Source organism: Dama dama, chromosome 20 (assembly GCF_033118175.1).
Source record: "Dama dama isolate Ldn47 chromosome 20, ASM3311817v1, whole genome shotgun sequence".
Classification (NCBI taxonomy): Eukaryota; Metazoa; Chordata; class Mammalia; order Artiodactyla; family Cervidae; genus Dama; species Dama dama.
In genome coordinates, this window is record NC_083700.1 from 18,455,098 (window position 1) to 18,524,452 (window position 69,355).

Here is a 69,355-nt window from a genome sequence, read left to right on the forward strand (position 1 = left end):
ACCTCTTAACTTTATTCAATAATAAAGGAAGGATTTCCCTGGTGGCCCAGTGGTTAAGAATTTGCCTTCCAATGCAAGAGACATGGATTTGATCCCTGGTCCAGGAAGATAACACACGATGCAGGGCAACTAAGCCCCTGCACCACAACTACTCAGCCCATGCCCTCTAGAGCCCCCGAGCCACAGCTAGAGAGAAGCCCTGGCACTTCAACTGAGACTCAACACAGTGAAATAAATAAATAGATATTGAAAACTAAATAATTAATAAAACTCAATGTGAAGAATAGGGTAGTCAATTATTTCCCTGTGGGGTGAATGCTTCGATAATCAGTGACTTATCTAAAATAACCTCCCCATCATTACTCCGGGTTTCCAAGGGTTTGGTGAAACAGGAGGGCCAGAAAATGAATGCACATCTCTCACAGAACCCAGCTAGCAAGCTGAGTTTCCATGCTGTGTTTTTGGGACATTTACCATTGTCCTCACTTAGCAGGAGGGGTGGTGATGTTAGGTGAGGTATGCAGAACGGGGTTGGGAGCTGTCACCAGACTCTCTATACCAGGGATTTTGACTTGGCCTATGGTACATCTTGGGGCTTCCTAGGTGGCGCTAGTGGTAAAAAACGTGCCTGCTAATGCAGGAGATGTAAGAGACGCAGTCGGGAAGATCCCCTGGAGGAGAGCATGGCAACCCATTCCAGTATTCTTTCCTGGAGAATCCCCATGGACAGAGGAGCTACAGTCCATAGGGTCACAAAGAATCAGATACAACTGAAATGACTGAGCAAGCACACACGCATGGTACATCTCTGGAACAGAACTGACGTTGAGTACACCATTCTGATTGTATGTGCATATGCTCATTCCTCTGAGTCTTTCATCATTGAAAAAGGATGCAAACACCCCTCAAATGTTAAGAACATTTGTTCTGACTTCTGGATTTTTAGTAATGGAAGGTAGAGTGTGTATTTCCATTATTGTTGTTTTGTTTGTGGCTAGACTCGGTGGGGTCGGTAGGGGGTGGGGAGCTTGTGCTGCTAAGGGCTAAATTAGTTTCTCTGCTGCTGCCCCAGCCCCTTCACAGCTCTTCTGCTCTGTGAAGCTGGGGTGGGGGCACTGTGTCCCCAGAGATGGACGCTGGCTTGGGGCCCCTCCATGCGCATTAGGCACTGAACCACTGCATAAACCGCAGGGAGCCTCCCACCCTCTCTGGGAGGATTGTGTGCCTCTAATTCCAGGAGCCTGGGCTGTAGAGGAACCCAACTCTGTGGGGGTGGAGGTGGGGGAAGGAGGGGACCCTTGGTGAAGGCAGAAGTGTTTCAGCCCCAGGGGCAGAAAAGGAGTTGGCCAATCCCTCCCCCTTGCCTGCCACTCCCCCAGATTTCAGGAGAAGCAAGTTTCTCCCTCACCCAACAAAATGCCACTCAGATGAACTGGGTCCCAGTGCTGAAGATTACTCACCCCAGATCACTGGGCTTTTCCTTTGTGGTAGTTTACTCATGCAGAAATGCAAATGAATAGGGAAAGATTACAGCTTAAAACCCTTATTCACAGAGCAAGGCTTTAATTACCAGCTAGTTTTATTATCAGCTAATGTATTAGTGAAAACGGTTGGCAGTCAGCAGAGAACTGAGACTGGGACATAGAATGGGATGGGGGATCTAGTCATTAAATATGGAGGTGGGCTCCCTCTGGGCAGGCGTGGGAAGGTTAGGGACAAAAGTTCTTCCTTCTCAGTTTTCCTGGAGGATCTCTTTATCTATTCCCCAAAGCCAAGTGCGTGTGTGCTCAGTCGGTCAGTCGTGTCTGACTCTCACCTAACTCAGGAGTGTGAACACACTCTTCTACATCGACGAGGCTCTCATTGCAGTTCTGAGAGGCACCTTTAAACGTGAGCTGCTGGTCCAAATGTGGCCCAGGCCAAAAAAGACGGGAAAGGTTGTCATGGTTCACCAAGAAGCATCCCAGGCCTCTCTCAATATTTAGGGAACATAATGGGTGAATGCACAAAAGGGGAGGGCAGCCCCATTCTGCCTCTCAGTTATACACATTGGTGGTGGTGGTGTGTATGTGTGTGTGTGTGTGTGTATTTGTGTGGATATTTGTATGTGTTTGAGTGGGGGTGAGGGGCAACATATCCCAGTGCCTTTCACTCTCCTTGAAAATGCAGTTAGACTTGTTGTTAATGGATTCTTTTGGGTGGGGTGATGGTGGGGGATTTACTGTTGTTAACTGTGTTCTGCTGGTTGAAAGTCCAATGAGTCCACTTTCTCTGAGTCCTCTCAGAGGACCATGGGGAAGGCAGCCCAGAATGCTCTCTGGAGTTTCACCATAAGTGATGGGCCAGGGATTGTGAAGAACTGCATTGACTCTGAGATGTCAGATGGTTGATACCCAAGCTCATGGTTGAATGTGGGAGGTAGACCAGTTGGCACTGGCTACTTGAAGAATGAGGTGGAGATGAGTGAGGCCATCTTTGGAAGGTCTGTGGAGGAAGCAGGCTTGCAGATTGTAATGTACAAACAAGGCTATGCCCATTACAGGACCTACTGGGCAGAGTCAGACAGGGCTTGTAGCCCAGAGCAAGATGTTTCAGTTTCCTGTTGCCCCAGCAACAAAAGAAGAACAAGGTGGTGGAAAGTTGAGAAATAAGTGACTTAGTAGGAAGCCTCATGTCATTTTGAACCCACAAAGGAGAACTTGGCTCACCAATTGAGGCAGATCCGGCCTTAAAGGATAACCTGTCTGAAATCCCACTTCTCCACCCAGGTTCTCCACCCAAGATCCAAGACTCCTGACTTCAGCCAAGTGCCTTGCAGTTGTGACAGAATTATTAAAGAGCACGGGGAGTATCTGGAATTGGGCAACTGGTGTCTAGGAGCTGAACACACAGCTTATTCCAGTGGAGAAGACTTTCTTATACATCCTTCCACTTGGGAGCCACAGTGATTCTGGTAGGGTCCAGATATCAGCCTAGATTCTGGCCTCCTGACCTATGGAATTCAGCCTAAATTCAGATGGGCTGAGAAGGGAAAAAAGGTGTTATTTGCTCAATTGTGTCGCCTCTCTGTGACCCTATGGACTGTAGCCCACCAGGCTTCTCTGTTCATGGAATTCTCCAGGCAAGAATACTGTAGTGGGTAGCCATTCCCTTCTCTAGGGGATCTTCCCAACCCAGGGATAGAACCCTCGTCTCCTGCATTGGCAGGTGGGCTCTTTACCATTGAGCCACAAGGGAAGTCCAGAAGGGGAGGGAAGGTGACATCCTTCTGGAAGGCACTATCCTTCTGGAAGGCAGTGTGAAAGGAAAAAAAAATAATAATCTCAAACCTGGAGAAAGACAAAATGGTGATTGCTTAAATCTTTGATCTCAGGATAGAGTTTGCCTGAGTAGAAGCAAGTCCTTGCTGCTTGTTAACCTTCCATCATCTGGCACTTTGGGAAGTGTAACATGGTCAGCACAGTATGTTTGGTTAACAGATCACAATGGATAAAGCAGTAGACAGTTTACATCTGCTTGTAATATGACTCTATAGCTTGGCAGAGATGTTAAACCCCTATGTATTTCCACATGAGACATACTCCATAGCCAACTCTGAGGCCATGAAAAGTTGAACTGAAAAAGGCAGCATATGAACTGTGTGTGTGTGTGTGTGTGTGTGTGCGCACACACGTGCGCTTAGTCGCTCAGTCATGTCCGATTCTTTGTGACTCCAAGGATTGTAGCCCACCAGGCTCCTCTGTCCATGGGATTCTCCAGGTAAGAATACTGGAGTGGGTTGCCATGCCCTCCTCCAGGGGATCTTCCTGACCCAGGGATCGAACCTGTGTCTCTTACGTCTCCTTCATTGGCAGGCGGGTTCTTTACCACTAGTGCCACCTGGGAAGCCCCATATAAACTGTCTACATTTGTTGAGATAATATTATGCAAAAGAGAAAAACTCAAATATATACACAACACTGAAACAAGATAGTCATTAGAAGCAATTACTTATCTTAAATTAAGTGACAATTCAGTATTATTCCAGTGTTTAGCTTTGGAAACAGGAACTGTTGTAGATACAGTCATCATAAAAATAAAATCAAGACAATCACATTTGAGGTTGTTGCTTTAATTTTTATCTCCCTATTAAAAGTTGAGTCATATTTAAGAATCTTAGTTAGTCATTCCTTTCTTGAATGTCTTTATATATTCTCAAATATTCTTCAAACCAGCTTTTAAAAATCTTCTTTGCTGATTCTCTCATTAATGAATTAAAACAAGAATTTTGACACAGGCTCACTATATTTGTTGATAATTTTGCTTTTAAGCACTAGACTTTGTGATAGCTTATCTCTTTTATTTCTTATAACAACCCTATAATACTGATAATTGCTATTTCCATTTTGCACATAAGAAGGTTCAGAGAAGTTAAGAAACTCAACAAAATTTATTAATCTGGCAAATGGCAAAGCTAGGATTAGATCTGTGGTTGTCTCCAGGCAGGAAACCCTGGTTCAGACATGAGAGTGATTTTCTTCTAGTTGATTTCCAGCCTGTGTTTGCAGAGGGCCTGCCATTCCTCTTCTGGTCTTTTTGGTCTCTTTGTCCTTGCCCCCTGTAGTTACCAGAACGAACTTTCTCTCTTGGACTTCTTTCTTCTATCTCCAAGTCCTCACCCTCACTTGGGCCTGAGTTACTGTGGTTATTTTTTTTTCCTCGTATGAGCAATCCACCAGACAATGACTGTACAACTGGGGATTAACATTTTGAGTTCCATGAACTCTTAGGGACTGTCCCTCTTTTTGGGTTGGGGAGTCTTCCTTCCAGTTTTAGGAGTGGTGGAAATTTCTATGTGAATAATTCTCTTGTTTGCAAAATCATGGTCTGAACTGGCTGCTTAGGTCAGGGCATAGACCTTTAGCAACTCTTTCAAATGATTTGTACTCATTGCTCTTTCAGTAGGCAGAAATTTCTTCTTCCTCCTGAAGGGACCTCATTAGCAGCAGAAAGCATAGAACTATATCCTGCATCCAGAGTCAGAGATTCTTCATCAGCTTAACCCGGCAAGGGCTCCAATCAGTTCAGCTTGCTCAGCATCTTGTTTTGTTAAGGCACATTTCCATTCTATGCTTTCTAGAGCAAAATATCAAGCACAAATAAAATGCTCTGGATTTTTTTCCTGCTTTGGTCCTAGAACTCTCCACTATAATGTAATTCATTAAGACCCCATCATAAATGTCATACTTAATGGAAAAATATTAGACATTTATTTTTTTTGAAGTATAGTTAGTTTACAATGGTATGTTGGTTTCAGGTATATAGCACAGCGATTCAGTTATACATACATACATATTATTTTTCAGATTCCTTTTCCCCACTGGATATCACAAAATATTGAATATAGTTCCTGTGTGCTATACAGTGAGTCCTCATTGGTCATCTACTCCATATATAGTTGTGTGTATATGTTAACCCCAAACTTCCAATTGATCCTTCCCCTCTACTTCCACTTTGGTAACCATGAGTTTGCTTCCTATGTCTGTGTGTCTATTTCTGTTTCATAAATAAATTTATTAGTATCATTTTTAAAGAGTCCATAGATAAGTAATATCATATGATATTTGTCTTCCTCTGTCTGATATACTTCAGTTAGTATGATAATCTCTAGATCCCTCCATGTTGATGCAAATGGCACCATTCCATTCTTTTTTACAGCCAAGTAATATTCCATCACACACACACATATATATATATATATATATATATATATATATATATATATATATATATATATATATATATATAAAATATGTACCACACCTTCTTTATCCATTCACCTTCTGATGGACATTCAGGTTGTTTCCACAGACATTAATTTTCAATAACAGGAAAAACACAAGGATGCCTCCATTACCACTTCCATCTAATATTAGTATTGCAGGGCCCTAGCCAATGCTATAAGATAAGAAAAACTAAATGAGAAGTAATGGGAGATCTGGAGACATTGAGCTTGTGGATCAAACTAATACCCCACGGGGCACTCTTGTCACTGCATTTCATTACCTCCTCTGTTTCTCCTTCTGAATAACTGCTACTCTTGTATATTTTTTCAGGAATGTGTCCAGCCAAGCTGGACTTAGTTCTTCCCTTGAGGCTATTAATGCCATTACTGGAAAACACACTGATTAGCTGGTGTTTCTTAGTTTTCTCTGTAGGCTGAGTGGCTTTTTCTGCAGCCTGCATCTGGAACACCCAGGCTTGGAGCAGAATAGAGGGTGCTATACTCTGGGACTCCAGAGGTCATCAGGTATTAATACTGAGTCCCCTCCTCTAGGAAAAGGGTCAGAAATTTAGAAATTTGCAGTCTGAGGTAGGGACCTCAGAAATCATTTTTGATGTATTCCCCTCCTCAGTTACCTATTCTGGATCTCACAGAGAATTTCCTTTTCAATATATTTTTAAAAATGCTTTATCTGCCTTCTTTTTACTCCAGAAATATTCTGCCAACTATTCCATGCTATTGAAGGGTTTGGAGGTATCCAGTACAAATCCTTCAAACTCAGCCAATTCCAGCATAGACGGTTGACAGTCAACATTACATCTGCCCCATTAACCAGACTTCTGACACAGTTCCAGCTACTGTTTCAAAAAGCAACTGGCTCCAATTCCAGGAAAATCAATTGATCCACAAGGCAGATGGGAATCTTCCAAGGAACTTCCAAATGCAATAAGTATGATTTGATCATTTACAGCTATGTGTTTTTATTTTCCATGTTAACTGCTCAAGTTTCCACATCTCCTAGTAAGAGGGTGTCTGGTATCTCCTTCTTGAGCCTGGGGCTCACTAAGGCCAGTGGGGAGTCTGAGGATCATTTCTGCTCTCATAAATAACAGTAGTCTCTTTTGTGTTTGCTTCTATTTGTTATAAAAGCTGATGTTGAAGGCCAGTCTGCACAATTCTGTGGATGATGCATTTCTAGCAAGCTGCTGGGAAGCCCTCTATAAAGGCCTCTATAGAGGACACTGTCACCCAAAGCACATGGGAAGGTTGGGTTTGGAGGAGTTTCCACCAATTTCATTGCTCTTGTGTTTGCTTTGTCACTGGCATGATCTCCCCTTTTGCTCACCATACTAATTTGGTTTTAGGAAAGTTGTTCTGCCTGTGGATCTGACTGGGGCCAGATGTCTCTCTTGCCTCATATCTCTGGGATGTTTCTCTTCCCCATTTGGGCCAGCAGCGATGTTGACTAACTGCCTCCTGGGGTGGGGGGCAGGGGGAGGGTCAGAGGGCAGGTTTCTCAGAGCGGTTGCCCCACGGAGCAAAGCAGAACTGCTTCAAGACAGCTCTCTGTTTCCCCTATTCTGAAAACAGGTAAACAGCTCCTGTTTCAGGCTTTAATCCATCTGTATTTGGACACTTGTGGCTGATCCATCACTCATGCAGTTCTCACCTGCAGGGTTGTGGACTTCTCCAGTTCTGGGGCTCTCCAGGCTGGGGAGGGGTGGCCCTTGCTCCCTCTCCCTTCCTCTCTTGTTCTCTGATGGGGGATGCAGCTGGAGGGAGCAGAGACCTCTGCTGAATTTCTTTTGGATGTCTGCCTTTCCCCAGCCTGAGTTTTTATTGTCTTCCTCTAGTGTTTCTGCACTGGGGTAGGAAAAGGCCCTGGTGATAAGTGAGCTGAATCCTGTGGGGCTGAAAGGCCTCATCTCCCATGTACGTCAGCCTCAGCTTCTGAGACATTATAGACAGATTCACCTAATGGGATTAGGTCACCAGAAAACAGTCATCTTGTCCACAGATAGGTGAGAGGATGGCCATTTTCACTTTCTCAAGGTTTTTGGAGGTTCTCTCAGAAAAAGCTCCTTCTCAGACCTGCCTTCAGAGCTTTGGGATTTCCCATCGACCGATGCCCTGAGTGGAATTCAAAGTCCCAGTCAGGTGCCTTGGCCTGTATGGGACCCTTTGCTGCTTTCTCCAATGAGATGTGTCTGTCTCTCTTTTCCCTCCTGCTATGGACCAGAGACTACTGCCAGCTTCCCCCCTCCACCTCTAGAACTAGCCTCAGGGACACCAGTCAATCTGGAGGGCCTCAGCCCAGAACCTTCTGTGACAGGCGTCCCCCTTTCCCCTGACTCGAACAGGTCACCCTTGGGCCCTGATGCCTCCTCCAGCAGTTTCCGGAGTACCGGGTCTAGCAACAACAGTCATCTTCTCAGGTTTATGGGAAATCCCACTGGGGCCATGTAACTCTTCACAGCTCCAAGTACACCTTTTGCGGCCTCTGCTTCTCGACCACAGTTACGGACGCTTTTTCTACATGAAGCCCATATGGTTCTTGCAGAGCCTCTTGACCTCTTTCATCTCTTATTTTTCTCTTACAGTTTCAGCCAGGTTCCCAGTCCTGCCTGGAATGCATGCTCCCCTGAGGCTGTAATGTCAGCTTTCATCAACCACACTCCCTCTTCACAACGGACTGGCTCCACCAACCACTCTAGGTTGGGTCAGAGCCTCACTGTAGCCTCATTCCCAGAACCCACTGATCCAAGCAATGTGGGCCTGCCCGCCTCTAGGAAGAGGCTCAGAGTCTTAAGAAATTCAGTCTGAGGTAGAGAAGCTAATAAATCATTCTCCCCGACCTCCTATACCGCACAAAATGTAGTATTTGCTTTATTTAAAATGACTGATTTTGGATTTCCCTGTCCAGTGGTTAAGAATCTGCCTGCCAATGTGGAGGACATGGGTTTGATTCCTGGTCTTGGAAAATTCCACATACTGCTGGGCAACTAAGCCCATGTGCCACAACTAAAGAGCCCACGCTCTGAGAGCCCACACTCTGCAACAAGAGAAGGCATGCCCACGAGAAGCCGCAGCTGGAGAGTGACCCCTGCTTGCCACAACCTAGAGAAAGCCCTCGTATAGCAACAAAGATCCAGGGGAGCCAAAATAATAAATAAAATTTTTTTTAAATTACTGAGTTTTTTTTTTTTTTTGTAGTAGCAAATCACTTTTTTTTTCATTAAAGGGCATTTTATTTTATTAAATTGAAGTATAGTTGATTCACAATGTTTTATCAGTTTCTATTGTACAGCTATTCTATTGTAAGTGATTCAGCCACACACACACACACACACATATTCTCTTTGCCCCCATTATGGATTTCCTCAGGATACTGAATACAGTTCCCTGTGCTGTATAGTGCGGCCTTGTTGTTTCTGTCTTTAAGTTTGCACCTGCTAATCCCAAAGTCTCGGTCTAACCCTCCCCCCCACCCCGCCTGGCAACCACAAGTCTATTCCCCTGTGAGTCTGTTTCTGTTTCACAGGTAGGTTCATTCCTGTCATCTTTTAAACTTCACATAGAAGTGATACAGTATGGTATTTGTCATTCTTTTTCTGACTTACTTCACTTAATATGAAAATCTCTAGTTCCATCCATGTTGCTGCAAATGACATTATTTCATTCGTTTTTATGGTTGAGACGTATTCCATTGTATGCACATACCACATCTTCTTTATCCACTCTTCTGTCCATGGACATGTCTTGGCTAGTAACAGTCATTCTTAAAGCATACTTGGCTGCTCTACTAGTGTGTCTGGCGACGCTCAGAGAACTACATTTTTCAGCAAACAAAAAGGTTATTTAGTTTCTTCCTTCTCTGCTTTCTGGTGTACTTTACCAATCACTTGGTTTCTGTCTGGGGGTACTAAAGGCTTCCTATAGAGTCACAGCTATTTGCTGCTTTGTTTTGCCTTATAATGAACTTATATGCTATGTATAGTCTTTTGTATGTCTCAAAATGATATGGAATGCAGTAGTAAGCAGGGGAACAAGAACAAAAAAGAAGCACTCTTCTGGAGTTCTTCAAGCAGTCTCACCCGTTTGAGCTGTATCCTCCTAGGCAGCAGTAACTGCTACTGTTCAGTGGTATAAAGTTACAGTCCTGTGAGATGAAAAAGACCTAGAGATCTGCTGTACCACACGGTCAGTTCAGATCAGTCACTCAGTCGTGTCCCACTCTTTGCAACCCCATGGACTGCAGCATGCCAGGTCTCCCTGTCCATTGCCAACTCCTGGGGTTTGCTCAAACTCATGTCCATTGAGTCGGTGACGCCATCCAACCAACTCATTCTCTGTTGTCCCGTTCTCCTCCTGCCTTCAATCTTTCCCAGCATCAGGGTCTTTTCCAATGAGCCAGTTCTTCGCATCAGGTGGCCAAAGTATTGGAGTTTCAGCCTCAGTGACTACATAGTGCCTATGGTTAAAGATACGGCATCATGCACTGAATCACAAGCTGGAATCAAGCAAGATTCCTGGGAGAAATATCAACAACCTCAGATATGCAGATGATACCACTCTAAAGGCAGAAAGTAGAAACTAAAGAGGAACTAAAAAGCCTCTTAATGAGGATGAAAGAGGAGAGTGAAAAACTGGCTTGAAACTCAACATTCAAAAAACTAAGAATATGGCATTTGGTCTCATTAATCCATGGCAAATAGAAAGGGAAAAGTACAATCAGTGGCAGATTTCATTTTCTTGGGCTCCAAAATTACTGTGGACAGTGACTGTAGCCATGAAATTAAAAGATGCTTGCTCCTTAGAAGGAAAGCTATGACAAACCTAGATAGCATATTAAAAAGCAGAGACATCACTTTGGTGATATAGTCAAAGGTCCATGTAGTCAAAGCTATGGTTTTTCCGGTAGTCATGTATGGACGTGAGAGTTGGACCATAAAGAAGGCTAAACACCAGAGAATTTATGCTTTCGGACTGTGGTGATGGAGACGACTCTTGAGAGTCCCTTGGACTCCAAGGAGTTAAAATCAGTTGATTCAAAAGAAATCAACCCTGAATATTCATTGGAAGTACTGGTACTGAAACTCCAATACTTTGGCCACCAGATGCAAAGAGCTGACTCATTGAAAAAGACCCTGATGGTGGGAAGGATAAAAGGAGAAGAGGGCAGCAGAGGATGAGATGCTTAGATAGCATCACCGACCCAATGGACACGAATCTGAGCAAACTCCAGGAGATAATGAAGGACAGCGAAGCCTGGTGTGCAGCAGTCATGGGATCACAAAGAGTTGGACACGACTTAGTGACTGAGCAACAACAACATCATGCACTCAAATGTTTGTTAAGATGGTAATCTCACTGTAAGTGTTCTTAACCACAAAAACCAAAAACAAAGCCAAAACAACTCAAGGAAGTTTTCAGGGGTAATGGATTGTGGTGATGGTATCACCAGTGTTTGAAAATGTCTAAATTCATTAAGTTTTACACATTAAATATGTGCAGTTTTTGTATATCAGTTATGCCTCAATAAAGCTGTTTAAAAAATAAAGTTAATTTCATCTGAAAAATTAAAAAGAAAGGGAGCAGTGTCCTCAGACAGGCTCTGCCACACCCAATTTCCTAACATAATCACAGCCTTGTATCAACATCGGTTGTCTAATTCTGAAGGGGTAAAGTAGCCCATGACACTGAGTAATCTGGATGTGATTTCAAAATAGAATTGTGACATGATTTGTTCAGTTCAGGATGAACACAGCACTACAAGTATCTTATTTTCTTGCCATTTCATGCTTCTACCTGTCTAGTTTCTCCTCCTCCTGCAGCCTCCCCATTCCTGAAATGCCCAAACACCCCGGTGGCTTTCTAACTCCATTGGTAGGATCTGTTCTGCCTCCACAAACCAAGGAGATAGGGGGCTAGGGTCTCACTAGTTGTCACCCCAAAGCAGTTGCTTCTTGCGATTGTAAGCTATGGCCACTTAAACCTGGCCTGTGTAGTCTTAGGGACACATTGCTAGCCCATTACTGCAGAGATGCGCTACAGGTGGGGTCTGGGTCCTCATTTAGGCAGTACCTGTTGCCATGGTAACCATGCTAACACAAAGCATGTAGTGGAGTCTAGAGTACTGAATGGAGATCACTAGGCTAGATTACAAAAGATTTTATTTCAGAGTCCTTGATAACCTCTTCCTACCTTGGGGCTTTGATCCTGGTCATCATAGCCCAACTTGACAGCTTTTCTAACAGTCAAGTTCGGGAATTGTGATGGGAAAGTTGGGGGAAGGCATAGAGGAATTGGTGTCTCAGTTCCTGAAAACCCTGGGATCCTTTTTGAAAAATGCTCCAGCGATTACCTTTGCATTCTAGAAAAAACTGAGGGAGAGGTCTCCCTTCCTCTATAGACAGAAAAGATTTTTGTCCAGTTGCCAAAACTGAAGTTAAGGCTGATAATTTATTTTGTTCAAACAACAAGAAGCAATGCCTCTGCTTCCCTGCCCTTTATAGCTCTGTCACCACCTTATCAGAGAGCCTTTCCCATCTGTGTCCTCCCTAGACTGTTCAGGGAGGGCAGGTTCATGTCTGTTCTGTTCGTGGCTGCTTCCCCCAGTGCCTGGCTAGCAGTGACTAGCAGATATGAAGGGCTAGGAATTGTTTGCCAGGTGAAGGAACCCACGCTGCCCTTCTGCTCACCACTGCTCAGGGGGTTAGAATTGATCTGAGCCTACTTCCACATCTCCGGGAATGGAATCCCTTTAGACCCAGAACTTCCCATCCTTTAGAGCAGGGGTCCTCAACCTTTGGAATCTAATGCCTGATGATCTGAGGTGGAGTTGATGTAATAATAATAGAAATAAAATGCACAATAAATGTAATGAGCTTGAATCATCCTGAAACCATCCTCCTACCCTGGTCCACGGAAAAATTGTCTTCTACAAAACCAACCCTGATGGCCGAAAGGTTGGGGACCACTGCCTTAAAGCAATGTCATCTTCTTTTTCCCCCATCCTTGCTTACCTGGGAGTTTGTTTCCCTCCCAGAGAAGCATCTTTTAGAGAGGGTGCCTCTGTAAGGGCAGGCCCTCATATTTATTGTCTCTACCCAGAGCTGGGCTCTGGGATAACTTGGAGGGTGAGCCCGTCTTGATGGGCTGCAACCTGCCCCTTCTGGTCACCCTGCTTCACCTTCAGCTCTGTGTGCGCCCTTCCCCTTATCTTGAGTGTGACTAACAAAGTCATTTCAGCTGCTATGAGTACTTTGTGGGTAATTTTAAACTTTGATATAATTTCAGTTTGATGTAATTTACTTTGACAATTCCAAACTCACAGAGAAATTACAGGTGAGGTACAAGAAATTCCCATATACGCTTTACTCAGATTTATCAGCTTAATTCACTGTTTCTTTGCATTATGAAAATTTAGAGAATATACATTGTCAAGGTGTTTACATGATCACATTCAGTTTAGTTCTCTTGAAGATCTGTCTTCTACTTTAGAGCATGTATTTGTTTCTCATTGAGGTTAGAAGAGTTAGAATGAATTCATGTTTTTGTTAGTTAACATTTTCCTTAATGTGCTGAGTTCCCCACTGTTGTCGTGGTTTTTGACTAACTTCATAGAGGGAGCTGTGCAGGTGAATCTCTATCAATTGGCTCAAAATTTATTTGAAAAGTTTGTTTCTTGTTGTACTGTATCCTATTACTTTTTGTACAGAGTGACTTTAGAGGCAGTAGTATTTTTTTTTATTAATAAACTTTATTTTTAAAGGGAGGTTTTAGTTTACAGCAAAATTGAGCAGAAAGTCCAGGTAGTTCTCATATACCCCTTAGCCCTCTCTCCCCCAGCTCCACGGTTACTGACCTCTGGTAGAGGAAGAGATGGTTGGATGGCACCACCGACTCAATGGACATGAGTTTGAGCAAACTCTGGGAGATAGTGAAGGACAGGGAAGCTTGGCATGCTGCAGTCCATGGGGTCACAAAGAGTTGGACACGACTGAGCAACTAAACAACACCATTTGCTACAGTTGATGAGCCAACATTAATGCATTGTTGTTAACCAAGGTCCATAATTCACATTACTGTTCAGTTTTCGTGTTGTACATTCTATGGGTTTTGACAAATGTATAATGACATGTATCCACCATTGCGTATCATCTATATCAAATTATCAACAGAAGAGTTGCCCATACTCTTCATCCTCCTTGGCTGCCATGAGCATCAGCCTTCCTACACAGTCCTGACCTTGAGGAGTTCCTGTCGATGGGGAGGCAGGGCCAGCCCAAGGGCCAGCCAGGAGGTCACCAGTCTCTGGAATACCCTTGGGAGCACCAAGGCCAGCAGCTGGAGGGAACATTGCCTGGGCTTCGCCTTGCCCCTTGGGGCCAATCCTACCTTTTCGGTGGGGTCAGGGGGGGAGAAGGGAGGAGGGTAAGGCAAATACCATTATTCCGCATGCCAGGAACTGTGCCATTTGCCTGCTGCATTGACTCCCTTGCCTTCTGAAAGGCTTTGCGGGTCCACAGATGTAGGGGCTGGTGCTCAGAGGGAAAGCTGGGGTGTAGCCTCCCCTACCAGTGAACACTTGTCAGGACACAGAAGAGGAAGGTCTCTTTGTTTTGCTGGACACCCCCCAGTGTCCAGGGGCTGGGCCCTGGAGGGCTGGCTCTGGACTCAGGTTCATGCCTGCTGGGCTAAATGACCCATATCTATGCTGGGTGGGTAAGGGTAAAAGAAAAACCAACTTAAAGGTTGCTCTTTACTGTTTTCAAGCCTTTTCTCACATATTCTATCAGCTAGCCTCATAACTACTCTGGGAACTAAAGGAGGCTGGTGAGTTGACTGTCTCACGCACATGAAGAAGCAGGCTCACAGAGCTCAAGGGCTTGCCCAAGGGCACAGTTGGGTCCCTGGCATTCTTCTCACTGTGGCCTGCCAGGCAGCCCTGGTTCGCCCAAGGCCCCATTCCAGTGTGGAATCCAAGTCTCTAGTCTTGACCTGATCAGTGCTCAGAAATCTCCCACCTTCATGTGTGGTGAACTGTGTGTGTTATGATTCAGGAAGGTGTCTGAACCCATTAGACTCCAAATTCCCGGAGGGCAACCATGGAATTCGTGCTGCTCTGGGCCCAGGTCTGACACAGTGAGCTGGGGGGTGTGGAGGAGTGCAGAAGAAATGATTTTAAAAAGGCTAATCAAGAATTGACTGTGTTTAAAAAAAAAAATGGAAGAAAAAGATCGGTCTGATACAAGATGGCATCATTTACCAAAATCTAGTGTTTTTTTTTTTCTATAAAAAGTGTGAGCATGTATTATTTTTACAAGAAAAAAGCAACCATTCTCATTTTAAGGAACAATTACAAAATGGCAAAGGTTTTGAAAGCAAACAATCTTGAATTTGGCACTTAGAAAAGTTCCTTAACCTCTCCAAACTCCTTTTCTTCATCTTCAAATGAGCAAACCGTTACCACTCACCCCACGGTTGGACTGAAGGCTGTTTGGAGAATTAGGTGAGGGTTCGTGTAAGGCAGTGTCTGGCATGATGTGAGTGGCCAACACAATGCCCACTTTTAAAAGGAGGGGATTTCCCTGGTGGTCCACTGGTTAGGACTTGGTCTGTCACTGCTGTGGCCTGGATTCAATCCCTAGTCAGGGAACTAAGATCCCAGAAGCCGGGCAGCATGGCCAAAAAACAAAAACAAAGATTTTGGGCTTTAAAACAAACAAGCAAACAGCTTTAGTTCTTTGTTAGACTTTAGTTCCGAAGCTTTTTTAGATGTATGGAAAAATTGAGAAAAATTGGGAAAATAATATAGGCAGCTCCCATAGTCCTGCATAGCCTCCCCTATTGTTCACATCTTATATAGCGTGGTACATATGTTACAATTAATCAATCACTCTTGACACTTTATTATCAACTGAGTTCTAAGCTTTATATTCAGATTTCTTTAGGTTTTTTTTTTTTTGGTATGAGAAATGGCATTTTTTAATTCATAAATAAAAATATATAATTACTAGAAATAGTTTATATGGCCAAAAGTGAAGTCGCTCAGTCATGTCCGACTCTCTGCGACCCCATGGACTGTAGCCCACCAGGCTCCTCCATCCATGGAATTTTCTTGGCAAGAGTACTGGAGCGGGTTGCCATTTCCTTCTCCAGGGAATCTTCCTGACCCAGGGATGGAACCCGGGTCTCCTTCATTGTGGGCAGACGCTTTACCGTCTGAGCCGCCAGGGAATCCCACATGGCTAAAAGGGGGCATCAAAAATAAAATAAATCAAAGCTGTCAAAAGCAGAGCAAACCAAACAGGACACAACGAAGAGAAAATAACTCTGTACGTACTCTTCAAAATGCTGGGCCATCCGCAGCCAGCCCGGGCCGGGGTTCCTGCTCTGCCTGCAGAAGCAGCACAAGGGGGCCCACAGACAGGTGAGGAGAGCGGAGCATCCATGCCCATGGTGCCCACAGAGGTGTGCGTCCTCCTGCTCCGGCAGCTGTTGCTCCGACAGCCCAACCTGCCTGACCCTTGGGATAGATTTCTTTAGTTTTAAACCAATGTCTTTTTTCTGTTTCAGGATTACACATCCACTTTGATTGGTTTTTATTACCATTCTTGTTTTTGTTGTACAGATACTTAGCAGACGCCTCTCCCCAGCCCTTCCCTTTCTGGGTAGGAGCCACGCAGGCACTGAAACTTGTTCTCTTAGCCTCTTAACAGGAAGCAGGGAACAGAGCTCAACCTGCAGGCTGGGTCCTGCCCCAGGGCTGAGAAACATGATGGACACATGTGTGTGTGTGTGTGTGTGTGTGTGTGTGTTGGGAGGATGGGGTGGGGGGAGTGTGGGTGTGGCAGGGATGGGCGTTCTGTTTCAGGATGAGAGGGAGTGTGACAGGTGGCATGCACCATGGGTGCAATCTGAGCTGCCTGCATTGCAGTCAAAGCCACAGCTCTGAAGCTTCTCTTGAGCAACAGAGTATCAGCTAGCGCTCACCCCAAGATGAATCAGAGATGTTTCTTCACCAGAGGTCAAAGGTGAAGCCTGATTTATAAAAATCTCCCTAGCCCAGAGCTCCTCATCACTGCTGTGCACACTCTTGGCATTCCAGACTTCTCTGCAGAGGGGTAAGTGCCCTTTCCTTGGCTCAGCCCTTGGGGGCCACTTGGCAGGATGGTGGGAGCCACAACTCCTTGCCATCTGAATCCCCTCTGGCTGACTGCACTTTGGGACCAAGGATGCCAGCTCTTGATCTGATAGGAAGACCCAGCCTCAGGACTTGGGAATGGCCAAGGTGGGTGGGGTGGCCGGCATGTGTAAGGGCCTTAAACTACCATCGCTTGGGGAAAGGAAACAGTCTGGGCAACAGAACCCTTCCCAGGTGAGCCTGAGTGACCAATACTCTTTGAATTATACTCCCCAGGAGATGGGGGCACATGGAACACATGAGAGTTGAGGCTGATTCTTTTATACTTTAGGTGGTATCCTATGTCCTTCTCCCCCTATTCTATCCACAAATAAGAACATTCACCGTGGGTCAAACAGAGCAGCAGACTCGGGATAGTAGCCCTTGTCTAAACCATTAATGAGGAAAGAGGAGACAGTGGAACTGCGGGGTTGGGGAAGCACTGCCCAAGACCTCCCTTGTCTCCTGAAGGTGAACGTAGGTTGGTAAGATGACTAAGCTGGAAGATTACCTGGAGGGAATCATCAACATCTTCCACCAGTACTCCGTTCGGCTGGGGGATTACGATACCCTCATCAAGCGTGAGCTGAAGCAGCTGATCACAAAGGAACTTCCCAACACCCTCAAGGTATAGGAGGCTCCTCTCTTGGCAAAGTTTCCCACCGCCTTGCTCTGAAGGCGGTGGCCTGAAGGATGATGGCGGGGGCAAGGACTGGGGTGGGTTCACCCCAGTTTGTGCTCCCGAGGATGTTCCCCAGCCCCTTCCAGCTGCAGTACAGGGGGCCACCTCTCTCTCTCTCTCTCTCTGAATAGCTCTCTCCATCACCTTAGGCTGCTTCATTCCTTCCTCTCTCTATAAAGTGGAGAGAGGCAGGGCCGGGCGGGGTTGGATTACTGAGTTATACAACATCTTCAGGTTAAGACTTGGTTCTAGGATGGCTCAAGACAGCTGCTTCTCTTCTGCCTTCCATTTTCTCATATTGGATTCTCCCACATAGTTTTGGCTCATGAGTTACTCTTCCCTGGCTGCCCTGAGCTGAGTTCTGAGGGATGTGAGGCCTGAAGAAAGTGGAACTCACTACCCCTGCTTTCTTTTCCCCCAGAACACCAAAGATCAAGCTACCATTGACAAAATATTCCAAGATTTGGATGCCAATAAAGATGGACAGGTCAGCTTTGAGGAATTCATAGTCCTGGTGTCCAGGGTGCTGAAGACGGCCCACGAAGATATCCACAAAGAGTAGGAAGCTCTTTCCAGCAATGTCCCCAAGAAGACATTCCCTTCTCCTCCCTGAGGCTGCCTTACCTGAGGGAAGAGAGAATTAATAAACGTACTTTGGCAAAGTTCTTAGCAGAATCTGTGTCCTGTTTTTTCTTTTGCCAAACTTGATCCTTCCTCACCCCTGCTGTTCTGACAAGCCTGATTTAGACTTCTGAGACCCCCCTCTGTCTGCTCATTTGTTCACCAACAATTTATTAAATCTCTCTAATTTGTTCATTTATTCAACAAATATTTAGTGAGCATCTATAATAGCCAGAGACCAAAGACATGAAGTCCTCATCCTTTTGGGGTTTTCATTCTAATAGGGAGGGAATTGAAAATGAACCAGCTGACAAACGACTAAGTATTAGCATACAAATGCATTCTGTGATACACTGGTAGGTAATGAAAAGAGATATATAGAAACCCAAAGCAAAGCATTATAGGGCAGAGGGAAGGACAGGGTTCCTGGTTTAAATATGCTGACTGAGGGATGCATTTGGGCAGAGATCTGAGAAGGATGGAGAGCAGCTTGCGGATGTCTGGGGGTCAAGAGCTCCTGTAGAGAGAGGTCGAGGCCCTGAGACAGGCTCGAGCCTGACCTGCTCGATGGCCAGTATGGTGGCGGGTGCAGAGCTGAGGCGGGGCTGGTGGGAGATGAGCGCCTGCAGGAAACAGGTGTAGGGAGCAAGGGCTTACAGTCTGTGGGGAGGACCTTAGACTTTGTGCCAAGTGTGCTAAGGAGTCACAGGGGGTTTTGAGCAAAAGAGTGAGATGATTTCACTTATGCTTCCTGTACGGATCATGAAACTTGGGGCAGATTTGAAAAGGTGCAGGAAAAAGGGAGACAGGAGCAGGAGGCAAGCATGGGTACGGGGGAGGGAAGACTTCTCAGGCCAGACTCCCTCCCCGCACTGATCTAGGCCAGGTTCTTCGTGACATGGTTCCCTAGGACTGTGCTGCTCTCCTGCCAGGCTCTTCGCTCCTGCTGAGATTCTGTATCCACTGGGGTGCTTGTTTGTTTAACGTCTGCCTCCTGCATTGACAGGGATGTGTGCAAGTAGGTGCGGTGTCTCTGTCGCCAGCACTGTGCTTGGCATGCAGTAGTTATTTCAGAAATATCTCTTATAGAAGTGAACGTATAGGGGCTTACCTGGTGGTCCAGTGGTTAGGAATCTGCCTTCCATTGCAGGCAGGGGACCCAGGTACCATCCTGGGTCTCACAACAGGGCTCACAAAAAAAAAGCTCTCATCCTGAATCAAATACCCAGTGCAGTTAAAAAAAAAAAAAAAATGAATGAGTGAATGGAAATCGTTTTTGTTCAGTCACTCAGTCATGTCCAACTCTTTCTGACCCCATGGACTGCAGTGCACCAGGCTTCCCTGTCCTTCACTATCTCTTGGAGTTTGCTCAAAACTCATGGAAATTAATAGGCTATTGATTTGATTCCCTATAAAAGGTCCAGGGTGAAACAGGAAGGAGCATGGAATAATCTCCCTAGGGGCCAAGTGTCAGGTTCCCTAGTGAAAAGTGCATTCCATCTGAATGGGAAGAAGTTAGTGGGGGTCTCCCTGTCCACCATCCCCTGTCAAGTACTGAGTCAGGTCTGGAATAGATGGCATGCTCCTTTGGTCCAGATATCAAGAGGTCCATTTTGTCAAGAGGTCAGAATACCCGCATATGATGGGTGTGTGTACCCTCGGAATTTCATTTGTTGAGGCTCTAACCCCTAGTGTGTTGGTATTTGGAGATGGGCCCTTTGGGAGGTAATTAGATTAGTCATGAGGGTGGGACCTTCATGGTGAGATTAGTGCCCTTATAAGAAGAAGAATAAAGATTTCTCTCTATGAGCACACATGGAGAGGAGGTCATCTGAGCACACAGCAAGTCTACAAGCCTAAAAGAGAGCCCTCACCACACCCTCAACTCTACTTGGCAGCTTGATCTCAGGCTTCAAGCCTCTAGAACTGGGAGATTAAAGGTCTGTTGTTTAAGCCATCTGGTTTATGGCAGGGCTCCCCAACCTTCAGGCTGTGAACTGGTACCTCCCGTCAGATCAGTGGCAGAATTAGATTAAAAATAAAGTGCACAAGAAAAGTTATGTACTTGAATCAACCTAAAACCATCTCCACATCATGTCCATGGAAAAATTGTTTTCCATGAAACTGGTCCCTGGTGCTGAAAAGTTTGGGGACCTCTGGTCTAGGGCATTTGTTATAGCAGCCTGAGCAGGATGGGATACCATGAAAGCAGCAGCCAGGGCGTAGCCTTAGGCTCTGACAGGCCCACCTGCCTCCTCTTCAGCAGCAGGAATGGGCCAGGAGGGCAGAGTTTCTGATGCCATTTTAAACGATTAGGTAACTTGCTGGAGCACAGGTATGACAGACATGAGGAAAAGTGAGAAGAGAAACTTCATATTGGGGCAGAGGTGGGTTTGTATTTTGGTGCAAAACCGGGCAGAGATGATGTGAAAAAGCTGGGATTCAGTACTGAGGCCAGGAAGTGATAAGTCCTGGCCCCAGAGGCCCCAGGGTTGGAAGTTTGCTGGACTGTCCAACAGAGGAAACCACTATGTCTGTGATGTGGATCTGAGGCAAAGTTGAGGCTGGAGGAGATTGTGGAAAGTAGGAACCTGTGGAGACCTCTCCTGGGGATGAGGCTGGGGCAGAAGATGAATATGGGGATGGAGTGAGACTGGCAGAAGATGAAGGACTTCAGGACCCAGAGAAGGTGTTCTTGGAATGAAGGCTTCCATCGCTGAAGAATGAGAAAGGAGGACCACTCAGGGAAGGCCCTCATTTCCTGAGTGACCTTGGGAAAATCACTTTGCCTCTCTGGATCTCTGTCTTCTTCATTTTTGAAGAATTCAAAGGAATTTTGGAAATTCATTTGAAGAGTTTAGACTAGGTGAACACTCAGGTATAATTCAATTTTAACATTCTGAGATACTTGGATGGGATGGAGAACTTAAAGTAGGATCTAGAAAGATGGGAATCAGGGTAATCTTGGGCAAAGAAATGGTAGTGGCCTAAGGATGAGGATTAAAGTTACATTTCCAGATTCAGATCCTAGTTTTACCTTTTACTAATTGTGAGACCTTGAACTAGTTACTTAAAATCTCTAAGCCTCAGTTTCCCCATCAATAAAATGGAAATAACAGCAGCATCTTTCCCAGAGTTGAAGTGAGGATTAGATAACCTAGCAAAACATGCAAAGCACTTAGCGCAGCATCTGATGCCGAGTAAGCACTCAGGAGGTGTTAACACTAACAGGAAATGCTAATTTATATGGGAAGGTCACTTGCCAATGCAGGAGACATGTGGGTTCAGTTCCTGGGTTGGGAAGATCCCCTGGAGAAGGAAATGGCAACCCACTCCAGTATTCTCGCCTGGGAAATTCCATGGACAGAGGAGCCTGGTGGGCTACAGTCCAAGGGGTCACAGAGAGTCGGACACGACAGTGACCGAGCCCAGATTATGTGACAAGGGACACAAAGGCACTCTTCCGGGTGCTCCGAATGCACCCCTGTCCTTCAGGAGGAAATCTTGGGCCGGCACACTGCCGCACACCGTGAGCTAAGTTTTTGCACACTGGGACTTTGGAAGTCAGGAGAAGAATCTGGATTCAGGGAGATGGCCACCAAGAGCCCCCGGGGCTAGCCTGGCTAGGACTTGTCATTTAACTTGGCCCATATGTAAAAGTCTTCAGTGTTAAAAGGAAGCAAATCAGATTGTGAAAGTCTGATGGGCAAGACCTGACTTCCTCTGCTTCTCTGATTTCTCTTGTTACTTAACCCGGCCCCAGGTAAGCAGAAGTTCAATTCTTGCCCTTTCAGCATTAATCTGAGGAATCTTTCCTTAATCCTCCCTCCTCCTCACACCTGCTCCACCCAAGAACACTAATGAAAAGCACCTCCTTTGTGCTCCCAGGCATATTATGCTTCTCATCACTTTTGTTTTATGGCCACAACTTAATATGGGAAATAGCTATTTGGGTGTCTGTTGTTCCTGTTAGGTTGAAGGCTCCTTGAAGGCAGGGGGCCTGCAAAGTGTTTGACATAAACATCAGGCTCAGTAAATTCCTATAACAGCCTCCAACCTGATTCCTGTGCTCCCAATCTGGGTCCCCAGTCCCTTGTCCATGCAGTAGCCAGTGTGATGCCCAAACATAAATCACATTGTGTCACTACCTGACGAAGACCCTGCAGACTTTCTTTCTCCAGTGCTTCTTGTCATCCAGGTCTCATTCTCATTGTCACCTCCCTGGGAAGCCCTGTCTGGTCCCCCAGCCCAGTTAGTAGTTGTTCTAGCATGTCTTCCTCTTATTGTGGCACTCATCCGCACCTGCAATGATCTATTCTTTCTTCTTTGGCTTGTTTCTTGCCTGAGTTTCCCTGAACAGAAACCCCAGCCGAGCTGGGACCTGCTGTGTTTTGTCAACTTGTGACAGTGTCCTGCCCCTTCCGTTATTCAGTGATGCATATTGGTTTAGTAGAACCAAGTTACTGTTTGCTAACTGAAGGGAACAACAGCTTTTATAAAACGAAAGTGAGATGCTTGTGGCAGTGGTGGGGAGGGTGCGGAGACCTGGCAGCAAGTATACCCCATCACAGAGGGCTTTAGATTCCTCGTTGTGGAGAGAAACCCTTTCTCCAGACCTCGGCAATATTTGAAGGCAGTTGTCACAATCCCTACAGCTTCTCTTTTCCAGGCTCAATACCCTCAGCCCTATCTATAACTGTTTCCTATTGTAATCTCCTTCCATTGCTAGTGGGCATCTCAGAAGCTGAGCATCTTTTGCTTAGGAGGTGTCATCCCTGGTGAAATATGACCCTGACTATATCTCAAAGGCCTTCCCCTCCCAGACAATACCCTACTTACTTGAGACTGCACCTGAGGCCTGAGATCAAGAGGCGGAAAGCACCAAGTGAAGGAGATTCAGAAAGAGACTCAGAAAGGAAATTGTAGGAAGGAAAGAGAAAGAGAGGAGGCAGGCTAAGAGGAGAAGGAAGAGAGGAGGGGGATGGATGGAAGTGGGCTGCCCTGTGCCCCATGCTGGAATCCTGCTACCCTGGTGCGAACACCCACTAGTCTCTGCTTCACCCCTCGCCTGCCTCAGTCTTGGTGTTAGGGGAAACACATGGGCTGAAACTGCCCACCCTGGCCAGGCACCATGGTAGCCATTCCTGTGAGTTATTTTATGACAGGAGGTCCTGGTAAGGAACATGAAATCAACAAGCCACTTCAAATCAGAAGAATTTAGGAAAGGTCAAAAGGAGACGAGCATCCTACCGACCTCCCAGAATCCTCCTCATTGGAATACATTTTGAGTGAACAATGTGTGCACCACCAGGATGGACCCTGAGTCAGAGAGACTGGCCAGAGACAACCAGGAAACTAACCCCATCACCATAAAACCCGAGACTTTGAGCCATATGGCAGAGTAGTTCTCCTGGGTCCCTTTCTCCACCCAGGTGTCCCTTCCCAGTAAAGTCTCCTGCTTTGTCGGAATGTGTGACTTCTCGGACAGTTCATTTCTGAGTGTTAGACAACAGCTCCCTTTAGGGCCCTGGAAGAGGTCCCCGTTTCCTGCAACACTGGCAATAGTCCCCCTCCTCACTATACAATCTCACCGTACTTGAGACAATTCTGGGTTCATGGGCAAAAGTGTGGGAACTCACAGAGAAAAGGGAAATCCTGGGAATGCGCACTGGAGGCCCGTCTCTCCCCCTACCCCAATGTGTGCAGGCAGGGACCTCTGAGGACAGAGCTAGGGGTCTAGTTCAGCCAGGGGATTGACCAGAGTCTTTCCATAGACGAATTGTTTCAGCCCAAGTCCCAAGCAGAAGTAGGACTTGAGCAACCAATTATTTCAGTTCCTACTGTCACTTTGGTAATTGAAGTGTCAAAATCCATGACACAGGGCTTTCTAAAACACAGGTTTTCAGCAACTGTGGGAGGAGACAGGGCACTGAGGTTGGATTCTGGAGTTTACTTCATGGCAGGGCTTGTGTCAGGCTTGTGTAAGATTGCCTCAGCCCACTGGTGAAAGCTGAGGCCTTTCTTCCCAGCAAGGTCTTGGGAAACATCACGCAATTCTCTTCTTTTTCCTGTAGAGGTGGTGGGACACACCTGCCCTGTTGACATAGGGTCTGGGTAGTTTGAGACCCTGGCTGAAAGCATCATTTCTCTGAGAAGCACCACCTCGGGCTCTCCTAGCCTCACGTGGACCATCGTGCTGCCTCCTAACCTGTCTCACTTCTGCCCCAAGTCATCCCCCACACAGCAGACTTTTCCAAAGTATGAGTATATCATTTCCCTCTCCAAATCTCCACTGCTGCTTCTGTCCTCTGTTTTCTGGAAAGTGTAGCTCCCTGGCCTAGTATCCCCCCCTCTCTCCTCTTTATCTCCCACCTCCTTCTCTTCTACGTCCAGGCCTTTGCACATGGGCTCTTTTTCTGAAGCACTTGCACATTTATCTGAGGATGCCTGCAGCCACCAGCCTTAACTCACCCCTCCAGGAGACCATCAGGCAAATGACAGCCCTCCCATCAAAGCCCCACAGAACCTTACCCCTCTCTGGCCTTTGATTTTCTATATCAGACTCATTTAAGAGGCTGTCTTGTCTGCCCCACAGTCCTGGGAGTTCCTTAAATGACAGAGCGAAGCCTTATTTATTGCGGGGGCCCCTTAGAGCCTTATACAGAGCCTGACATACAATAAGTCTGTTATTATTGTCTCTCGAGTGAATAAGAAGACAAGTGAATGACAAACGAATTAATCTCCATGCCCAGTTCTGGAAGCATTTCGCACCGCCCAGGTCCCAGAGCATATTCTGAGCATCATTAAGCCTCTGGGCACCGCCCAGGTCCCAGAGCATATTCTGAGCATCATTAAGCCTCTGGGCAGTGTCCTGCAGCTGATGGTGCCCCTGTATTTCCTCACCCCTCCCAGAAAGGTATGTAGAAGTTCAGGCTCCACTGCCAAGGAGGGCAACTCCCTCTTACAGGAATCGGGGGACAGGCATCTGACAACAGGCTTTCTGTTCTTCAATCAGCATAATGCTGGGGAAATCCCAAAGCTTTTGTTTCTTGAAAGGACTCATTAATCATAGAGGTAGTCAGCATTTCTCACCTGGAGTGGGAATCTTAACCTTGACCCCGATGCTCTCATTCTTTATCTGAGGGAAGAAGACGACTCCCTTCTACTCCATAGAACCACTTTTTTGGAATAGGAGAAGCTAATCAGTTGGAAGGGCTAAGTCACCCTTCCATCAGGTCAGCTCTTTTAACAAAATCCCTCAGGGCTCTGTGAGAGCGGTTTGCTATAACACCTTCTCCCCTGGGATCTAGAGCAGCCTGCTCCTCTCAGACCGAGCTAACAAAGAGATAAGGCAAAAGTGGAACCCTTGGTATCTAAGAAGCTCTGTCCCCTATTGTTCTGAGCCCAGCTGCTCCACAATCTCCGGCCTTCAGGTTGCCAGACCATCGGCACACCCCTTATGTCCAAAGCGGTCCCTACCTCACCCTCTCCCCAAGACAGCTCCAACTTCACCCTCCAGCCCCCACGGGGCCCTAGGACCATCATATGTTCCCTTGCTCATTCAAAATGCTCCTGAGAGTTTATTCCATGCTGGCACCTGGGGGCAATCAGCCATTGCCCCTGCCTCTAGATAAGGGATTCCAGTTCCCTAGTGCAAGTGCAGAGGTAGACACATCGGAGAGTCCTATGGGCCTGGAGGAACAAGCCCCCATGTGCTTGAGGAAGGTGGGTGGTCAGGAAAGGGGAGGGGGCGGTGACACAGGCTTTAGGCCCTCATGGCCATTAAGGGACTCACTAGAGACCTCAAGGTGAGGAGAGTATTCCTGGTGCAATCGTGCAGAGCCTGGGGAAAGCGGGATGTGATTTAGGGAAATGTTTTGAAGAACTGATTGGGTAGCTGTGTGCATGGAAGGAGTTAGATTTATTCTGTGCCCCCAGTGGTGTGGGAGGAAACCAGGGTTAATGCTCAGCAGGCACGAGGAGACAGATTTTGGCTGATCTAATGGAAGACTTTCTAAGTGTTGGCACCAAAGGAGGACGCTCCCTTTTCTGGAGGAGTCCGGGCAGGGTGGGGCCAACTGCTTGGCAGGGAGAGAATCACTCAAATGTGAGGGTGGGACAGGTTGGGTTAAACCAACAATGTTCAAACTTTTTTCAGGACAAACTCCTTTATTCAGATGGAAGCTTCTAGTGTGCAATAGTTGAAGGCAGAACTGGTAAGACCGAATAAAGCTGGGGAGGGGCTCCAGAATCCCATCCCCTCACTGCCCTTATCTTCCAGTTGGAGATGCCATGATGATATACAGAACCTCTGATATTTTCTCCTGGTGATTGAGGCTTTGGGGACATTTTGCTGGTTTTAATCCTACTCTCTCTCCCTCCTTTCTTCACATTACCCCCCAAGAAGGGATCATGGAGCATGTAGAGTATTTTAGGACATCTGTACAGTCACTATTGGTTGAGAGCCTACTGTGTATCAGTCACTACTCCAGATGCTGGGAATAAACTAGAAAATAAGACAGATGCCATGACTTGCCCTCGTGGAGTTCCCAGTGCAGTGGGGAAGCAAAGTCAAAGACATATTTCTGGCACGTTGCAATAGGTAACGGTGGATGGAGGGGATGGGGGGAGCCTACTCTATCCGAGGCATCTAGTCCGGGCCAGAACCCAGGCTGTGGTTTTTCCAGTAGTCATGTATGGGTGTGAGAGTTGGATCATAAAGAAGACTAAGCACTGAAGAGTTGAGCTTTCGAACTGTGGTGCTGGAGAAGACTCTTTAGAGCCACCTAGATAGCTAGGAGATCAAACCAGTCAATCCTAAAAGAAATCAACCCTGAATATTCATTGGAAGGATTGATGCTGGAGCTCAAGCTCCAATATTTCGGCCACCTGATGTGAAGACCTGACTCATTGGAAAAGACCCTGACACTGGGAAAGATTGAGGGCAGGAGGAAAATGGGGTCACAGAGGATGAGATGGTTGGATGGCATCACTGACTCAATGGGCATAAATTTGAACAAACTCCAGGAGATGGTGAAGAACAGAGAAGCCTGGCATGCTGTAGTCCATGGGATTGCAAAGAGTTGGATATGACTTAAGGACTGAAAAAACCTCCCAATTGCCAGGCCAGCTCTCTTTCTCCTGCACCAAGCAGCATAGCAGGGACTTACGGGTGGCTTAGAACGGTTGTCAGGAGATGTCTCCCCACTTATAGGGTGTCCTGGGCAGGGAAGGGACTGGGACCTTCTGAACTCTGCTCTCCAGGCTCACAGCATGGAGTGCTTCCTGGAAACACCCCCATACTCTCAAGCAGGAACCCTGACATCCCTGTCACCATAGCAAAGGCTCTTAAAATAAGATGTGCAAGGTCCATGGCAGGCAGGCTGCAGGGAGCTGGAATCTAAGCGTGGTTCCTGGCTTCGTGCTCAGCATTGGGGAAGGAGCTGCAAGATCCAGGCTGCAGAGAAGATGGATTCAAGGCTCTCTGCCATCTTCACCAACCACCACTGTCTGACCCTTCTCCATGCTGTGCCTCGCTTTCTTTACTTGTAACCCAGGGGATGGATGCTGTTCATCTTTTCCTGCCCTGTGTCCCATCCTAATCCTGTCAGAGTTCTCTCTCTGCTGAAAGTACAGGGCAGGATGACCCTGATTCAGGCTCTGGTGTTTGGAAGGCTCACCCCAGGCCAGTGATGACCCGGGAGAAGTTGCGCTCAGGGCAAGCAGCAAGGGCAGGGGGGTCACTTGGGTGTCTCTGAGGTGAGCGCCTGGGTCTGGAGGCTGCTGAGGCAGGGAACCTGGGAGCCAGGCCAGGCTGCAGGTTCACAGGGCAGCCAGGGCCTCTGCTGCCCTGAGCTCTTAGCTACCAACAAGGCCCGGAGGAACTCCCGCCCCTTCCAGGAGCTCAGCTTGTTCTGGAGTCTTAGAATCAGAAGCTGCAGGCCCGAGAGGCTCCCCGGACCCAGCGTCCCTCCTCATGGGGCTGGTTGGGCCTCATGGCTGCAGACCCAGGGATGGCTCTGGTTTCTTCTAGCGGACAGGCTGGGCCCTTCTCAAGCTTCCATCCTCCTGGGGCCAGGGCTCTGCTCCCCACCTGTGTGCACACCTTCCCTTGTGTCCATGGGAAGGACTCTGGGTGTGCTAGAGACGCCCAATGCCCCCATGAATTCAGAACACCATCTGTGGGTAACATCCCATCTGTCCTTGACTCCAGCATTCCTCCTCAGACACGCTCTGTCTGCGTGCACATCTGGAGGACTTTCAGAGGCCTAAAGTTCTGGTTCCCAGGTGGCTCAGTGGTAAAGAGCCAATGCAGAAGATGTGGGTTCGACCCCTGGGTCGGGAAGATCCCCTGGAGAAGGAAATGGCAACTGGTTCTAGTATTCTTGCCTGGAAAAATCTCATGGACAGAGGAGCCTGGCAGGCTACAGTCCATGGGGTCACGAACCGTCAGACATGACAGCACACAACACTCACACACTCAAGATTCTAGTAGGAGAGAGAGGGCTGTGTGCACAGCATTGGGTAAAGAGGGGGTAGGGCTGGGTTGGGACGTGGCTGGAAGGTTGAAGGGAAGGTATGACACTTGTTTCCTTCTGTGGTGACAGTGGCCAACTTGACCATCTGGACTGGGAGATCCTGAGCTGGGGTGAGGTGAGGGGCAACTGAGCAGTGGGGTCTGGGGTCATGGGGGAGGAGATGGTCCAGGAGATGAGCCCAGGGGACCCAGAAGAGACTCACAGTTTCTCTGCTTCTCTTTTTTGTTATTACTGAATGAAGAAGTTGAGGCCCAATTAAGGCCCAGGACTGTCTGATGCCCAGACTTCTGGGAAGGTCAGGTTGGGAGGGGGGAGGGGGAAGAAGCACGCAGAGCACTGACTCGGAGGAAGACTTTATTTCACCCCCATCGCCCTGCCCCACAGCGAAGGCAGCCCTGAGGCTCTAGGTGGGCAGTGGCTGGCCTCCTGATTAGTGGCTGTGGCCGTGACCGTGGCCATGGCCGTGGTCGTGGCTGTGGCCGTGACCTCCGTGGCTGTGATCGGAGCCACCCTGGCTGGGGCATGGGCCCGAGTCACCCTGCCCGAAGCCTGGCCCGTGCCTGTGGCCGTCTCCTGGGGGTGCGGTCTTGTGCATCTCCTCATGGGAGGCTACCGTCAGCTTGGCCACCAGCATAATGAACTCCTCGAAGCTCAGCTGCTTGTCCTGGTTTGTGTCCAGGTCCTCCATGATCTCGTTGATGGCTTTGTCATTCTTCTTCTGCTTCTGCAGGTGGGAGACATGGGGCGTCAGGGCTGGGTGTGGCCAGGGTTGGGGACGGGGAGGAGCACTGCAAGTGACCCAATGGCAGAGGCACAGGGACACTGGGCTTCTGGGCCTCAGTTGCAGCATCTATTAGCCATGGTCTAATTCCTTCTGCACACAACCCGGGCACCACGATTCACTCCCTTATACAGGAGAGGATCCGAGGTCAAGTGACTCGCCCAAGGTCACGCAGTAAGTACAGCGATGTCTCCTCACTGGGTTCTTACAGCAATTATAGAGAGACTTGGAATCTTCCCTGAGGAACACCTGAGAAAATGGTTTTGCAGAGGGTAACTAGCTCGTGCAGATTGCCAAGGCTTGGGAGTGGAAGGGAGGACACCCACGTTACGATCTGACGCAGAGCCTGGACTTGTCCCTTTCTCACCGCTTCGGTCAGCATCAAGCCCTTCTCTCCCCTCCCTCTCCAGGCTAGTGACCCTCATTTCAGCCTGTAGGGTGGGGAAGCATCTAAGGGAAATGAGATGGTGTGATAAGTGTGCAAGGAAGGGCATGAGGGGAGGATCCAGGCCCCCCTGGGTTCCAGCTCTACTCCCCACTGGCTGGGCAGTTTTGCTGTCTCCTCTTGCAATGCTTCACCAGGATCTCCTCTTCTGTATGTCTGCCATTGTCCTGGCAGAGCTCTCACTCCTGAGCAGACCCCGGGCAGGAGCCTGGCTTTCCCTCCTGGCCTATCTGCTCTGCATGTCGGGGGTGGTGGATGGGGTGGAGTAGGAGTCACACAGACGACAACCTTGCCCACACAACCTCTTGGCTATATCGCCTCTTGTCCCCCCTGACCCAGAGTCTGGCTTGCTGAATTCTGCCCCTGCGGGGAGCTATCAGTGTCCCCCGACTCTGTCCACTGTAATTCTCCACCTTACCAAGGTGGGGAGGGGCCCCAGGCAGGGCTGGCCACCTATTCTGGGCTATCCTGCTCCAGGAATGGAACTGAGACTGGGACTTACACGTCCCGCCCTTCTGAGCACAGCACCTGTGTCCCCCAAGTCACCAAATTTGTAAAGAAAACAAAAAGATCCAGTGGAATGAATCTTCCTTTTCTTAGAGCTGCCAGATCATTTTCAGATCAGGGAAATAAATTAACATGTTATGGAGTGCTTTGTCCACTCATGCTGGGCTGGGTCCCTTCCCAAATGCTGTTTATTTGTTTCCTCCCAGAGAGCCTATGGATTAGAAAAGTCCTCTTGGGTCTTCTAAGTTCATCTGATGCTTGCAGTCTCATTAGCTTCCTTCCAAGGGTCGTTGTCACTTGGTTCCCATAGCCCCTTCCCAACACTCAGGTTTCAGCTCAAAGGTCCCTTTGGAGGGACCCTTCACGTACTTAACTAGTTACCTCTCTCCTGCCCAGTCCACATTGCCCACAGCACTCTATTGGCAGTGGATCTATCTGTGTTCCTGATTGGTCAACATGTTTGCCACGTGCCTCTCCCCTCGAGACAGTGGGTCCCTGTTGGCCACTATGTGCCCTGCCTGGGACAGAACCTAGCACGCTGCACAAGCTGTCTGTTGGTGCCACCTACTGTGGACCACCTCTAGTGACAGGGTCCAAATCCTGCTCCAAACACGGAGCCCACTGCCTTTGGAGGCTGGGTTGAGGGTCAGGAACATTTTCCTTGATGGTTGCAGATTGTATCCCCATTCTCCATCCTTAGCCCAGACTGACTCAGGTCTGCCAGGAATCCAGCCTTACCTTGAGAAAGTTTGGCAGCTCTTTTTTCACCAGCTGTTTGAATTCTTTCTGCATCAGGGTGTCCGGGTGCCCTAGTCGTACGGAGTAATGGTGAAAGATGTTGATGATGGTTTCTATGCTGCATTCCATTTGTGACATTTGGTCCGTCATCTTCCTGCCTTCTGTTTGAGCAATGGAGCAGGGTGCTTAGAAGACTGTCAAGCTTTCTTGACCCTCCTACTGTCTGCACACAGGAATGAAGAGAAAAATACAGAATGAAAAGAAATTGGGGACTGCAGCTGAACTGGGAGATGACCCAGTTCCAGACATGAGAGGAATGGCTTATAGAATGTCTAGGGAATGCCCCAAAAGAGAGCCTTTGAGGATAGCAGAGCATGACCTAAGAAAAAGGGAAGGAAGATTTAAAATGAGCAGTCAATCAAGGAGGGCTTCCAGGTTTGAAAGGAAGATGGGTAAGGGGGGTGAAGAGTCAGTGAGCAGGCTCCGGCCCCGGCAGAGCTGGTAGCTCACTTACCCAAGCCAAGGAGCCAAGCAGAAGGGTTTGAAAGCAAGATGCGGGCCCAGTTTTTATACACCACTGATCCAGACAGCCCTCTAGCGTGAAGATTGCTTCATGGGTGAGCCTATGTGGTAACCCCAGGCTGGGATGTTTCACTGCCAGGAAGGGGGCTGGGCCAGGACAGGAAGTGTTCACAGAGCTCTTTTTGACTTTTTGTGAAATTCCCAGCCCTGGCCTGGAGCTGGTTTGGGAGGAAGCTGGTTGCTTAGTCCACTTCCTCCACCCCACACCCCTGTCCCCGCTGAGTGAGGTGGGAAGCACTCTGCCTCTCTTCTGGGACCCCTCTCTCAACAACCACCGAGGCTGTGCTTCCCATCTGTGATAGCCAGGGGCTGCTGGCGGGCCGAGGACCCCTGAGGTGGCCAACCCACTCCGGCTCCCCATGCGGCTGAGCCTTCCTGCGCCTGTCTGACTCTGGCTCTTAAGAGGGCGAGGGGTCTGCCTCCATTGTTCAAGCTGATGGAGGAAGTGCAGACAACAGCCTGAAGCCATCCTGTGCGGTTCCCTCCTCAGTTAGGAAATCTCTGTTTCAGGCTATCGGGGCAAGTTCGCCAGGGTGCCTCTTGTGTGTGCGTCCACAGCGCCCTCTGCTGCCTCTATCAGGGCACGTTTCGCTCTGGACCAAGGATCCGAGACCCAAGCTTACAGGAACCAGAGACCCGGAGCCAAGGGGTGAAGCCGTGTGGGCTGAAGAACCCAGAGCACTGTCAGAAGTGTGACTTGTGGCAGCAGACATGGGGCCTCAGGGTTGCAGGGACCAGAGCGTGGTGGGGACTGTGGCAAACCAGAGCATTCTTCACTTGAAGGGGCCGCTGTTACTCATCCTCAGGGGAAGGCAGCCACGTGAGAGAGTGGATCTTTTGTTAATGGACCTCCCAAAGGTTCAGGAAATCTGATTTTTTCTGTGAAAACTCTTGCTTATAAGATTCGTCAACTACTTTTAAAGGAAAATAAAAACGTTAACTAGGAAACACGGTATGTGCTGAACAAAGCATGGTTGCAGGCCAATGCCTGAAGTTCCTGTCTTTCAGGTCTCTCTCCTCCATTCTGCTGAGGTTCCCCAAAGCAGGGATGTGGCCTGAATCACCTCTGCGGTTCCAGGATGGAGCAAGAGCCTGCTCGGTAGGTGTAGAATGAACAGTTGTTGAATTAATAATTGCAGGAATGCACAAATAAATGGGGAAATGAATGAGTGTGAAATGCACACAGGTCTGTTGCCCTGTGACTTTCTGCAGAGATGTTGGCTGGGATCGTGCAGTGTGGGTTAGGACGGAAGTGACTGGGTGGGAGTAGGGGAGTAGGGTCAGTGGTTGGTGGAGTGAGCAGCTGGACAGGGCTTCGAAACAGGAGGGAGTCCACACGTGGGGGTCCTGCTTTGGCAGTGAGTTCCCTCATGACAGAAGGCGGTGGCAGGGGACTTCCCTGGTGGTCCAGTGGCTAAGACTCCATGCTCCCAAGGCAGGGGGCCTGGGTTTGATCCCTAGTCAGGGAACTAGATCCCACATGCCACAGCTAAGAGTTCGCATGCCACAGCTAAAAGACACTACATGCTCCAGTGAAGATCAAAGATCTCATAACTAACAGCCTGTACAGCCAAAAAAAAAAAAAAAAAAAAAAAGGCCTTGGTTGACAGACCTCATGGTTCCAGGCTAACCCAGGCCTGGGTGAGGCCGAGGCTGAGTTGCAGAGGCCGTGACCTGGGCAGGCTATTTTTGGCCTGGTCAATAAGTGCCCAGATCCCACCCAGCCTCCTCACTGCCAACTAAGGCCAGAGGTTGGAAGGAAAGGGTGGTGGGAAGTGGGGTCTTCTCCTAGAGGAACATTCAGAGCCTCCTGAGTGGGCATGAAGAGGGACAGTTTTCCTGGTTTTGGACGGTGGGTATGGCTTCCTCAGCTGTGTTAAAAGCACACACGCCAACAAGGGAGCAGGCAGACGCTCGGCAGCTCTAGACCTATCAGTGAGCTTGGTCCCCTGAGGCCACGACCAAGAGGGGTCGGTATCCTTACCCCTTCTTCAGGGTTCCCAAGTCTTAATCCTTTCCCCTGACTCCCTCTTGCTGTCCTCACTCATAATCTCTGTGATTTCTGGGAAATTTTCTTTCCCCATTTTCTGTTCCCTGGCTCCCGTTTTTCCGGTCCTTCTCCTCTCCTATGTCTTGGGGAACCTGGTTTTTGTTCTCAGCGTGTCCCTGAAGTTCCAGATCCTTCCAGAAATTCCTGATGAATATCTCCATGTGTCCCTGTTGACCTCCTCTGCCTGGCGGGAACCCCTCTGACACAGGAAATAAAGGGCTGTCACATTATCACCACGTTGGCATTCTAATGGCTGGCCTTGGGGCCCCTCTCCCTCACTAGCTTATTAACTCCTTTTACTCATCCCTGGGTGATTAACTGTCATCTGAGAGGCATCTGATAAACGTTTGCAGAGTATTACGTGACTGACATGGCTTTGATAGAAACTACGCTGAGAAGATGATCATTTCCTGTAATTAAGAAATTGTGCAGCTCGGGAAAATGCAGAGAAGGAAAATAAGGAAGTGGGGAGGGGTGAAGGAGATGTGGAGATAAGGGAGAGTCCGCGGGTGAAAAGGTAGCCTGGGATGATCAGAGTTCGTGCTGCCCCCTTGTGGCCCACCTGTGTCAGGACAGCCTGCTGCGTTCCTTGGGCCCTGATTCTTAACCTTTCGGTTTTCAAGGCCCTTTCACACTTCACAGATTATTGAGTGTCTAAAAGAGTTTTTGTTTATATGGGTTGCATCTACTATTATATACAATATTATACAATTTAAAATACTTATTAATTCACTTAAAATAGTATCAGTAATCCCCTTATCTATTAACATATTTTTAAAGTAAGAAATAATTATATTTTCAAAAAAAGCCTAGTGAGAACAATGATATCATTTGTTACATTTTTGCACACCTCTTTAATGTGTGGCTTATATGAAGACAAATGGACTTTCCTACGTCTGTAATCAGTTTGTTGTATGTGTTGTTTTCTTTTTCTTTTCTTATTTAAAATTTATTTTTAATTGAAGGATAGTTGCTTTACAATATTGTATTGGTTTCTGCCATATATCAACATGAATTAGCCATAGGTATACATATGTCACCTCTGTCTAGAAGCTCGCTCCCACCTCCCTCCCCATCCCAGGCCTCTAGGTTTTTACAGAGCCCTGGTTTGAGTTCTCTGAGTCACACGGCAAATTCCCATTGGCTCTCTATTTCACATACCGTAGTGGATATGCTTCTATGTTACTCTCTCCATTTGTACCACCCTCTCCTTCCTCCCCACCCCACCCCACCCCATGTCCATTGTTCTCTACCTGTGCATCTCCATTGCTGCCTGCGGTTAGGTTCATCAGCACCGTCTTTCTAGATTCCATATGTGTGTGTTAATATATGGTATTTGTTTTTTGTTTGAAGATATGAAGACAATCAAACCTCACACAGATAAGTAGTTGGAAAGAGGAGAATATATTAAGAGCCTTTAAAAGTTGTTGTTGAAATGGCAAACCACTCCAGTATTCTTGCCTGGAAAATCCCATGGACAGAGGAGCCTGGCAGGCTATAGTTCATAGGGTCTCAAAGAGTCAGATATGACGGAGCCTGCTGCTACGTCACGTCAGTCGTGTCTGACTCTGTACGACCCCATAGGTGGCAGCCCACCAGGCTCCCATCCCTGGGATTCTCCAGGCAAGAATACTGGAGTGGGTTGCCATTTCCTTCTCCAGACTGAGCCTACACTCATATAAATACAATAAAATTTGTTGTGAATGTCCTTCTTTGATAATTCACCAAAACTCAACAAGCAGACGTTTTGAAAGGGTTATCCTAGAATCTCAGACCATATTAATGAATTCTTTGTTACATTAGAATTCATTGTTCTATCACAAAATATAAATCGGTCTCCTATGATTCTGTAACAATATACTGGTCATTGGAAAAGATTGATTCACTGGGTTATCCACATCTTCCAAATGCTGACACATTTCATTACCTAATATATATACATATGTAAAAATCACACTTATTGATATCACAACTGATCTCATCAAGAAAATCTTTACGTTTTGAGAGACTGTCAAACTCATGGTGGCAGAGCCAAATTTTTCAAAGTTTAATTTTTGCTTGAAAGTTCCAGTTTTATTACACTAACACAGCCTGTTGGTTTTCCTTGAAGTAAAAGTTTAACTCTGTTCATTTTCAAGATAAATGTCTGCCTTGTATACTGTAGCATGAGTATCCATAATTGAGCTGCTATTTGTTCTTTCAAGTAAAAATGGTGTTTCTATGAAAAAAGTGGCTAGCTCACCTTACCTTTCAATCATGCAAGTGCTTTTCCTTGAGACAATCATGGTTGAGATCTAATAAAATGAATAGCTTTCATTGCTTTATCAAGAACATTTCTCAAGTGAAAAACATTTTTGTTTTGAAAGAATACAGCATGAGGAATACAGTGACTGCTAGTGCAGTTTGCTGCCACCTCCCCAGTTGCCGCTAAGACACTAATAGTCTGACCTGCTGTGGTTCTAAGGTCACTGGTGTAAATATCAGCAGAGTGAGGAAGGGGAGGATCTGGGGATACTTGGTTGGTGGGAGGCTTCTTGTGGTGGGTGGTTCAGGGTATATTATTATGGACTGCAATGTTAAATCATGACTGGAAATAGTCATGACCTCATGGAGCCCCTGCAGGGTCTTAGGAACCCCCAGGCTCCTTGGAACATTCTTCGAGAACCACTGTCTCAGGCAATATGTTACTTGAAGCAGCTCGTGTGTCTGTCTGCTTTTCTTTTTCCTTCCTTCTTTTCCACAGAAGGTCTCTTGGAAGAAGCCAGGCTGGATGTGGGGCCTCCTGGCCCAGGTGAAGAGTGAGACAGGGACCCTCAGCAAGGTAGCTGCTCTGGCCAAGGGGGGTGAGAGATGGGGAGGTGACCAGGGTGGGGCTAATACTGGCTATTAGCAGGCCAGTTAGGATTTTGGTCCTAAGCGCACAGAACTAGAGAGAACTGCCTGCTCTGCTGTTTTCCCCCTCCTAACACCCTCTGTCCAGAACAAGTTTTTTCCCTCAGGGAGCCCCTCAGCCTGTTAGTCTCCAAGAATTTGCTAGTCTCAGGATGGACCTGGGCTCACCTGCTTCCCCTCCTCTCTCAGGCAGCCACCACCCACCCAGTCTCTGCTCAGGGTTCCCACCTCCCAAAGCCGTCTGCAGAATGGAACATTCTCCTCTCCCTAACTTGTTGCTCTGGGGGCCACAAGCCTCCTCTCTGAAAGCTTCACTGTTGGTCAGGCCTGGGAGGTGGAGGCCTGGGAGACAGCCTACAGGTTCAGGAAACCTCCAGGCCCTGCAGTATCAGTCCCCAGGCTACAGGTCTCCCTCCCCCTCATATATCTCTGAGGCTGCTACCACTTGTACCAGTGGCCCAAGATGAGATCAGGAAGGCCCCCACTCTGCTTCCCACCATCCCAGGGCCCTTCTTCCCAGCCCTGGGCCTTTGTGGGTCAACAGGGAGAACAGTAGATGGAATTAGGTATTCAAGGGGTCCCTTCGAGGGAGGTTTTCTGGGGACCCCGGGCCTCAGGGTGACTCCATAGCTTCACCAAGGACAACCTGTCCAGATTTGCGGTGTTCCCTGAAAAGGGTCCATTCAGTCGTCTCAGGAGGCTGCTCCACCCATGGAGAGATGGGAGCCCCTGCAGGTCCCCATGGAGACACATGTCCCATTGCATGCACACAAGGTGTCATGTGACGCTTCCTCCACAAAGACTCAAGGGCTCCCGAGACCAGAGCCTCGGACTGTGGAGGAGACGTGGAACATGTGAGGTGATAACTGTGGCTTTGAGCTGAGAGTGGCTGAGGGGCTGGAGTATCCTGGCTTGTGGGAGGCTTCTTGGGTGGGTGACAGTCTGATGCAGAGGCGGGGGTGGTGGGTGAACGGTCCCCTTGGCCACAGAGTGGGAATCAGCTCTAGTGATAAGGACATGTGTGCATCACCTCCTGGGATGTACTTTTCTACTTTATCTGCCTGCTGCTGGTGGGGCTGATGGAAAGGGGTGGGAGGTGGGGGTTGGGGAGCAACCTCCATCCAGAACCTTCAGACTCCTGGAGCAGATCGGTCCCCACAGGCAGAAAGTTCCCAGAGGTCAGGACGTGACCCCCAGGTCCCACAGGCACCCCTGGGTTCGCCAGGCTTCCTGGGAGCCTTGGGCAGCCGCACCCTTTCCCAGGGAGGAGGTATCTGGGATTATTCACAGGGCGGGTCCCTGCTGTCAACACCTGTCTGGTCTTGATTCTTCTCGGTGCTGTGGACTATAGAGGGAGCCGCTCAGAGCCTGGCCCTCCTCCTCGCCCTCTTTTGTTAGGGCTCCTGGCCTTTCTCTCCTCTCTGAAAAGCCAGGGCCCAGTCTCCGTTCCCGGGGAGAGAGTGCCCTCTAGTGCCTGGGAGGGTGAAGGCTGAGGCGGAGGGCAGGGCCAGAGGCCAGCCTGAAAGGAGGCCCTGCCAGCCAATGAGGGGTGAGCCGGCTGCAGCCTGACCTGTGGAGCTGGGAGAGCAAGGGACCCACAGGTATTTCTGAGTGTGTGTGTGTGTGTGAGTGTGTGTGTGTGTGTGTGTGTGTGTGTGTGAGTGTGTGTGTGTGTGTGTGTGTGTGAGTGTGTGTGTGTGTGTGAGTGTGTGTGTGTGTGTGTGTGTGTGAGTGTGTGTGTGTGAGTGTGTGTGTGTGTGTGTGTGAGTGTGTGTGTGTGAGTGTGTGTGTGTGTGTGTGTGTGTGAGTGTGTGTGTGTGTGTGAGAGTGTGTGTGTGTGTGTGTGTGTGTGTGTGTGTAGCTGTGTTTCTTCTTCTTTTTTTTTTTTTTGAATCTGTGTATTGATATCTTTTATCTGTGTTGGGTCGTTCTTTTTTTTTTTTTTTTTTTATTATTTTTTTTTTTTCCAGTGGGTTTTGTCATACATTGATATGAATCAGCCATGGATTTGTGTTTCTTCTTGAGAAGCCCTCTCTTATCAGAAGGACTGGACTCCACCAGATGGAGTGTAAAGATCAGGATTTTTGCTCTGCTCTGTTAATAGGCCCCTCCCCCTCCTCAACTCTTACATCCCCTCCTCTTCCCAACCGCAGTCTATTCCCAGCTGGGAAGAAATTCTCTGCATTAGACCCATCGAAGTGAGTTTGTATTTTTCCATTCTGCTACCCCTAGTCCCTGGTAGCTCAACTGGCAAAGAATCCGCTTGCAGTGCAGGAGACCCTGGTTAGATTCCTGAGTTGGGAAGATCCCCTGGAGAAGGGAACGGCTACTCACTCCAGAATTCTGGCCTGGAGAATCCCGTGGGCAGAGGAGCCTGGCTGGCTACAGTCCATGGGGTCGCAAAGAGGAGGACACGACTAAGCAACCTTCACGTTCACTTTCACCCCTGGACCTTACAGCCCTCTTCTATGAGTGGGGGTTAGCAAGCCTAGATTGCAGGCTTGGTGCGAGGATTAAATAAAGCACGTGTGAGTGTCTCCTCAGGCCTCACACACGGTGGGCACTCAATGAGATCTGGTTGCCCAGGGAAACAGGATGGGGGTGTTTCCTCATTCAATGAGCACCTGACCTGTGCTGGGGACCCAGAGAAGCCTATCCAGGTGCTAGCCTTCAGGAGGGCAGATGGGGCCATGCAGTAGGGTGGGTGCCCCGTTTGAGGGGTGAGCACAGTTGGGGTAACCATCATTGTCTTTCGTAGAGCCGAGATCTCTCCTGTGTCCTGGAATCACGTGAAGATGCTGTGGTGGCTTCTTATCTTCTCCACTCTGGGTCTCGGGGCCTGGGGTGAGTTTTCTTCATTGGCTTAGACAGTAACTAAGAAAGATCATCCTACAGTCTCATAATAGGAAATCTTTAAATGCCTGCTCTTTGTTAGGAGGATGGTAGGAAGCCAGAGTGGGAGGACAGCTTTGCATTTAGAGCACAGAACTTGGAGTCCATAGACCTGGATGCAAATCCTTGCCCTGCCTCCAGCAATGATTTTAAATAAGTTAGTCACCTCTTGAAACCTGAATTTTCCCACCTGAAGACTGACACAAGGTTATGATCTATATTTATTGTGAGAATAGAATGGGAAAATGCACTGCTGGAAGGACTTAGCACTTGAGCAATGGGGCAATGATTCTATTTGCAATATTATGTCAGCCTATGACTGGGGTTTATGGTTGTCAGTGAGAGAAAGTTCCTTCAGGGTGGGAATCTGTTGAAATCCCCAGAGTCCCTCCCACAGGAGCATGGACATAGCAAATGCCCCCAGAATTAATCCCAGAGGAACTGACTTGATTTGTGCAGAGAATTCCAGTCCCTTCTGGGCACAATCTGTCCCATTGCTTCCATTAGGCAAAATGCATACAAGGAAAGACTTTGTGGTTTTGAAGTGCCTGGATGCATTTCCAGGTGGTTTTTGTTGATTTTGCCAATTGTGTGTGGAGATGTGGCTCATGAGAAAAGGACAATATTTCCGACCCCCTGCCCTTGTCTGTTTAAAACTTCCTGGGAGGTTACCTGGAGCTGGTGTTGGAGAAAACCACGCCTCATGGTACTGCTGGAGGTGGTCCTCTGGCCCCATAGGGCTTCCTGAAAGGACTCAGAGATCTGGGGAGGCAGAGGGTTGTGGAGAGGAGCCTGAGCCGCTGCCACGGAGAGGACTGGTACTGGGGCTCTCTGAGGGCTGATGCGAAATGGAATGTTCCTTTACAGGTGATTCCTCCTGGGATAAAACACAAGATAAACACCTATTCGAGGGGCTTCAGGACTTGCTTGGCAACATCTCCCAGCTCACTGAAAAAGACAAACGGGGTCTCAGTGGTGAGGAGGTTTGAGGACCAGCTGGGTTTCTCTTGGGACCAGGCGCTTAATGGTGGGATGGGGTGGTTGGGGCTAAGACACAGGAATACCTCCCTGGGTTGTCTTAGGCCTTGGCAGGGAGGGAAGGGGGGAAGGGGAAGTGGGAGTGCTGCTGGGAGGGGCCAGAAACCCAGGAAAGGGAGGTGCAGTCTGTGCGTGAAGGACCCCCTAGCCTGAGGTTGGAGACTCACACTTTGCCCTCAGGAGTCCCCGGACTGAAGGGGAGTCACGGGCCCTGCCTGGAGGGCCCCCCAGGTTGAGGAGGAGATGCCCCGCTCCAGGAGCGCTGGGAGCAGGGCGAAGGAAGCAGAGTCCCGGAGGAAACTGTCAGTGGGCTTGGAGCACTTGGAGGGCAGTAGCGCTGGGGAAAAACTGAGAGGGGCCCCTGAGGGCTTTTCCTGGGTCAAATGGTGACACGAAAGGATTCCTGGAGCAGAGCGGGGAGGGACCCTCAATCAGAGAAGGTCATCCAGGTGTGGGGGCCAAGCACCTAGGCTGCTCTGGGCGGGTGCAGTCCCTGCATTGGAGTGAGTAGTGAAATGGAAACATGGAGGCAAGAAGAGGAGGCTGTGCCCGCCTGCCCACAGAAGGCCTCCTCCTGCAGCCCTTCTGCAGCCACCACGGGGCAGAACTGGCCTCGGCTGGCACGTGTGGCCCAGGGGCCCGAGGTGGCAATAGTGGAGCAGGGTGTGCCTAGGGACACCTGCATGTCCCCTGCAGGTGTGTCCACCATGGTCTCTCGCAAGCAGTGGGGGGCAGACGCCGTCGGCTGCAGTGCCCAGCTGGCCCTGCCGGTGGGCTTCCTCATCACGCACCACGTCCCTGGGCTGGAATGTCACAACCAGACCTCGTGCAGTCAGAGGCTGCGGGAGCTGCAGGGCCATCACGTGCGCAACGGCTGGTGTGACATAGCCTACAAGTAAGAGGCTGGGCTGGGGGCATTGACCCAGTGCTGCTAAGGGTGCCTCCCTCGCCCCTTCTCTTCTCTAACTCTTTCCCTCATTTTCTGGGTTGTGGTTGTACCTGGTTAATAATGAATGCAATGAAAAAATATCCTATAAAATTCCAAAGCCTTTGAAATTTTCTGTGAGGTTCTTGACTTTGAGCTCTCTTGAAAGGAAGCAAGGAAGTTTAAGTGATGACTCTACTTTCCGTTCGCCTCCTAATGGTTCACGCAGCACATCCCAGGTTAGGAATGGCTTCCCCATCTGTGGGTGCATGGGTGCGTTTGCCCCATGACAAAGTGTGAGGTTGGCTGGGCGGGTGTCACCACCTCCATGTTACAGACGGGGGCACCGAGGAAGGGATCGAGGTCACATTGCTGCAAAGTTGTGGCCCAAGCCCCTTTGCCCTCTGATCCTTCCACTACAGTGTGCGTCGGGGCTTCCACCTCAATGAGGGAGGCATCCTCTTCTTCCCCTGCTGGTCACTCTAGCGGGCCCTCCCAGTGCCCAGCACCCAGTTCCTCAGCCCACCTCTGACTTCAGTTCATTGTGGACGATTCCTGTGTGTGGGAATGGCTTCCCACCTCAAGAGCACCTGCATCTCTCTGCTTTTCTGCTTCAGGCTTTCGTCCAAGTCCCTGACAGTGAACCCCCTGGAGGGCAGGCTTTGTGGCTAACTTCTTAGTCTCCAGCCGTATAAAGGGACATTTTTAAGTACTTCTCTCCTTGAAAAGTCACATGTCAAGGAGCGGGGTGCCGAGCCCCGGGTGTCCATGGGGAAGCCAACATAATCCTTCACACTTTGTCGAGTTTCTTCCTGTTTCACTCCCCTGGCCCCTTCGGTCTGGCTTCTGGGGTCTCTTCCCAAATAAACTGACTGCGTCCACATCCTTGTTTGAGGTGCTGCCTCCTGGGAAGTCTAGGTAAGAGGTTACCCTGGCAGAGAGAAATCACACACACAGCCTGTGTGGAGATCACAGACATGCAGCATTTTGGAAGGAGGAGGAGAGCCATGCTTGAGGAAATGTAGAGGCTGAGAAGGATCTTATGCTGTTTGGTTGGGTCTGGGGGAGCCTCTGGGTGGCAGCTCCAGGACCCCTTCCCTTTCAAGTGTGCAGGATGATTTATACAAAACCCAGCATCTGAACTGGGGATGGGGTGAGGAACACGGGAGTGGTCCTTCTAAGGATGAGTGTAAGTCACCATGTCTATCCATTATCTCAGATGAATCCATGCAAATTCCCTCTAGTGAACTTGGTTTGGCCCTTCTCCCTTAGGAGGCTAGGCTGGGGTTCCTCTTGCAGGGGTGTGCCTGGGGCCAGCCACCAAGCCTGGATTTCCCTCTCCACAGCTTCCTGGTTGGGGACGATGGCGGGGTGTATGAAGGTGTTGGCTGGAATGTCCAAGGTGTGCACACCCAGGGCTACAACAATATTTCCCTGGGCCTCGCCTTCTTTGGCACCAGCAAAGGTAATGGTCACCCCAGCTGTTCGTCTCCGTAGAGTTAGCTAGTTCTTTTTCTCACGCTGTCTCTCCACCCTCCTCACACTGGTGATGACACACCCTCTCCTGCAATTCTCCTCTCCCCTGACTTCTGTGAACGGTCTTCCTCCTCCTGCTCTGGCTTCCTCCCAGCCTCCTCGCCCCCTGGCCACCCCTCTCCATCCTTCCTCCCGCACCCTGGTTCTGCTCCCGCTCTAGTCTTAGGAGGATCCAGGCTCCAACTCTCACTCTTGCATCAAAGACTAGAACACCTTCTCTCTAGCCCAGATGCTTCTGTAGTATCAGGCCTTGATTCTGGCTAGCCACTACCTCCTTCCATCTCTCTCTGTCTCTCTGAGATTTTCTGTGCAATTTTTAAAAGCCATGTTGGGGCTCCAAACCCCAAGTCTCCTCCATGGTCCTCTAGTCTTATTGCCACCCTGCCCACCTGCATCCCAACATACATCTATTGAGTTTCTGAATGTTTACAGTTAATAAGTGGGCTTCCCTGGTGACTCAGTGATGAAGAACTCACCTGCAGTGCAGGAGATGAGGGTTCGATTCCTGAGTTGGGAATATCCCCTGGAGAAGGGAATGGCAGTCCATTCCAGTACTCTTGCCTGGGAAATCCCATGGACAGAGGAGCCTGGCAGGCTACAGTCCATGGAGTCTCAAAAGAGATTTTGCGACTAAATAACAACAACAGTTAGCAAACATCTAGTTTCTCATGGCCCCCTCCCAATATCTTTTGAGATGGCCCAGATAAGTTTCATGACGACTATTACAGTGTGTACAGCTTAAGTTTCAGAGAGGTAAGTGACCCAGGTGACATAGTTGTAAGGAGAGGAATCAGAGCACAAGCTCATCCCTTCCATTTCTGCTCCAGGGAAGCTTCCAGTTTGCCAGAGGAGTCTTGATGTTCAACTTGGTTGGTTTCCGTGACCACTCTTTGCCCCTGGGTGTTACCTTGTGAGCTGTGGGATCTTGAGCTCAGTACTTCTTGGGAACCTCAAGTTCCTGTTTATGAACAGTGGGGTTCATCATAGCATCTGCCTCACAGGCTTGATGTGAGGATTACAGCAGTCACTGCAGACAGAGGGGCTGGCACATGCCTAGAAGGGCCCTAGTGATGGGAAACCCTCACGCAGTCAGGGGGCGTTAGTGAGCACGGGGTTGCCATTCTGCTCTTTCCCAGGGAGACAGATAAACGAAGTCTGGGTGGGTCTTTGGGAAAGGTCTTTCCAGTCACCAAAGCTCTGTCCAGGCGGACCTTTGAGTTCCCAGCTGTCTGACGCTCAGGATGAGCCTGTGTCCCTTCCTCCCCCTCCAACAGCTATGCGGGGGCTGGCAGGACATCTCGTCCTCCCCCACAGAACTCTGCAACTCAGGCCAGATCGAGGCTTCCTAAGGATCACTGTCTTTCAGGCCACAGCCCTAGCCCTGCGGCCCTGTCAGCCATGGAAGGTTTGATCTCCTCTGCTGTCCGCAAGGGCCACCTGTCACCCGTGTATGTTCAGCCACTCCTTGTGAAAGGAGAGAGCTGCCTGTCCCCTCAGCAGAATGCAAGTGTCAAGGAAGGTAAGACTTTCAATCTTTATTTTATTTTATTTCATTTATTTTTATTAGTTGGAGGCTAATTGCTTTACAATACTGCAGTGGTTTTTGCCATACATTGACATGAATCAGCCATGGATTTACATGTGTTCCCCATCCCGATCCCCCCTCCCGCCCTCCCTCCCCGTGCCAGTTGGATGCATGAGACAAGTGCTCAGGGCTGGTGCACTGGAAAGACCCAGAAGACTTTCAATCTTAAAAAAAAAAATTTTTTTTTTGGGCAGTGCTGCATGGTATGTGAGATCTTAGTTCCCTGACCAGGGATCAAACTCATGTTGCCTGTTTTGGAAGTATGGAGTGTTAATCACTGAATCACCAGGGAAGTCTCTAAGCCCTTGAGTCTTACTGGACCTCCCTCCAGATTCACTCCCACTCACTTTCAAATGCCATTGGATGTGACTTTTTCTGTCAGGCTCTCACTGGAGTTGTTCTTTTTTTTTTTAAATTATTTTTTATTTGGTGGAAAATTGCTTTACAATTTTGTGTTGGTTTCTGCCATAAAATAATGTGAATCAGTCATAGTTATATATATCCCTTCCCCCCTCCCACCCCTCTAGGTCATCACAATGTGCCAGGCTGGGCTTTCTGAGTTATTTAGCAACTTCCCGCTGTCTATTTTACCAATGATAGTATATATATGTCAATGCTACTTTCTCAATTTGTCCCACCCTCATCTTCCCCTGCTGTGTGTACAAGTCTGTTCTCTACTAGGTTCATCAGTACCACTCTTCTAGATTCCATATATATATGTTACTATATGATACCTATTTTTCTCTTTCTGACTTACTTCACTCTGTATAAGAAGCTCTAGGTTTATCCATCTCACTACTACTGATTAAGATTCATCACTTGTTATTGCTGAATAATATTCCATTGTATAAATGTACCACAACTTTTTAAAAAAATACAAATTCATCTGTTGATGGACATCTAAGTTGCTTCCATGTCTTGGCTATTGTAAATATTGCTTCAGTGAACATTGGGGTACTTCTCTCTTTTATAATTGTGGTTTTCTTGGGGTATATGCCCAGTAGTGGAATTTCTGGGCCATGTGGTAGATTTATTCCTAGATACTTAAGGAATCTCCATACTATTCCATTTGTTTCCTGTAGTGGCTGTATTTATTTACATTCCCACCAACAGTGCAGGAAGGTTCCCTTTTCTCCATACCTTCTCCAGCATTTACTGTGTGTAGATTTCTTGATGATGGCTATTCTGACTGGTATGAGTGATACATCACAATAGTTTCGATTTGTGTTTTTCTCATGAGTGATGTTGAGCATCTTTTCATGTGTTTATTCGCCATCTGCATGTCTTCTTTGGAGAAATGTCTGCCATTTTTTTTTTTTTTTTTTAATTGGGTTGCTTGTTTTTCTGATATTGAGCTGTATGAGCTGCTCATGTATTTTGGAGGTTAACCCTTTGTATAGGAAACAGTGGAAACAGTGGCAGACTTTATTTTTTTGGACTCCAAAATCACTGCAGATGGTGACTGCAGCCATGAAATTAAAAGAAACTTGCTCCTTGGAAGGAAATTTATGACCAAACTAGACAGCATATTAAAAAGCAGAGACATTACTTTGCCAACAAAGGTCCATCTAGTCAAGGCTATGGTTTTTCCAGCAGTCATGTATGGATGTGAGAGTTGGACTATAAAGAAAGCTGAGCCCTGAAGAACTGATGCTTTTGAACTGTGGTGTTGGAGAAGACTCTTGAGAGTCCCTTGGACTGCAAGGAGATCCAACCAGTCCATCCTAAAGGAGATCAGTCCTGAATAATCATTGGAAGGACTGATGTTGAAGCTAAAACTTCAATACTTTGGCCACCTGATGCAAAGAGCTGACTCATTTGAAAAGACCCTGATGCTGGGAAAGGTTGAAGGCAGAAGAAGAAGGGGGCAACAGAGGATGAGATGGTTGGATGGCATCACCGACTCAATGGACATGAGTTTGAGTAAACTCTGGGAGCTGGTGATGGACAGGGAGGCCTGTGCTGAAGTCCATGGGGTCACAAAGAGTTGGACACGACTGAGCGACTGAACTGAACCGAACCCTTTGTCAGTTGCTTCATTTGCAATTATCTTCTCCCATTCTGTGGTTTCTCTTTTCATGTTGTCTATAGTTTCCTTTGTTGTGCAATAGCTTGTAAGTTTTATTAGTTTCCACTTGTTTATTTTTGTTTATATTTCCATTAATTTAGGAGGTGGGTCCGAGAGAATCTTGCTGCAATTTATGTCAGAGTGTACTGTCTATGTTTTCCTCTAAGAGCTTTATAGTTTCTGGCCTTACATTTAAGCCTTTAATCCATTTTGAGTTTATTTTTGTGTATGGTGTTAGGAAGTGTTCTAATTTCATTCTTTTACACGTAGCTGTACAGTTTTCCCAGCACCACTTATTGAAGAGGCTGTCTTTTTCACTGGAGTCCTCTGATAGGCAACTGGTCACCCAACTCTCTGAAACCTTAGGGCTGGCAAACCTTGCGAGGGCCCCTCCAGGTCACCTACTTGTCCCTCGGATTCCTAGAATGATAGAGCCATGGTGCTCTGCATAGTCTACTGTGTGTTCACTCATTTCTACATCGGTTATTTACGGAGCACCTGCTCGTCACTGAGGATGTACCAAGAAAGCAAACACACAACAGCCGTGCCCTCATGAGGTTTCAATCAAGATGGCAGAGAAGCACAGTAAGAACACAAACACGTAAAATAGTTGGCATGTTACATGGTGAAATGGTGACAAGTGCTATGAAGGGAAAAAAGCCTGGCGAGGGATAGGACATACAAACACAAAGCGCAAATATACCTCTTTCTGAATACAAAAATTATCAATAGAAGTGCATTAGCAGACCAAAGAGCTTAAGGGATTACTTGTATTGACTTAAAGGAAGAGTTTAAAACAACTCAAGGAAGATTAAAAGCAGATTTGGAGTTTAACAAGCAGCGACCTCAAAACCAGTACAGTTAGAAGGGAGTTTCCTGGCGGTCCAGTGGTTAGGACTCTGTGCTTTCGTTGCTGGGGGCCCCGGTTTGATCCCCGGTTAGGGAACTTAGATCCCACAAGCCATATGGTGTGGCCTAAACAAACAGTATAGTTAATAGGCACTATTAACCTTTTCTTGGACTTAATAGAATTTTAAAGAAAATTGGAATTTTGTGTTAGACCTTGGAGTGAATTTAATCTCTGCCTTTGGATGGTGTCGTCTGCCAGTATTAATAATTGCTTACACTGACAGAGTTTTGTGGACAAGTGATTCTTAAAGACGTGTTTTCAGATGAAAATTCAATTGATTTCTCCAAAAAGACCCTGTTACACACACACACACACACACACACACACACACACACACACACACACACGTACACACACATGACAGTTGTTCCGATAAATTAAGTACACTTTGCAGTAGGGATAAAGCATCCATGTCCCCTCAAGATCAACATTCCCATTGTCCTTTGGGTTCTGATTTTTGGGGTTGTAACTGGTGATTCTTGGCTCCTGCATCTTGGAAGGCAATTCTTGTTCCCAGATGGGCCACCGGGAGCTGCTGGGCTCTCCAGGTCCATAGTCACGGTCAGGGCAGGATGCCAAGAGGGTGGGCGGGATGTTCAGTAGCAAGGTGGGTGACCTGAGCGGGCACAATGAATCCTCACATACATGTTTTTGCCCCACTGCAGCTTGCCCACTTATTGTGCAGCGGTCTGCTTGGGATGCCAGGGAGGCCCACTGCTCCAAGATGAACCAGCCAGCTCAGTATGTCATCATTATCCACACCATGGGGCGAACCTGCAACAAGTCTGATGAATGCCGCGTGCTGGTCCAAGACATCCAGTCCTTCTTCATGGATAGATCAGACTCGTGTGATATTGGGTACAAGTAAGTGTGCCTGAGGCTGTGAAGGCTTCTCTTCCCATGGGGGTGTATACTGAGCCTGTGAAAGGAGTGGGAAGAGGAGCTAATATTTACTGAGAGCCCAGCATAGGAGAGGCAGTCCTTCTCACTCACAGATTCCTCACCAAGCCCTGGGTGGGCCTTATTTAGGATGTAGCTAAACAGTGGTCATCTCCCTTGGGCATGTTCTCAAAATGTGTGTCTTTATTATTTTAACTGAAGTATAGCTGTTTATAATGTTTTGTAAGTTTCAGGTGTTCAGCAAAGTGGTTCAGTTTTATACATACATATATATTCTTTTTCAGATTCTTTTCCCTTATAGGTTATTCAGTTCACTTCAGTTCAGTCGCTCAGTTGTGTCTCACACTTTGAGACCCCATGGACTGCAGCATGCCAGGCTTCCCTGTCCATCACCACCTCCCAGAGCTTGCTCAAACTCATGTCCATTGAGTCCAGGATGTCATCCAACCATCTCATCCTCTGTCGTCTCCTTCTCCTCCTGTCTTCAATCTTTTCCAACTTCAGGGTCTTTTCAAATGAGTCAGTTCTTCACATTGGGTGGCCAAAGGATTGGAGCTTCAGCTTTAGCATCAGTCCTTCCAATGAATATTCAGGACTGATTTCCTTTAGGATTGACTGGTTTGATCTCCTTGGGACTCTCAAGGGTCTTCTCGAATACCACAGTTCAAAAGCATCAATTCTTCAGTGCTCAGCTTTCTTTATGGTCCAACCCAAATATACGTGACTACTGGAAAAACCATAGCTTTGACGACATGGACCTTTGTTGGCAAAGTAATGTCTCTGCTTTTTAATATGCTATCTAAATTGGTCATGGCTTTTCTTTCAAGGAGCAAGCGTCTTTTAATTTCATGGCTGCAGTCACCATCTGCAATGATTTTGGAGCCCAAGAAAATAAAGTCTGTCACTGTTTCCACTGTCTCCCCATCTATTTGCCACGAAGTGATGGGACCAGATGCCATGGTCTTAGTTTTTTTAAAGTTGAGTTTTAAGCCAACTTTTCCACTCTCCTCTTTCACTATCATCAAGAGGCTCTTTAGTTCCTCTTTGCTTTCTGCCAAAATGGTAGTGTCATCTGCATATCTGAGGTTATTGATATTTCTCCCAGTAATCTTGATTCTAGCTTGTGCTTTATCCAGCCTGGCATTTTTCATGATGTACTCTGCATATAAGTTAAATAAGCAGGGTGACAATATACAGCCTTGATATACTCCTTTTCCAATTTGGAACCAGTCAGTTGTTTAATGTCCAGTTCTTACTGTTGCTTCTTGATCTGTATACAGATTTCTCAGGAGGCAGGCAAAGTGGCCTGGTATTCCCATCTCTTTAAGAATTTTCCACAGTTTGTTGTGATCCACACAGTCAAAAGCTTTAGCATAGTCAATGAAGCAGAAGTAGATATTTTTCTGAAACTCTCTTGCTTTTTCTATGATTCAATGGATGTTGGCAATTTGATTTCTGGTTCCTCTGATTTTTCTAAACCCAGCTTGAACATCTGGAAGTTCTCAGTTCACATACTGTTGGAGCCTCGCTTGGAGAATTTTGAGCATTACTTTGCTAATGTGTGAGATGTGTGCGACTGTGCGGTAGTTTGAACATTCTTTGGCATTGCCTTTCTTTGGGATTGGGATGAAAACTGACCTTTTCCAGTCCTGTGGCCACTGCTGAGTTTTTCAAATTTGCTGACATATTTACTGCAACACTTTAACAGCATAATCTTTTAAGATTTGAAATAGCTCAAATGGAATTCTATCACCTCCACTAGCTTTGCTCGTATTAATGCTTCCTAACACCCATTTGACTTCGGACTCCAGGATGTCTGACTCTATGTGAATGATCACACCATCATGGTTGTTTGGGTCATGAAGATCTTTTTTTTGTATAGTTCTTCTGTGTATTCTTGCCACCTCTTCTTAATATCTTCTGCTTTTGCTATCTGTTAGGTCCATATGATTTCTGTCCTTTATTATGCCTATCTTTGCATGAAATGTTCCCTTGGTATCTCTAATTTTCTTGAAGAGATTTCTAGTCTTTCCCATTCTATTGTTTTCCTCTACTTCTCTGCATTGATCGCTGAGGAAGGCTTTCTTATCTCTCCTTGCTATTCTTTGGAACTCTGCATTTGGATGAGTATATTTTTCCTTTTCTCTTTTGCCTTTAGCTTCTCGTCTTCTCTCAGCTATTTGTAAGGCCTCCTCAGACAACCATTTTGCCTTTTTTGTATTTCTTTTTCTTGGGGATGGTCTTGATCACCACCTCCTGTACAGTGTCACGAACCTCCATCCATAGTTCTTCAGGCACTCTATCAAATCTAATCCCTTGAATCTATTTGTCACTTCCACTGTATAATCCTAAGGGATTTGATTTAGGTCATACCTGAATGGTCTAGTGGTTTTCCCTACTTTCTTCAATTTAAGTCTGAATTTGGCAATAAAAATTCATAGTCTGAGCCACAGTCAGCTCCTGGTCTTATTTTTGCTGAGTGTATAGAGCTTTGCCATCTTCGGCTGCAAAGAATATAATCTATCTGATTTTGTTATTGACTATCTGGTGATGTCCATATGTAGAGTCATCTCTTGTGTGTTGGAAGAGGGTGTTTGTTATGACCACACAATATTAAGTATAGTTCTCTGTGCTATAGGGTAGGTCTTTGTTGGTTATCTCCTTTATGGACAGTAGTGTGAGTGTGTGTCCTTTTGAAAGGTCAGATATTGACATGATGGAGACCAAGGCTCTGCTGAAAAGGTACTATAGGACATCAAATGCAGGGAAGATTGTAAAACCTGTAGAAAGGAGCATCTAAAGATTATGCCTTTTTCACATAATCACCTCCCACTCCTCAGCTTAGGCTCTGTCTCTCAGTTCAGCCCCAACCTGAAGTTTGTCTCCCTCATGTTAGACTCTCCTTTGCATCTGGAAAGTATCATTCTCCTTGGGGAGGACATCTTTCCTTACACAGGAAGATGAGGTGACGGGGAGCAGCCAGAGAAGAAGCAACTGGGAGAGTGCAGTGAGACAGAAGCTAAGAATGTTTGAAGAGGTGGGAATTGGCAGGGCCTCTGGAACAGAGAGGTCAGGGAAGGCAAGGTCAGGGAAGTGTTCTCCTGTCCAGATAGTACCTTTGGATTTCTCTAACGGCAAAGTCTGTAATCCTTTTATAAAGAACACACGGACCTAACAGAAGAGTGGAGACTTCTTGAATGATGCTTTCAGAGACTGAAGATAAGATGTTTGGGGTTAGATACTATCTAATATCTTGGACTTAGCATCTGAACAACAACAACAACAACAAAGTCCTATCAGAAACAATTGCACAGAATTTTAAGTCTTAGGGTGGGTCTCTACTAACCCAGATGGCTTATTTGTGCACGTGAATCAAAGGAGCCCTAATGGAGCTGGATTTTAGTCCCTACTTGTCCCCAAGCCCAGGACAGCTATGTGCAGGGACTCTGCTTTAGAATGGATTTACTGCTTGATATGTACTCCTGGGCTGACTGCCTCTCCTCTCTCCAATCCCTGGTAGTAACATCGTTTTCAAGGTAGGAGGAAACTTTTCCTCCAACATCTATTACCTATCAGGATGTGTTTTGCTGGGCCGTGCTATGCAGAATTATTCCCAGTAGGAGGAGGGAATGGTGGGTTTTTTTTTTTTTTACCAAGATCAGGAGCCCAGCAAGGGGAATAGGTGGGTCCAGGTGTGGGTTCATGGTCTTTCTGGATGGCAGCTGAACCAAGGAAGTAGATGGGTTAGTCCTGGGACAATGTGTCAAGTGAGAAGAGGGAAGTTAAGGTCGCATCCTGAGGAAACCCCCATATGCAGGGAAGAACATAGGAAGATGAGGTGATGAGGAGCAACCAGAGAAGAAGCAACTGGGAGAGTGCGGTGCAATGGAAACTAAGAATGTTTGAAGTCAGGGATTGGCAGGGCCTGCCGAACAGAGAGGCCAGGGAAGGCAAGGCTGGGGAGGTGCTCTTTGTTTGTCCTTAGTCGTGGGGAGGCGTAGGTCATCTGTGGGCAACAGTTTCACTGGTGAGGTAGGGCTGCAGGGGTTGAAAGCTGTCACTCTTCCTAGTCTGTGAGCTACCTGCGACGGTGGTGCTGTGCCGAGGGCCACGGGCTCATGAGAGAGGATTGTTGTTAAGAATTTTGTCATATCATTGGTAGGCTGAGATCAACCACGGTTGGATATCAATAAAAGCTATAGATCAGGGTTGCGGTCCATGTCCCCTGCCCATGAGAGCTGGCTGACCAGCATGACACTGGCAAGGACTCTTTTTTTGTTACACAGTGTTTAGAACTTGATAAGCTAATCAATGTCTGACGAGTAGACAAGAATGAATGAATGAATGGGACAGTCTCAGAGTGCGTCTCTTTCATGCCCTTCTCCATCTCCCCTGGCTGTCTTCTAGCTTCCTTGTGGGCCAGGATGGCATCATCTATGAAGGAGTAGGCTGGAGTGTCCAAGGCTCCCACACCCCCGGCTACGATGACATTGCCCTGGGCCTCGCCTTTATGGGCACCTTCTCTGGTAAGTGGATGCTTCGGGCAGTAGTGGTCATTGTGTGGTATTTGAGGGAAAGCGTCAGACGTGGAAGACAGTGGTGTCAGACACAGGTATCATCTTAGTGGCTGTGTGTGCTGGATTTAAATGGCAGCCCACTCCAGTGTTCCTGCCTGGAGAATCCCAGGGATGGAGGAGCCTGGTGGGCTGCCATCTATGGGGTCGCACAGAGTCGGACACGACTGAAGCGACTTAGCAGCAGCAGCAGCAGCAGTGTTAGATTTACCCAGCTTCAGATTTAATGTTGAACTAATTCAGTGTGACAGGTGGCCTCTGAGACAGAATTCCACCCTAAATTTACATCTTTCACACCCAAACAAATGCCTCTCTCTTCTGATATCCAAGACACATTAGACAAGGAAAGAAGATCTTTGTGTATGTTTCTGATAAGTTTTACCATGACATCCATGTGTGGACACTTGCCTTATTTGCCAAACGCACAGATGAGCCCTGTCTCTGCATCCAGAGTGCACGCTGAGAATTGCCATTGATCAGAGTTTGTTTAAGCTCAGGGGCCTTTTGTGGAATCTCTGGGAGGAGAAGGCTATGTCACTGGGGGCTAATACTAAATTGGGCCTTGGATAGGGGAAGGTGTGAGCCAGGAATATGCCTGGAGATGATGCTGGTCATGTGAAGGTGAAGAAAACACTACATGGCTAATGCAGGATTGTTCAACCACAGCATTATCGACATTTCAGGTCAGATAATTCATTGGTGCTGAGGAATCTAAAGTCTTGACTTGGTTTTCTGTCTGTAAAGTGGAATATACCAGTTTGGTGGTAAAGGTGGGTTAGGGGGATCTAGGAGTGTGTCCTGCCCTGGAACAAGCTCGGGAATCCTATAACTGATGAGTCCACTGTGTTTTGCAGGTTCCCCGCCCAATGCCGCAGCACTGGAGGCAGCCCAGAACCTGATCCAGTGTTCCGTGGTCAAGGGGCACCTGGTCCCCAACTACCTGCTGCTGGGGCACAGTGATGTGACCAACGTTCAATCTCCTGGGCGGGCTTTGTACAACATCATTAAGACTTGGCCTCATTTCAGACACTAGGGAGCCCCATTTTCTCCTAAGACCATCCCCTTCCCCAACCCCACCTGCTGGTCCGCCTCTTCCTCTCCATTCTGATTCAACACCTGTGTCCTCTCCTTGCCAACCCCATCCTGTCCCTCCAGTCTCAGGTTAGTATGGTCATTTCCTGCCAGCATCTCCCAGAGTCCCTTAAACCCTGTGGTTGGATGCTCCCAGCCCTCTGAGTCTGGGCCCAGTCTTTCTCTTTCCCCACCTTCCTCTCCCTGCCACCCATGTCTTCAGCCAGGCGAGCTTTCTTGTCCCCGGCGCACACCCCTCTCCTGGTGTGCCTTCCCCTGCCGTCTGCCTGGCAGCCCCAGCCTCACACGTGACCCAGGTCAACGTCCCAGCCCCTCCTCTCTGTTCACACACTGGCTTGCCCTGATTTGGATGCAGCCCTTATTTCAGGGCAGTGATTGTTTACAGACATTCTCTCCACTGGGTTGTGAGGTTGCCCAGTTTAATTCATGTCTGTGTCTTCAGTTCTTCAGCAGTGTCTAGAATTCAGAAGATAAGCAGATATTTATTGGAGAAATGGATGAATAAAGGGGAGTGGACCAAGTCCCTGCTCCCCTTTCCAATTTGCTGGACATACCCTCTTTGGGCAAGATTTGCTGGACCTCGGACAGTCCCCCATCCTGCCAGCATTCTCTCTGTTCCATTCTTTTCCGATCCGAGGCTCAGAACTGGCTCTGGTTGCTTGTTTCTAATGGCGGCTGTGTCTCTAGGGTCCCATGTCCCCATCCTCCCACACCCCTGTGAGGACAGGACCGTGTACTACTCCAGGCCCAGCCCAGGCTGTCTCCACACAGGCCATCCAGCACCTCCCCACATAGGAGATGCTCATAGATAAAAAAAACTATAAACTAGCACCTCAGATCCAGCTAAAAGTATCAAGAAAATCATGTAAGATAGGAAAGAAAAATTAACTAGAAGTGTAAAATAGGAGAAATCGGGTAATAGAACTCATGAGAGAGTAAGAAATATAGTAACCATTTCAGAAATGACCAGGTAAAAGAAAGAAGATAAAAAGTCAATGCACATAACATATAATACCTTAGAAGAAAACGAAGATCAAATGAAGGAAAAAATTAAAAATCCAAAAGAAATAAAAAACAAGAGTAAAACAACTAGAGGGAAAGTAACCAATATAGTTGATAAGCAAAGAAGTTACAAGGTATATATAATTGAAGTCCCTAAACAAGAAAACTAAAATAAGGGAATAGGACAAATACTAAAAACTAATTCTAGAAGACCTTCCTGAAAAAAAAGTTTTGAAAATTTGCTTTTACTTTGTTTTGTATTTAAAAAGAATGACTCACAATGATGAATTACAGGGTATATTAGGCTAATGGGTTTTCAATAAAACATTTCCTTTGGGCATTCAGGATAAAAACCAAAAATGTGACAAATGAGAGAGAAAAATGTCATCAGACTTTTTGACAACATTTTCAGCTAGGAAAAAATGGAAGAATATATTTAAAATATAAGGAAAAAATGTGATAATGTGATCCAAGGGTTTTATATTCAATAAAATTGAGTTTCAAATACAAAGGTTACAAATATGCTCTCATCAACATGTAAAAACTCTGGGAATATAGTCTCATGAACCCTTCCTTAGGAGTCTACAAGATAATGACCTCAAACAACCAAAATAAGACATTGATATAATGACCAGAGATGAATATTAATGTATGTATGTTTGTAAATTAAGACTAGATGAGGATTATCAAAGTGAGAGTATAGTATGTAATGGTTGTGAGTGCTAACAATGTAGCAGATTACAGAACTGAAAAAAATGTGGAAGGAATGAGAAGAGTGTCTGCAAATTAACTTTTAATCTATTTAGTAATTATATTGTTGGTGCTAATCTTTGTGTTATTTTTATATGAAAGTTTACTGTGAGATGTGGGATCAAACAAATGAGCTAATATGTGATATTATAATTCCATCATCCCCAGTGTTTTTGAAAGTAAGATTCTCAGGGTGGAAAAAGGAGATGCAGACTAACCTAGAAGAGGTAAAGTAATATACCAGAGCCCTGGATTTGAATTGAAAATATAAGGATAAACTCATGAGGTCCTTATGAACTCATGAAGTGTTTCATCTTAACATTTTTAACCACTGTCTTGTGAAGATGTCTGGAAACTCTGATCAATCCAGTAGCAATAAGTTAGCATAAGATTGTGAGCTGAAATTACAATATCCCAATAAAAGAAATCAAAAGTTCTTGGAGAAACAACTGATTTTGTGTCTGGGGATAGAAAATGTGCAAGATAAATGTGAAACATTTTCTCATATCAGATAACAATGAAGCCAAAAAACATTTTCTCAGTTTGGGTCAAAAGGTCTTGGGAGACTGCTGCCCAATGGGAGAATTCCAGTGTCTACTGTCTACCCTATGGGACAAGCTGAGCATTGACAGCAACAGTAATTTCTATGGTTTGAGCTCATTAAATTTAAATTCATAAGTTCATAATGATACAAAATGCCTAACTGATCACCTTTGGAATACCTGAATCCACTTATTTATTTGAAAACCTGTAAAAAGGGGAAAGAAAAAGCACCTATTCTGCTCTTCCTATACAAGGAACATAAGTGAATAACCAAATGGTAGAGAAACTTCACCAAACTTCACCAATGTTCACACGTCAAGTGTAAATTTCCTGGTGGTTGGTGAAAAGGCCCTCAAAGTCATGTCAGACACTAACTAGTTACTGAGCCACGTGCGTTTCATTTAGGGTTACCCTTATAACATGACATTTTTAAAGGATACTGTTGGGTGATTGTTACTTGCGATGGGAGGACAGAGGTTCTTGGAGAAATAATTGATTCCAAGTCTGGGATAGGAAATATACAAGATACATATGTGATCTATGGACAGTTCAGAGTATGCCTATCCCCACAGAAATGTTGGGGAAGCTCGGCTTAGATCTTAGTTACTGTGAGGCCAAATTTATACCTTCTCTTTTTACTTTCGCATCAAATAATGATGATACTGGAATACCTTGGGCTAGGCTAGTTGAGAAGGGATGGGAACTTACATTGCAAGTAAGAACTTAGAACACTGTGGATGTAATAAGATAAAGAATCAAATGTCCAAATATCTTTAGGGTGTTTAGAGTAAAGGTGAACCTCTTGTTTTCATATAGTACATGGTTGTTTCATCTGTAGGTGCTCTGGAGTGAGGAGAACTTACCAGGGAACTGACATACAGATTCACCAAGTTCCTCCCTTCCTCAAGAGGAGATATCCAGGCAGGAGAGATCCTTCCTTGCGAGAAGCAGAGGGCTGGAGGGAGGTGGTTTGTGCTCTAAGAGTCATGGAGCTGTGAACCTCAGGGTCTTCTCATATGCATTCACTCTTCCCCTCTACTTCTTGGGAAACATCTGTTCATCTTTTATGTCCCAATTCCAGCATCACTTTCTCACAAATGTGCTCGGTGCCCTGCTCTTTTCCACACAGCACCATCATCATTAGAGATGTTGTGTTCATTTGATTGCTTTGCACCTCTCTTTCCCACTAGTATGCAGACCTCATGGGGTAGACACAGGGTGTGACTTTCTCCCTGGAATATCCCCAGTTCCTAATATGGTGTCAGGAGCACTGGGTCACCCTGGTAGCTCAATATTTGTTTCACAAATCAATGTATAAATGTTCTCAATTTCTGGATTGTGAGAAGGATCTCATATTCCAGTTACTACAGATTGAATTTTGCTATAGATTGGTTTTTCTAGTAGTTTGTATGGATGTGACAGCTGGACTCTAAGGAAGGCTGAAAGCCAAAGAAATGGTGCTTTTGAACTGTGATGTTGGAGAAGACTCTTGAGAGTCCCTTGGACTGCAAGGAGATCCAACCAGTCCATCCTAAAAGAAATCAGTCCTGAATGTTCATTGGAAGGCCTGATGCTGAAGCTGAAACGCCAATACTTTGGCCACCTGATGTGAAGAACTGACTCACTGAAAAAGACCCTGATGCTGGGAAAGATTGAAGGCAGGAGGAGAAGGGGATGACAGAGGATAAGATGGTTGTATGGCATTACTGACTCAATGGATGTGAGTTTGAGCAAGCTCCAGGAGATGGTGAAGGACAGGGAAGCCTGGAGTGCTGCAGTCCATGGGGTCACAAAGAGTCAGACATGACTGAGCAATTGAACAACAAAATAGATTGAATTGTGTCTCCCTGAAAATTCATGTGTTGAAGCTTTAACTTCCAAGGTGATGGTATTTGGAGACTGGACCTTTGGAAGGTAATCAGAGCTAGATGAGATCATGGGGGTGGGGCCCTCATGAAGAGATTAGGGTCCTTATAAGAAAAGATATCAGAGAGCTTTCTCTCTCTCTCTTTCCCCTCACTAGGTCAGGACACAGTGAGAAGACCCCAGAGCCTGAGAGGGTTCTCTTGTCTAACAGTTGGAAATGAATTGTCCAAAGAGACACATGTGCTGACAAAGCAAAAGACTATTGGGAAGGGGCGCCTGGGCAGAGAGTGGGAGGGTAAGGGAAGCCAGGAGGACCCTCTGCCATGTGGCTCACAGTCTCGGGTTTTAAGATGATGGGATTAGTTTCCAGGTTGTCTCTGGCCAATTATTCTGACTCAGGGTCCTTCCTGGTGGCTCACACATTGCTCAGCCAAGATGGATTCTAGCAAGTAGGATTCTGGAGGTTGGTAGGACACATGGCATCTCTTTTTGACCTTTCCCAAATTCTTCTGGTTGGTGAGGACTTGTTAGTTCTGTGTTTCTTACCAGGACCTCCTGTTATAAAATAACTCATGCAAATGGCTAGGGTGGGTAGTTTCAACCAGTTTTCCCCCTAACAGCTCCAAGCCAGGAAGACAGTCCTTACCCAAAACTGACCATGCTGGGGCCTTGATTGTGGACTCTAGCCTCCAGAATTGTGAGAAAATCAATTTCTGTCTAAGTCATTCAGTCTAGGGTATTTTATGGCACCCCGAATTAAGACTCCTATATACCTCAATATTTTATTTTAAATCTCTAGGTTTTAAAGTAATAGTGTCTATCTTAATTGAAATGCAAAACTAAACATAATATGCAAGCCCAATAAAGCACGTCTCCAAGCAGTCAGGTGCAGCTTCTGCTTTGTAGGGTGGTTGTTGGTGTGCTGGCCTAGGCTCCCACTTCTGACTTTGAGCTCCTTGAGGGTGGGGACCCTGTCTTCTTCCTCTCTGGATTCCACACATCTAGCCAGTGCGAGGCATAGCCATTTGGCAGGGCTTCCTGGAGGCTGGGGCTGAGGAAGCAGCTGGGGAACCTTGGGCAGCCGCACCCTTTCCCAGGGAGGAGGTACCTGGGATTATTCACAGGGCGGGTCCCCTGCTGTCAGCACCTGTCTGGTCTCACTGATTCCCTCTCGGTGCTGTGGACTGTGGACTGAGCAGAACCTGGCCCCCCTCTTCCTCCCCCTCTCTTCCTTTTGTTTGGGCTCCTGGCCTTTCTCTTCTCTCTGGAAAGCTAGGGCCCATTCTCCATTCGCGGGGAGAGAGTGCCCTCTAGTGCCTGGGAGGGTGAAGGCTGAGGCGGAGGGCAGGGCCAGAGGCCAGCCTGAAAGGAGGCCCTGCCAGCCAATGAGGGGTGAGCCGGCTGCAGCCTGACCTGTGGAGCTGGGAGAGCAAGGGACCCACAGGTATTTCTGAGTGTGTGTGTGTGTGTGAGTGTGTGTGTGTGTGTGTGTGTGTGTGTGTGTGAGTGTGTGAGTGTGTGTGTGTGTGTGAGTGTGCGTGTGTGTGTGAGTGTGTGTGAGTGAGTGTGTGTGTGTGTGTGTGTGTGTGTGAGTGTGTGTGTGTGTGTGAGTGTGTGTGTGTGTGTGAGTGTGTGTGTGTGTGTGTGTGTGAGTGTGTGTGTGTGTGTGTGAGTGTGCGTGTGTGTGAGTGTGTGTGAGTGTGTGTGTGTGTGTGTGAGTGTGTGTGTGTGAGTGTGTGTGTGTGTGTGAGTGTGTGTGTGTGTGAGTGTGTGTGTGTGTGTGTGTGTGTGTGTGTGCGCGCGTGTCTTCTTGAGAACCCCCTCTATCATTGGAGGGATTGGACTCTATCAGGTTACAAAGTTAACATGGTGGAGGAAGTTCCCCTGATCTCCACTCTTGAATTCTTCCTCCAAATAAGAAAACTCTCTACTTAAATTGTTCTAAATGGGTTTGGTTCCACCATGCCTGGATCTTTCTTGCCAAGGCTGTGGGTCCTGGGATCACCTCTACCCAATTTCTTTCCTTTCTGACTAGCCTGGAATCTTTGTCTATTATATCTCACTTGTCTCCTGTTCTAATATTTCATCTTCATTTTAAGTACAGAGACTACATAGCAATATGAGCCATGGTGGGCGAATTGTGGCTGCAGCCTGTCCTGCTGGCTAAGTGTTTGCAGTTAGAGGTAGGGGTGGGAGACACCAGAAATTCCTGCCTTGACATGATCAGGGGTTGGGCTCAAGCTTCTCTACTTTGGCTGTGTAATGTGACAAGCTCGGGACAGCATTTGCTACTTTATCATTCATGGTTGGGGAAGCACCATGATCAAGTGACCAGAGTCTAGACCTCCTGTTGACCAGAACTGATTGCTGGTTTCTAGGTAATTTTGCAAGACGCCAGCTTCTTTCCTGGGAGACCAGCCTACGGGGCTTCCATTTTGGGCAAGTGAATCCTTGCCTCTTGTTTGACCGAAGAGGGAAGCTCAACACTTTTCCACATTAGGTGACTGCCTTCCTTTGTGGAGGACTCATTTGTCATCAGGACACAGTTTTCTTGAATGAATGGATTCCTGGGTGTTGAATGGCCGAGAGGTTGCTTGTACTGATCCAGGAAGCTCTTGTATGCTCATTTTAAACTGGGGTTCTAAACATTTTCCATCTGAGAACTACTGATGATAACATAAAATCTCTTGAGGGCAGTCATCTACCCCATTTGATCTCAAACCTTCCTCTACAGTTTCTTAGTAGGATAATTTGGGAGAACAGTTGCTGTTTTGGTTGACATCTCAGGGAGTTGATATTTCATTTGGATTGAGTTGAAGTAAGCAGTTCATTTCTGCCTGACACAGCAGAAAATATTTCTGCAATGGAAAGGACATAATAATTCTGGAGGTTAACCTCTTGGGCCCTTGTTGTGAATCTCCATCATCAGAAACTCAAGCAGATTGTGGAGAAGTTCCAGGCAGAGGCTTTCAAGTCAGACAGATCTGCCCTTTCTAACTGGGTAACTTTGGGTTAGTGACTTAACCTCTCTGAAGTCCAGTTTCCTGATGATAAGTACAGGTCTCATAGGTCATTGTAAAAATACTTAATTAATAACTGTGAAGTCCTCCTGGAGAAGGAAATGGAAACCCACTCCATATTCCTGCCTGGAAAATCCCATGGACAGAGGAGCCTGGTGGGCTGTACAGTCCATGGGGTCATGAGATGGACATGAATTAGTGATTAAACTACCACCGCTACCTCAGCAAATACTTGCAATATAGGATGTGATCAGTAATTGGTAAATACTGCTATTAGCACCATTCTCACTTGAGAAGAAGTTAGGTGAGCATCTGTCAGGAATCTTTGCGAATGATGCCCACCCCTGCCTCTACTGTAGTTTGCTTCTTCTGAGCCTCAGGGTTCTCACATATAAAAATGAGATTATGATAATCTCACAGTGATGAGAGAACAGACTCCATGTGATTTCAAGACCATGAAAATTTGGCACCTTCTTTATGTCCCTGGGTATGTCTCCTAGCTTACAGTCTAAGAGAACTTGAATATAATTTGTGTCCTACTGTTGTGTGAAAATTGTATAAATTTCAATTTTGTTCAATTGATTCACAGTGCTTTTCAGGTCTACTGTAGCCTTCTATGTCTCTGTATATTCATTCTGTTAATTTTTGAGAGTTTGATATTGAAACTTCAACTAAAAGTCTTAATTTATTTACTTAAAAAATAATTTAATCTATAGTGGAACTATATGTAACTTTGTTCTGTGTTTTCCAAGCCTCCTGTAAATCTGTTAACATACTTTCATAATTAAAAAGATAAAAATAAAAAAATACGATTACAAATATCTTACGGGGATTTTATAAGAATTAAATATAAAATAGCACCACTAAGATGTAAAAACATCCACACAGAGTTTATTCAAATAGTTACTCAAGAGTTTTAGAAATTATCTGTGCTGGAAATCTGTAGATGAGGCACTGGGCTCCGAGGAGGGTCCATGAATTCTCAGGGTCATAGTAGGCTGGTGGCTAGACAGAGGTGTTAGCTCACCTTTATTGAGCATCTGCTAAGGGTCAACCTTGTCTTGAGGACCTTGAGAAGCCTCATCGGGTGCTGGCCCTCAGGAGGTCCGCAGTTTGGCAAGGAGGCAGACAGGGGCCATGCAATTGGTAGGTGCTCTGTTTGAAGGGTGAGGATGATTGGTCTAATTATCAGTGTCTCCCCCAGGGCTGTGATCCATACTCTCCCTGCTGGTGACCTAAGACCACATGAGGATGCTGCTATGGTTTCTTGTCTTGTCTGCTTTGGATCTCGCGGCCTGGGGTGAGTTTTCTTTTACTAGGTCACAAGTGCTTTTGGCATCAGCCCCAGCCTGGTTTTGTTTGTAAATTATCCTTTCCGGGATCCTCATCCCTACCCATCAGCTATGTTCCCTATCGGAGTCCAGCTCAGGTGCCCCCTCCCCAGCTGAGACGGGCTCCAGTCCTCAGCAGCCTCTCCAAGCCTGCCCCGTACAGTTTGGTGTCAATGTCATGGTCAGGCATTTGCTCCTGATAATTTCACAGAAGGACAGAACCTCAGAACCATGATGGAGACCCTTAACAACTTAGTCTTGTAGACAGAGAAACAGGCCCCATTGTGGCAGTGACTTGCTCTAGGTCATCTGACAATTTGGGGGCGGATGCAGAGTCTAGTGGTTATGAACGTGGGGCTGGGGTCAGACAGCCTGGCTTGGAATCCAAGTCCACAGCTTAAAACCCATATCATTTTAGACAAATAACCTCTTCCAAGCCTCAGTTTCTCATTTGTATAGAGGGAGTAGTTAATTTGCTTTGTTTATTTCACAAAGTTGTTTTAAGCCACAAATGTGATAGTGCCCTAGAAAATGCTTTGTTAACTACAGAGCTGGTCTGTGGGCGACATGGTTGTTCCAGTGACATTGCCCCCATGACCTCTGGTACTGAACAGACAGAGGAGAATGAGGCATATTTGTGATGATTTTGTGTCTGTGTGCTTAGTCGCATCAGTTGTGCTCTGACTCTTTGCTGCCTCATGGACTGTAGCCTGCCAGGATCCTCTGTCCATGGGATTCTCCAGGCAAGAATACTGGAGAGGGTTGTCATGCCCTCCTCCAGGGATCTTCTGGACCCAGGGATCGAACCTGAGGCTCCTGCATTGCAGGAGAATTCTTTACTCACTGAGCCATCTGGGAAGCCCATTTGTGGTGATTAATCCTCCATTAATCCTATCTTTAAAAAAAAATCAAGTTGGAAGGGTAGTCACAACGATCTGTAAATTTCTGTATTTCAAGAACCTTGCCTGGATCACTAGGTGCTTAACATATGAATACATGTTAACATGATGACCATCTTGGTATGTGACCCTCTGATCTATTAATACATATCCAGGTGAACTGGGAATGAGCTGCCCAGCTGAGGAGACAAGAGAGACTGCATCGAACCTGAAATGAAGGGAGGCTTGGGGAGGCTGGGGAGGGTGGGAGGGGCAAAGGCCTCACTGGGGCAGATGTGAGAGGCAGAGGCAAGGTGAGGCCAGATGCATCTGTGGTTTTCCTCTTTCTTGTTTCCTAGAGGAAGGCAGGTGGGTCAGGTGGGAAGTTATCTGGGGAGACCCAGAGGCTGGGGCTGTGGGGTCGTAGGAGGAACATGGAACCGGTGCCTCTGAGCTGGTCCAGGTATTTTCCAAGGACCAGCAGCAGATGCAGTGTTCCTTTGCAGGGGATTCCCTGGAGTTGTCCTGGAATGAGACCCAAGCCCAGGGGGCTGTTACAGGAGCTTCTGGACCTGTTTGTTGGCATCTCACAACTCATTCACACAGGTCGCAATGGTGAGGCATTTAGTGGGGGTGCTGCCTGGGGCTTTTTAGGGAGACAGAAGTGTTTCTTAGAACACCACTATGGCTAGGCGGGGTGGAGGGGGTAGGGTAGAACCACAGCTCCTCCCATGGGTTGTCCTGAGTCCTTAGGCAAAGGTGGGTTCCAGAAGGAAGAGGAAACCCAGGGAAAAAAGACAAGGATCCCAGTCTCTAGCTCTCAGGGTAGAGATACCACTTCACTCAGGCAGTTCCCGGGAGCTCCCAAGTAAGGATAATGAGGGAGCCCTCGGGGGTCCTGGGGTCCTGGGTGGGGCTCTCACAGCCTAGCCCACAGTGCATGTTCATCTGAAAGAGGGAATCCCCCACCCCAGTGTTCATGGGGCTTCCTGTGGGCTCTGGCTGGGGAGCTGCTGGTTTCAGGAGAGTGACAGAACTTTCCTGAGGAGCCTGGTGGTCTACAGTCCATGGGGTCGCAAAGAGTTGGACAGGACTGAGTAACTAACACTTTTACTTTCACTTTCAGACAAGAGATGGAGAAGGGAAGGGGAGGCTGTGGTGGTGCCGGCCTCCTTCTGGGGCCTCTCCCATCACAGAGGATTCAGGATGGCCTGGACAGCCTATGGAGGGCTGGCAGGGCCTCAGCATACCAGCCTATTTCCTCTCTCCCCTCCCCCCAGGTGTGCCCACCATTGTCTCCCGCAAGGAGTGGGGAGCGAGATCCCTGACCTGCAGGGCCCAGCTGACCCGGCCTGTGGCCTATGTCATCACGGACCAGATCACGGGGATGGAATGCGAGGAGCAGAACGCGTGCAGTCAAAAGCTGAGGGGCCTGCAGTCCCGTTCCGTCTACACCAAAGGCTGGTGTGATGTGGCCTACAAGTAAGAGGCTGGTGGGGTCCCTGGAGCCCATGTTTGAGTTCTCCTTTGGAGGGGGTCTCCCCCTTCTCTGCATTTCTTAATCTCCCATTCATGTTGCTTTTCTAATGAATAAAAAATGCTAATATAAACAGAATCCAAAGGGGTCATGAAGTGGACCATTGTGAGCCACATATTCAGATGTGGTCGTGGCCTCTAAGGGTTCCAGGAAAGAAGCGAGGGAGGTTGTGTGATAAGTACAGTCTCCCCCTTGAAGCTCGAAGAACATTTCAATTTACGAAAGTCTTTACAATTATTACTCAAGTAGGCTCTCCCTGCCACCTTGAAGAATGGGCAGGAGAAATATTACCACCCCTGTGTCATAGGTGAGGATGCTGTGGTCTGGAGAAGTTAGAGAATTTGCTGAAAGTCACTTAGAGAAGGAGTGTGAACTCAGAACTCTTCCTAGGCTGCCTACTAGTCCTGCCTTGTTCCACTTCTGCTCAGAGACAGGGCTTTTTCCACTAAGTACCCTGAAGGGCCACCTCACAGTGAGACTGGGATCCCATAGGAGATGTTCCACTGGGGGTGCGGGGAGGAGGACCTGTAAATATGTGAGGCAAGGAGAGGCTTGTGTTGTGCACTGAGTATGCTCTCTGAGGATTATCAGCGGAATGGATGCCCACAGCCTCCTCTTTCCCCCTTTTTCTTTATAGAAGAAGAGAGAGAGGGAATGGTGCTCTCCTGCCTGAATTCTAAGGACAAGTATAAATGCTTTCTGAATTATCCACTTTGCGAAGGGTAACCCACATCTTATGCTTGATTTATTGAGACTGCAAATAAGTAAGGGCAGCTGGAAGCCCCCACTGGAGTCACCAGAGCCCCAGAGGGCCAGGGTTGGGAGTCTTCCCGTCTGCCCTCTGTGGGTGCCATGTTCCCTACAGCTTAGCCGCTGAGCCTACCATGAGTGCCCCATCACTCTGCCGTTGTCACTGCTGGGTTGCCTACTTCAGCCACTGCATCTTGCAGTCAGGTTTCTGGGGTGACAGGGTAACAGTCTCTAGTTTGTACGATGCGGTTGCTGTAGCCACAGGGACTGTTCACTTTGGACTGACCAAAGGCTGCAGGGACAGAGTACCTCAGTACCTGAAAGTACTGTGGCAAAGCCAGGGACACGGTGGACACAGTGAGGCCCCCACCTGGTCCTCAGGCCGATGTCACTGCAGGGTAGGATTTCTGTTCCACTTCATTCCGGGTCTTTGGCGACTTTGGGGAAATGTTCTTTCTCTGCTCAGTTTGCTGTGGAAATTCATGACCTGTTAAAAGCTGAATGTGTAAGAGTTGTGAAAATAAAGTTTTAAGACTGTAACTGGAATGTGGAATATGAGAAAGTTATAAAGAGAAGAGGAGGTAGAAGGAAAAAAAAAATACTTTGGCTTCAAAAACTAAACTGGGAGAAGGAACATCCTAACCAAATTTCTGTGATAAATAAGAGCTTAGGGATTCCTAAGGAGAAACTGAAGAAAATGTTAACTTAAAGGAATCCCTAAATTCTAATCAACTGTTTTCAATGTACAAGTGCTTGGTCCTATAATTTAAAAACATGACCAATGGATTCTCATGCCCTTGAACTAAAGTTCTCAGGTTCTTGAGAGTCACACATTGGAATTCTACTTTGAACCAAATGAGTATTTTTAAATTGAGATTCTGGGAAACACAGGTAAACTAAGTCACAAGAAAATTAAAGACATATTCCTGTATCTCTTGGAAGTCTGAAATGCATTATCCCACTCCCTTTCACTGTTATGTTATTGTAACTCATGAGCCTCTAGAACTTTTTGCATTCTGAGGATGGGTGAGAAGTTTTCTGTTACAGAAATTTGCCATTTAATCATGTTTCCTTATCTGGCAGCTTCCTGGTTGGGAATGATGGCAGAGTGTATGAAGGTGTTGGCTGGAACATCCAAGGCATGCACACCCAGGGCTATAACAACATCTCCCTGGGCCTCGCATTCTTTGGGAATAATCTAGGTAATGGTCACCCCTCTGACCCTCTACCAAGGAGTTGTCTACACTGTTTTCCGTCACTCACTCTTGTCTTTTCAGCCTACATCATGTTGTTCTTTCTGATGATGGCGTCTCTCTTGAAGTTCTTTTCTCCCTTGGATTCTATGTTGGGGCATTTTTGGAGTTGTCTTTCTCCTCTCTGGTCTGTACTCCTGTGAGACCGCCGAAGTCAACACTGATACTGCTTGAGCTCACAGTTATTGCCATCACTTTGAGAGTCTGGAAAAAGTGAAAGTCGCTCAGTCGTGTCCGACTCTGTCTCCAGGCCAGAATACTGGAGTGGGTAGTCTCTCCTTTCTCCAGGGTATCTTCCTGACCCAGGAATTGAGCCAGGGTCTCCTGCATTGCAGGCAGATTCTTTACCAACTGAGCTATCAGGGAAGCTCTGAAGTTGATAATTAGGAACTGGCAGATGCAGAAAAACATGGCTTTTCTCTTCCTCCAGTGTCTCCCATTGGTAGAGCCCAACCAGTGGCCAGCAGGCAAGGAAGTCTGGGAAATGTAGTCTGCAGGTTTCTAGTCCTCAGCAAAGCACTGGAGAGCACAGAGTAGGCCATGGCTGATTCATGTCAATGTATGGTAAAAACCACTACAATATTGTAAAGTAATTAGCCTTCAATTAAAACTAATAAATTAAAAAAACAAGCCAACAACAAATAACTGGCACCTGCCTGGATCCTCATCTTCCAAGTGGGGCTAGTAATAGTATTTATCTCAGAGGTTTTCTATGAGGATTACGTAAGTTAATGGATGTGAAGAGCACTTGGCCTCCTGTCTGATTGTGGAAGCTATTAAATAAACATAGTCACCTTTTCCGCCAAACTAAGGCATTCCTGACGTGGTCAGGTGGGCCTCCTACAGGTAGCTTTCACTGTCTCCGAGTGACTCCACATAGTGATGGAGTGGATAAATAAAGCACTTGGAAGAAGTCACCAACTTGGTTTCTAAGAGCTGTGTGTAAGTACTTCTTTGTCTCTTAGCCTCTCTGTCCTGGCTACTGGACCAGTTTCTTCTCTTCTCATCCATCAGTTATTTAGGCTCAAGGGGTCAACTTATCCTCCCTCTACATCTAGACCAGGTTGGAACTTTTTGCTAACAGTTCTGTGCTCCATGTCATCCTCTCTCAGGCAGCAGTCCAAGCCCCACTGCCTTATCAGCCGCAGAGGACCTGATCTTCTATGCCATAAAGAAGGGTCACCTATCACCCAGGTATATTCAGCCACTTCTCTTGAAAGCAGAGAGCTGCCTGGTCCCTCATCAGCCACTGATGCCCAGGAAAGGTAAAGCCTCTGCGTCCTGCCACATCCTCCTCCCAGTTACCACCCAGCAACAATAGGGAATGCCTTTTCTTATTGGTATTCATTGGTTTCTCACACCAAGAACATCTCTTGCTGAGATCTGGAAAATTCTAAGAGGGCACCTTCCTGGCCTCTCCTTTTCACTGGAACCATATAGCCATCGAACCATTCTTGACATAAATATATATGTACACATGTCTTCACTCAGCAAATATTTACTGAATACCAGGCACTCTTCTAGGTACTGAGGGTGCAGCTGTGAACAAAACAGATAAAACTTTACATTGAAGTAGTGAAAGATAGAAAATGAATCAATAAGTAAAATATATATGATTTTAGATGACATCAGGGTTATGGAGAAGAATAAAGCATGGAAATGGGGTGGGGTAAAATATATATGTATTTGTGTATATTACGTGAATACACATACACACGCAATATCTGTCTCATACTCTCTCTCTCTCACACACACATACCTCCTTCTAAAAGCAAAACAAGCCAACCTTCAACATGACCACAGCACACTGAGAAAAACTTGGGTTCACAGATTACACTGACATGAGTTTGAACAGTCCAAGAAGTTGGATAATAAAAATCATGCATTATTTTGGAAAGACAAGCAGCAACCTAAAACCAGTACAATTATAAGCGCTTTCAATAGTTTAACACTCTCTGCTAGAGTGGATGTTGCCTAGGACTCAGGAATGTTTTTTATTAAGCTTTTTAAGTTGCAAATCTTTAAAATTTATCTTGCTTTCAGACTGGTGTTGTCTTCATTAATAACACTTTTACGTGTATAGAATTCTTTAGAGATTTCAAATTACCATATGCATG

At 47.0% G+C, this 69,355-nt stretch overlaps 4 protein-coding genes and 1 long non-coding RNA gene across 14 annotated transcripts in view; 4 read left to right on the forward strand and 1 right to left on the reverse strand.

Annotated features, from left to right (window-relative positions):
- Positions 1–910: 910 nt before the first annotated feature.
- On the forward strand, positions 911–8,915 carry LOC133040132 (uncharacterized). Of its 2 annotated transcripts, XR_009688911.1 has the most exons (5): positions 911–955; positions 2,769–2,953; positions 6,476–6,713; positions 8,365–8,588; positions 8,688–8,915. It is a non-coding gene; the product is annotated as an uncharacterized LOC133040132 (long non-coding RNA). The 2 variants fall into 2 exon arrangements; XR_009688910.1 differs by lacking the exon at positions 911–955 and having other exon boundaries at positions 2,687–2,953.
- Positions 8,916–16,767: 7,852 nt separating this feature from the next.
- On the forward strand, positions 16,768–18,309 carry S100A12 (S100 calcium binding protein A12). Its single transcript, XM_061119887.1, has 3 exons — positions 16,768–16,893; positions 17,424–17,580; positions 18,056–18,309. The coding sequence occupies exons 2-3, from the start codon at positions 17,443–17,445 to the stop codon at positions 18,194–18,196; spliced, it is 279 nt and encodes a 92-aa protein (XP_060975870.1). The 5' UTR covers positions 16,768–16,893; positions 17,424–17,442; the 3' UTR covers positions 18,197–18,309.
- A 10,821-nt stretch (positions 18,310–29,130) lies between these two features.
- On the reverse strand, positions 29,131–31,903 carry S100A9 (S100 calcium binding protein A9). The gene is made up of 3 exons (XM_061120796.1): positions 31,779–31,903; positions 31,265–31,487; positions 29,131–29,517 (listed from the first exon to the last, which is right to left on the reverse strand). The coding sequence occupies exons 2-3, from the start codon at positions 31,412–31,414 to the stop codon at positions 29,224–29,226; spliced, it is 444 nt and encodes a 147-aa protein (XP_060976779.1). The 5' UTR covers positions 31,415–31,487; positions 31,779–31,903; the 3' UTR covers positions 29,131–29,223.
- Positions 29,524–56,495, forward strand: PGLYRP4 (peptidoglycan recognition protein 4). 9 transcript variants are annotated; one of them, XM_061120790.1, is made up of 13 exons: positions 29,524–29,748; positions 32,855–32,945; positions 36,640–36,717; positions 38,218–38,389; positions 38,759–38,856; positions 39,547–39,632; positions 40,548–40,655; positions 41,415–41,613; positions 42,990–43,108; positions 44,546–44,698; positions 48,408–48,606; positions 53,050–53,168; positions 54,071–56,495. In XM_061120790.1, exons 6-13 carry the CDS (start codon positions 39,584–39,586, stop codon positions 54,247–54,249), a joined length of 1,125 nt encoding a protein of 374 aa, XP_060976773.1. In that variant the 5' UTR covers positions 29,524–29,748; positions 32,855–32,945; positions 36,640–36,717; positions 38,218–38,389; positions 38,759–38,856; positions 39,547–39,583; the 3' UTR covers positions 54,250–56,495. The 9 variants fall into 9 exon arrangements, with proteins under 9 accessions (XP_060976773.1, XP_060976770.1, XP_060976771.1 ...); XM_061120787.1 differs by lacking the exon at positions 38,759–38,856; XM_061120789.1 differs by lacking the exons at positions 29,524–29,748; positions 38,759–38,856 and adding an exon at positions 31,852–31,881.
- Positions 56,496–62,686: 6,191 nt separating this feature from the next.
- PGLYRP3 (peptidoglycan recognition protein 3) overlaps positions 62,687–69,355 on the forward strand; it is a 15,636-nt gene continuing 8,967 nt past the window's right edge. The window contains 6 exon segments of the mRNA XM_061119888.1: positions 62,687–62,789; positions 64,205–64,242; positions 64,244–64,313; positions 64,979–65,180; positions 67,069–67,187; positions 68,351–68,503. Of these exon segments, the coding sequence (XP_060975871.1) occupies positions 62,735–62,789; positions 64,205–64,242; positions 64,244–64,313; positions 64,979–65,180; positions 67,069–67,187; positions 68,351–68,503 (637 nt within the window). The 5' untranslated portion in view covers positions 62,687–62,734.

Bases quoted from the DNA above. Each gene is read 5' to 3' on its own strand.
- PGLYRP4 (XM_061120790.1), top strand. From the start codon at position 39,584: ATGCTGTGGTGGCTTCTTATCTTCTCCACTCTGGGTCTCGGGGCCTGG. The intron at 39,633-40,547 runs GTGAGTTTTCTT...GTTCCTTTACAG, and splicing joins TCTGGGTCTCGGGGCCTGGG to GTGATTCCTCCTGGGATAAA. The intron at 43,109-44,545 runs GTAATGGTCACC...ACTGTCTTTCAG, and splicing joins CTTCTTTGGCACCAGCAAAG to GCCACAGCCCTAGCCCTGCG.
- S100A9 (XM_061120796.1), bottom strand. From the start codon at position 31,414: ATGACGGACCAAATGTCACAAATGGAATGCAGCATAGAAACCATCATC. The intron at 29,518-31,264 runs GTAAGGCTGGAT...TCCCACCTGCAG, and splicing joins AGCTGCCAAACTTTCTCAAG to AAGCAGAAGAAGAATGACAA.
- S100A12 (XM_061119887.1), top strand. From the start codon at position 17,443: ATGACTAAGCTGGAAGATTACCTGGAGGGAATCATCAACATCTTCCAC. The intron at 17,581-18,055 runs GTATAGGAGGCT...CTTTTCCCCCAG, and splicing joins AACTTCCCAACACCCTCAAG to AACACCAAAGATCAAGCTAC.